Source organism: Xiphophorus couchianus, chromosome 10 (assembly GCF_001444195.1).
Source record: "Xiphophorus couchianus chromosome 10, X_couchianus-1.0, whole genome shotgun sequence".
Lineage (NCBI taxonomy): Eukaryota > Metazoa > Chordata > Actinopteri > Cyprinodontiformes > Poeciliidae > Xiphophorus > Xiphophorus couchianus.
The window spans coordinates 7,029,101-7,082,173 of NC_040237.1; the positions used below are offsets into that span (position 1 = coordinate 7,029,101).

Genomic DNA, 53,073 nt, shown 5'->3' on the forward strand with positions numbered 1-53,073 from the left:
TATTACAACCACAAACTTAAATTTAATTCATGGAGGTTTTATGTGGCAGACCAACACAAAGTAGTGCATAATTGTGAAGTGGAAGAATGTAGAAAATGTGATATGTGTTCATGTTCAGCTCCTCTGAATTAAAACTTTGGCAAACAACCTTTAGCTGCAGTTATACCTGCAGTGAAGATACAATTGTCAGGTTTTCTTTAAGTAAATTCACCCTTTCACCTCCAACTCACACACACACACACATACAAACATCTTCCCATCAACTCAGAACATCTTTCTATAACAGCTAAAGGAATGTATGCCCACAGCATGATGCAGCAACCACCATGTATGACCAGGGTTATGAATACTGTCACTTTCCCTCCACACATGGAAAGCTTTCTTTTCTAAAATGTCTTCCCTGCACTTCACAAGTATGCTCTGCTTTTTGTTGAAATTCCATTAAAACATGTTGTTAAAATTTCAGAAAATGTAAGAACGTTTAAATGGTAGGAATATATTTTTTTTTAAATACTGTACATGTAATATTCTGTTTACTTTGGTGAATTAAATAAAATATAATGCCAGCTCTATAATAAGCTGTTCATTTTCTGATACAGAAAGAAACATAATTAGCATTAAGGTGGAACAAATAAGTCAAGAGGTCTCACAAGCTTATATAGGACTCCATAACCTACCCAGGAAGCAGAAAAAAGGGGACTTATTAATCACAAAATAGAATCTATTCGTGGAGATTAAAAAGCTTATACTGTCATCTTTTATAGCTACACAATATACTGAAGACACCCATGGTTACCTGGAATCGTTCATTAAATGCCATTTGATAAGAGAAAATATATAAACTACCAAGAGGAATATTAAGATACAAAAAATTGCTTCTCTGAAAAATATTGTAGGGAAAAACAGAGATCAAATCTTACATCTGAACACTGGGCCACTCGAAACCAGACTGCAAGATGCTATATTTGCTCTGATATCAAGTACTCTGATATCTTTAGGGGATTTATATAGTAATATATAGGGGATTAAACTGCTTAATATGTGTACTGAATTACACCAATTAAAAATAATATTTGAAAAACATGTTTATTATTCCTTTTTTAAATGGCTCAATCTCCCAGTTAAGTTGTACAGAAAAAAAACCGACTAGCCAACTCCAGAATTAATTAACTCACTATAAACTGTCACTCCTGCCTCTGAAAGATTTCTGCAGAGTCAATAACATGATGCAATCAGCTAGGCTCCATCGAATAGATGATTGTTTTTACCATCTTTTGTTGTAAATGGATTTTGACTGCATCATTTTATAAATAGGATCAAATTGATGTGAATGTAACTGAATGTATTTGTATCAGATTGAGTTAGACAAATTTGATTAAATATTCTGTATAAAAATTAGATTTTTTGTTTTTTCTTTACAGTTCTTTGAGATTACGTCTGCTCTGAATTGATGCAATATACAGTACAGACCAAAAGTTTGGACACACCTTCTAATTAAAATGGGTTTTTGTTATTTTCATGACTATTTATAAGGCAAGAAATCCCACTTATTAGCCTGACAGGGCACACCTGTGAAGTGAAAACCATTTCAGGTGACTACCTCTTGAAGCTCATCAAGAAAATGCAGAGTGTGTGCAAAGCAGTAATCACAGCAAAAGGCTGCTACTTTGAAGAAACTAGAATATAAGGGGTATTTTCAGTTGTTTTACACTTTTTTGTTTAGTGCATATTTCCACATGTGTTATTCATAGTTTTGATGCCTTCAGTGTGAATCTACAATGTCAATAGTCATGAAAATAAAGGAAACTCATTGAATTAAAAGGTGTGTCCAAACTTTTGGTCTGTACTGTACATTAAGTGAACTAAATGGATGGAAGCATGGACATTTTTCTTTACAAAATGTTTTATTGTTCCTTCATAATTAATTTAATATTGTAAAACGTAATGCATTTTGCATAAACGCTTGCTTTAAAACTACATAGATGAACACACCTCCATGGTGATGTAAGTGGAAATTTACAAAAAATTAAGTGTTGAGGTTTCACTCATTAAGCTGTCTGGGTTTGAGGAAAATGTAATCTTACAGTACCTTACAAAAGTAATCAGAGCCAAGTCAAACTAATTTATGAAGCTCTTTAACATCTGTCACTGATCAAATGAACAAAAAACCATTATTAAAACAAATAAATTCATACTCAAGCCAATGGGGAAGGAAGGAAACTCTGAAGGAGCTGGAGAGAGCCACAGCTAAGCAGGAGAATATGCCAACAGTACAGCTATCAGATGTTCACTGCAGACATCTGGCATTTTTGAAAGAGTAGCAAAAAGAAACCCATTGTTTCAAGACAGTTACAAAAAGTCCAGTTTGCCGCAACGCATGTGAGAACTAAACAAACATGTAGAAGATGATCCTCTATTTAGATGTAAACAAAATTTGACCTTTCTGATCTGCATGATGTGTGGCACAAACATAATTCTGCACATCATGTTGAACATGTCATTCTCACAGTAAAATATGGTGGTGGCAGCATCATGTTGTGGGGTAGGTCTTAATTTTCTAAAGCAAGGACAGGGAAGCTGGTCAGAGTTGAAGGGAACCTGAACTGAACTAAAAACAGGGCAATCCTGGGAGAAAGAAAAACCCTGCATTGAAACCAACGTGTTGGCTGAGATCAACCCCAAAAATGGGCAAACATTTCACCATCTAGATGTGCAAAGCTGGTGAAGCGATGCCCTAATAGATGTGCAGCTGTAACTGAAGCAAAAGCTTCAACAAAATATTAGCTCAAGGGAGCTGAAAACAAATACATGTCACTATTTACATTAAAAAGAGTCAATAACGTTATGCAAATATTTTTTTTTCCCCAATTCAATAATGTAACAAAGTCTGAAAAACTCCATGACGAGTAAAACATTTGCATCGGTAAGGTCCCATCAAACAATTTGAATCTTTAAATGTTTTCAGTCTCTTTCAGTGAAATTAAGTTTTTCAGGCTGGCTTTATGTTATTTAAGACAAAGCAAACTAGGATATTTCCTCAAAGATGACTTCAGTCTACATTTTCACACTGATTCAAAAGCAAAACTGAGGGCACCCAATTTACAAAAATATATTTTAGAGAAAGAAGCTGTAAACACTTCTAAAGCACAAAAAATGTCAACGTGTCAAACAGAAACAAAGAACAAACAAGATCAGCAGCTGAAGCTGACGCTAGTTAAAACATCATCATTAAGTCATTCTTTGTAGTTGTTATCACGCTTACACAACCTCTGCTCAAAAAACTTGAACACAGCAAAATAAGCAGATAGAGGCGAAATGCAGAGAGATTGGGTGACTGTGCAGATAAAGACACCACAGTGCATTTCTTGGGGGTCAAAAGTTGTGCATGAAATGAATTACTTTGTGCAACATTTCTGAAATACGTAGCTTTTTGGAAATATTCTGCCCCATGTGGCTTTAGTAAAACAATTGACTTGGACAGATGGAAATTCTTTTATTTACATTAACATAATGTAATTCTGAACCTGTAAAAGCTACTCAAATTTGACTATTTTGCAAAATCTTTTGTCAGTTTGGCAGTATTCATTGCAGCTTTTAGATGATCATGAGCCTGAAAGAATTCATGTCCAAATAAAGGCACAACATTTTTGTTTCTGTTCAAAACTTCAAATTTGGTCAGATCACTAAAACCTTAACAGTAGGTGCTTACAAATAAAAAACAAAACCAAAAAGCATAATCAGAAGATTTGTATTTAGGGGTGATAGTGTCCAGTTTCAGCTTAGTAAAAAAAAGTGCAACTTGCTAACTCTTCTTCTATGTGACCCAGCTAACAACTGTTAACAGTAAATAGTTGTTGTTACCTTGTTCAGTGATGACAGATGTGTACTATATGTGTGACTAATCCACATAAATATAAATTAACATTAATGCAAATGAAGAAATTAGCATTCTGCGGTTTTCATACGTGAGGCATCCATTAGGAATTTTGATGTCAAGGTTGATGTGAGATCAATGAAATTGGGATTCAGATTATACTCAAGCAGATTTGGGTCTCAGACACTCTAACTTATTGGACCTATTTTCTTCTTTTGAGCCCAAAAACAAAAACATGCTACTACCATGTCAATGTTAATCCAATGTGACAAAATATGTGGACAAAATATCTCAGTGTGTCTAAAAACTAAACAGGCAATGATAGCTTTAATAGGTTTTGGTTCAATCCTTCTTCCTAAAACTCAGAACTTAATATATAAAACAAAAGGAAAAGTGTAGTCTGTAAGTGGTGGGAACTGTATTTGTGATGTTTAAGACTGGAAGCTTTCTGGTCTTCATTTATTTTTGGTTTTTGGTTAAAGTACATCTGTTTGGTGTTTCAAAACAATTAACTGTAGCCTATAAGATTTTTTTTTTCTTTTCAGGTTTTCAATTAGTACTCAGAAAGTGTGAATACCAATACATGCATATCAACTTGGCTAAACAACGACAACTACAGTAACGGCAACTGGTATATTTCCTTCAAAACTTCAGTTTGTTCACGTCACTGAGAGATTTACAAGACGTTTTTACAGATAAAAAACAAAGAAGAGAAAATTTGGACAACAGTCTTCTGAAGATTATGAAATAAATGAGTGTCTGGATTATCTGCTTAATTTGGAGTCTGATTTAATTAAGCTTGGATTCCTGAGTCAGATGTACTGCAGCCGTGTTTGCCGTGATGTATGCTTTCAACAGGAATAAATTTGAGAAACTTTGCGATTTATTATGGAAATTTGTTATCTTCAGTGCTACATACTTAAACAGTGCATAAACTAGTCACTGCAGCACCTTACACAAGATATATTTTAAACAAATATGCAACAAAGTAAATATGTAACAAAATGTCAGAGGAATCCTACACGAGCTGTCACGGTGGTGCTAATAGGTGACCATATTTCCTGCGTGACCACATCTATCATCCCAGGTAGATAAATAATCTGCAGTTTATCGTCCTCACAGCGAGTTCATTGCACTGATCTGCAGCTCTTGGCAGTCTGTTGGTACTCCTGCGCAGAGGTCAATAGTGATTGTTTTTTTACCTCGGTTTTTTTGTAATGTCAGAGCTAATCTAAGCAGACGCGGACAAGAAACAGCAATATCTATCCTTGTCCTCATCAACAATGAATAAGGTTCGTGTTTCCATCTGTGCTACCAAGTAACCTCCATCACTCAGCTGTGGGTATGCTGTTCCCCTGCTGCTCCAGCCGCCGCCCGGACGCGTTTAGGGAGCTCCGTTTTAGCAGTCTGTTGAGGATGTCCGTGCACGTCTTCTTGTACTGGTGCCTCAGCAGGGAGTACACGAAGGGGTCGCATGCTGCCTTGCTGTAAGCCAAGCACTTGGAGACAATTCCCCAGTGAGGGTCGATCGGCACTGCTGGAAATAACTCCACGATCCTGAGGGTGGACAGACGGAGAGGGTGGTGAGAGCAAGAGGTGGAAAGGCAATTCGACATACTGTGCTGGAAACGATATGCATGCCTGGAGCTTACAATGCAGAGACATGTATAGGCAAAACACAGCTGGAAACTAAGAAGGTATTTTTTCGAATGCAGCTCTACTAATTTAAGTGTTTACTAGAGGGTTATTTTTTTACTTATCCAATTTAACTTTTCTTTTTTATGTCCAATGAATAAGGTTCGACTGGAAGCTTTCTGAAACCTACACGCTCTGTAGGTTGGCCTCGTCCAACCTACAGAGCTTATTGTACGATACTTGTATTATTTCTGTTTTCATTTGAATAATAATCTATAAATGCTCTGTAATGGATTGACGATTTATCCAGGATGTACCCCAACTATCGCCTAATGACCATTGGAGATAGATACCAACCACTTCTGACCCTGCAAGCATAATGGACGATGGATGGATGGATAATAATTTATATAGCATATCTTTATAGTGCCATCCATTTTCTTCTACTTGTCTGAGATATATCTCCCCCGTGAAACTCTCTAGCCCATTCTGGAGGATCCCAAGGAGTAAAAGAGATCCAAACATCGTCCCTCCAGCGCTTTCTGTGTCAGCCAAAGGGTCTCCTCTAAATGGGATGTGCAGAAAAAAACTCCAATAGGAGGCATCCAAGAGGAAGACTAATCAGATTCCAAATGACCTCAACTGACTGTGTGGAGGAGGAGTACATATATAGATTGCTAAATCAAAGGCTTTTTCCTTGGCTTAGCAAAGGCTATAACAAAAGACAGAGCAGTGCCTGCATTATGAAATAGAAATATGCAAACTTTATCAAAATGTAGGCCATTTTTTTATATATATCTTTTAAGTTTAAGTTTTCATTAAGGCTACATTTTTGTATTAGAATGTATTTTTATTGATCTGATGTAACATTATAATCTTAAATGCTTTCATTTGCTGTAAGCAGGAAATCATAATAACTAATAAAAATTAAAGTTTGAAAACAACAGTCTAATTGATCTGTTCATAGTGAAATAATATCCAAATGTATTGGATTTGACTGTAAATACAATCTCAAAGCTGTCTGGATAAAATAAAATGACTATCAAGTAATAATGGTTCAATATACAAGCAATCCTTTAATTTGCAAGCATTAACCAATCTATTATAATATTAGGTATTTTTCCATGTCATTACCTCAAATAAGCTATTAGCAAAAAAAAAAACAAAAGACAGAAAGTTGTTCAACTCACCAGCTAATGGGGCAACTAATGATTCTCCAGATAGCAAGCATGAAAATTTGTTTCAACTTTACTGACTTTCACATTCGCTCGGCCTCGTAAAACTTTTTTTTTTTTTTTAAATGACAGATTCTAAGTGACTGCACTCTGGGTGATTACTGTGTTTAAAGTAGAGCTGTGTCAGCACATTAATGCTAGCCTTATAGGCAGATTTGACAGACAGTTTGCTTTACTCTCCCCCCAGAGGAGTTTAAATCAGCTGCCAGGTCAAACAAAAACTGTTGGTATGGTGACCCTGACATCAAATGCATATCAAAAAAGCAATTGATGAGCTGTCATCCATCCATCCTTCCACAGTAGTCCAGCTGTACCCCATAGGGGTGCCAGATATAGGAGGAAGAGGGAGGGGAACCCAGACATCAGCCTCCTTGGTGACATTCCCCAGCTCGTTTTAGGGATTTCACAAGGCTTTTCTCGGTTAAAAATGGTACATAGTCCCTCCAACATACTCTGGGATGGATTTTCATCATGTCAAATTTACATTGAAATACTAATCTGCCATTTTCAGAGAGAAAACATGTGCTGCCTGACTGTGTTTTTTATTACTGGCAGAGTATCGATAACACAACAAATTTTCTTGTTGTTTGAGCAGAAAGAAAAGCTTGATGAATAGCCTGTAATAATTTAATAACAAAGCCAAGCTAATTTAATTTCAAAGAGCTTGTGTTCCTTCCTCCATCACCAAAATGCTTTGGGGCATGGAGTATGTTTTAGAAAAGTATTAAAGATCTAGAGAATTGTAAAATCAATGCCAGTGCATGGAAATGCACTGGAGGCAACTGATGGTCAAACACTACATGAAGACAGTTGGTACCAATTTTTTTTTTTAGCCCGTGAGCAAGAATTCTGGCTTCTTGTTTTAATGCCATGAAACACAAAGCTGTTCTTAGTTGAGTTTTGATTTAGATAAGTATAAATGTGAATAGTCTTGTTTTCTGTTTCTCTGGTCTGGGACAACTGGACAAATATCCACAGACCTCCAGGAAAGAGGGACCTTTGACCAAAAGGGTGACACTCAGATTTTTTTTTTTTTTACAACATCTCAAGCTGGAAACATCTGAAATAACACTGACATAACACTGCTCAATGTCTTCTGGAGATGGAAAGGCAAATCTGCTTATGGTAAAAAAAAAAAAAAACATCTGGGGAAGGAAGGCTTCGATCAGGAAAGCCAGCAGCATCATGAAAACTTATAGATACTCTTGGTTTGTTAATAGAAAACTTTAGATAGACAAACTTACAGATTACAAAATGTAAACATTACAAAACAATATGATATAAAATTTAAACAGCTATAAATCCTTTTTTATGCAATTCTTCAGATTATTTGCATGAAAGAATACACGTAATATATTTGTAGGTGAACATTTTGGGCCAGGGTGTTGCTTATTTGTCTGGTGCAGTTTCAATCAAACCAAAAGAGAGAAACAATCGCATCTAACAAAAGTTGTCTGGAACAAACTCTATTCTGGTTCTGTTATAGCTAAAATCAAAAATGAAACTCTTTTGAAGCCATATAGACAGGGACGTATTTCTACTCTCTTGAGAGAGAAAAAACGTTCATTTAGTTTTCATTTTTTTACTCACTTCAAGGAAGACATGCAACAGACTTTATAATCGTGTGTTCTATTTGAACTCCGAAGCTGGAGTTTCGAGGTTCTAAGATATAAAAGTAATCTGAAACACCCCCCGAGGTCAAAACTCCAACCAAAAAAAGTTTGAGGTTTCTCCCTGACCTTCAAATCCAACATGGATGCCTCATGCATATGGACACAGCCATAATGTTTTTATTTTAGCTTTTCTCAGTCATACGTACACTATCAGCTATCAGTTACCTGGTCACTGAGTTCAAAACCCATAAAATTTCACTTTCAAATGGACCACAAATGCAATGCAGCAACATTGGTTCGTAAGGTTTGGTGTCCTGATTTTTTTTTTTTAAAGAAACTTCCCTGCTTCAGCACATTTAAATGAAATCACTGGGGTATTGACAGTCTGTGGTACTTGAACACATGCCAAAAAGGTTTGAACTAGCTGCTCCTGGAACAGGAAAGCATTTTCAATTTGCAGGACACTTGCTTCTAATGACCAAAGTTGGGGACTACACCTCTACCATTACATTTCAATTCAATTATAGCTGATAGCAGGACACTGTGGTGCAACATTCATTTTGACTGTCTACGGCCTAAGCATGGGCAGAGATAAGATTACTGCCAAAACAGTGAATAAAAATACCATTGGATGGTGTAGAAAAAACACATCCAAGTTGACCTTTCAGATATAACAATATCTTGCCACCTACCCCCTTCAACATGTCCTTGTTGAACTTTTAGGTTTAGCGACAACAACCTCATCCTGAAAAAAGCACCCAGTCTTCAATATAAAGATGTTTTTCTAAAAAGGTTGTCAGTAAGTTCAATTTTAAGCTTCAGAAAGCTTCAGAATAGTCCAATATTTGCCATAATTTAAAATATTACTATTTGTGATTACCTCTTAATGTCTGTGTAGTCAATAAATTTGTCACAGTGTGGAAACTTTGAATGTGTAAAAAGTGTTTTTATCTTCAGTGATTGTTTTCATTTATGGTCTTTTTTCTTGTGTAAAGACTGTTCCAAATAATGTCACAGACTGTGTGTTTCCCAAAGTCCACCTTTGCTGCTTTCATGCATTGGTACATACGACATTTGATTCACACTTTTCACTTCAGGCTAGGAACACCCAAGAAGAGCTGTAGCTTTGCAGATGCTCTGATTTGGTTTATCACAATTTATCAATTTGGCTCTGTCCAATTAATAAAATGTTACCTTGCTACCAAATCTTTGCCGCTTATTGACAGATTCATTTTGTCTGATTCTACATGTCTGTTTTGGTAACATATTACCAAACAGGCTATCAAACATCTCAGCGAGTGAAAAGTGCTGTTGCTTTCTTTCAGTTAGCTGCCCAGCAGTGCACAGCAACAGAGAGCCGGAGCCATCAGACTCCATACAGCAAGAGAAAACTCCAGTCACTGTGGCACTCTCCGTGACCTCTGAGTAAACAGATTTTCCATAAAACCAATATGAAAGAAAATATTAGAAGTTCTGCAACAATAACTATTTAAAACCTTGGTATACCATGTTGCTGATAACTGCTACTTGCTTAAAGGCATACACATGGGTAAGACCTTGGAGTCTTGGAGTCTGGTAGGAATCCAAATATCCCGATATATGATTTGCAAAACAGGCTCCATGACTCATGTTTGCCCTCCAGAAAATTACAGTCAACCTTTGGAGTCAAATCAAATTTATTTTCAGACGCAAAACCGCAGATAGAATTTATCTGGTTATGTTCCAACTAAGAAATAATGCCAGGAAATATTTCTTTCCTTGACACAGAAACGTGAGCCTCATTTGAAAGAAGACTTTGATAGAAATATTATTTGGTTTCAATCTTGTTTTCTTTTTTCTTTTTGTATTAATTTTATTATCCAAAGAAGTAGAATAAATAATGATGTATTTCCCATTACACAGATTTTGTTTTCCACATTCTCATCCTTTCACTTGCATCACTTAAATCCTCTTCCTCTCTCCTGTGGCCTTCTCTGGCATCCCTTCTTTAAGCAGTGATTGATGCCAGCGAATTCAACAAAGTGGGGATGCACCAGACGAACTTGAGGAGAAAAGTGCCAATGCAGCAGCAACAACAGCCGGACAGAGGCGTATTACTTATCACAAGGTCAGCCACTCTCATCTTCCAAACTCAGCCCTCATGGAGAGGAAGCAGGCAGGAAGTGTGAGTGGGAGGGCTGGCGTGTTGGCGGAAGGTAACCAAAAGGCTCTGCAGCGTTTTGTGTGTATTACAGCACCGTGTCTCCCACCTGCAAACACTCACCTCGTGATCACATAAGGAGCAAAGCAGAGCATGAAGGTGCCGATGAAGGTGCTGATCTTCCTCGTTGCTCTCTGTCGCCGCCTCTTCTGCTCCTCCAGGCATCGCTGACGGACGCTGGAAAAGAAAGACAGCCGGTTTATTCCCATCCATCCATCCATCCATTTTCCGTTCACCCTTGTCCCTAATGGGGTCGGGAGGGTTGCTGGTGCCCATCTCCAGCTACATTCCGGGCGAGAGGCGGGGTACACCCCGGACAGGTCGCCAGTCTGTCGCAGGGCAACACAGAGACATACAGGACAAACAACCATTCACACACACACTCACACCTAGGGAGAATTTAGAGAAACCAATTGACCTGACAGTCATGTTTTTGGACTGTGGGAGGAAGCCGGAGTACCCGGAGAGAACCCACGCATGCACAGGGAGAACATGCAAACTCCATGCAGAAAGACCCCGGCCGGGAATCGAACCCAGGACCTTCTTGCTGTAAGGCAACAGTGCTACCAACTGCGCCACTGTGCAGCCCGGTTTATTCCCAGTGGGGCAAAATCTGAAATTACTGGGATTACTTCTGGATTTCTGTATATTGAGGATATTAAATCTAAGGAGTCAAAAGCAGTTAAGCTGCTTTATTAAAACAAACTCACATTTTTAGGAGCTGCTTAGGAATCCTTTGTGAAAATGTGAGGCTGTGTTTGAATTTGTTGCCAAATTGCTTTAAGCAATCCTAAATGAAACAAGAGGCCACAAATGGTGGAAACGTGATACATGTTTTTTAATATCGTTCCTAAAAGGATCTGAAAAGTGTGGCCTGCATTTGTTTTCAGTTTCCCTGAGTCAGCACACAACAGCACAGAACAACAACCTTCCACTGCAGCTAAAGGAGCAAATCTCTTGGCAGGGATCTCTACCAGCTTCTCTCATCAACAGACTGAAAATATTTTCCATTCTTCTCTGCAAAAACTGGAAGGAGAAACTTTCAAAATTTGCAACAAATTCACACGCCATTAGACATAGATCTAAACTTTGCCACCATCATGTTTCCCAGTAAATGTAGTATTTTTGTGGTGATATGCAATTTTATACTTTGTGCTGCAAATATTGTCTTTGCACATTGATCAAATAGTTATTGCTTCTCTGGACTCATCTGAGCAAAACATGTTCTTCATTATGTTTATGTCGGCTTGTAGCAAACTGCAATGTGTATATCTCGACATAATGCAGAAATTACTAATATTTGCCATATTATACTATCAAATCTGAGCTATGATTCTCTGTAACACCTCTGAAGTTACCATGGACTGCATTGCTTAGTCTTTAAGATGTTGTTTCTTCACTAATGTTCCCCAACAATCTTCTTTTTCACAGAATAACTATATTTATACCATTAAGATGCACATAAAAGGATTTTGTTACTAATTAGGTAAGTTCTGAAGGCAATTGGTTGCTAAGGATTTTTATTTAGGGGTATCAAATACCCCAAAATGTACACCGCACTGTTCAGATCTTTAATTGTGAAATAAATATGGAAAACCATGTGTAATTTTTCTGTGACCTCACAAATAAATATGTAATGTCAATCTGTCACATATTGAACTTCTAAATCCAACACACTGAAGTTGTTGTGGTCAGTTCCTTACATTGTGGAACATTGCAATCCTTTTGCCTTTGTGACATTCAATGTAAATTCACAATTGCAGGTAAATAAAATATATATTATTCTTATAAATCGGGGGTTGGTCAAGAGTAATTCAGAGAAATTAAAAACTAGCCCATAAAGGACAAAAACTGATTTAGGCATAAATAAATAATTCAACTGCACAGTGGCGCAGTTGGTAGCACTGTTGCCTCGCAGCAACAGTGCTACCCAACAGTGCTGGGTTCGATTCCCAACCCGGGGTCTTTCTGCATGAAGTTTGCATGTTCTCCCTGTGCATGCGTGGGTGTACTCCGGCTTCTTCCCACAGTCCAAAAGCATGTCAGGTTAACTGGTCTCTCTAAATTCTCCCTAGGTGTGAGTGTGTGTGTGCATGGTTGTCCTGTCTGTCTCTGTGTTGCCTTGCGACAGACTGGCGACCTGTCCAGGGTGTACTCCGCCTCTCGCCCGAAACGTAGCTGGAGATAGGCACCGGCAACCCTCCCAACCCCGTTAGGGACAAGGGTGAACAGAAAATGGATTGATGGATGAATTTATGTGTGTGGGCGTGCGTGTGTGGGTGTCCTGCTTAAGCAGACACTATGATGACTCTGGTTGCCTTACAGTGTCATCAACCCTGTCACACAACTGGCTTTATTTTGAAGTGAAGTTGTAAGCAAGTTGTTTGTGTGTAATTCATATTTATGTTATGTTTTATTTAGCTACTGAAATAAATTAATATTTCAATAAAATTCTAATTTATTGAATGCTACTGTCTTTTTTCCCAAGAGTTGCTTGTAAACACAACATAGAATATGAAAAAATCCAAAGGCAAAAATAAAAGATTAAACTTGGATGTGGGTTTAGCTGGAGGTGGTTGTCAAATCAAACTCTGCTTAGAGACTCATAACCTTGGGGCAGCTCTAGGGCCAGCAACTTTACGATAGCAAATGCCCCTGCACCTTTGGTAGAAACAGTGTTGAGAATTAAAAAAAAAAAAAAAAAGCAGATTGAACATTTTGTACATCTACTTTGATATCTATAAAATAAAAGTCAATTCATAAATTCAAAAGTGACAAAAAGTGTTAAGTGTATCCTATAGGAGCTCACCTGGGGTGTATGTCCACAAGCAGCACCAAAGTTTGCATCGTTATAACATCGATCCTCTTGCAGTGAAACCGGGCCACTTTAAGAACTTTGAGGTATGTAAAACATAACACTATAAAAGACAGGAGGAAGGTGAAGGAGTGGAAAAACACGGTGAAGACAACAAACTGGGTCCTGCTGCTTGCCCTGGCGTTGGACAGGGTGCAGGACGCGTACAGCCGGTGATAGCCCACCCACGAGAGACAGGCGGCCACGGTGGAGAAGGACATGGAGTGCGCCCACGTGTAGCCGAGCACTAAAGCTGCGTCTTTGTGGCGCATCTTGGAGTGGTACCTCAGGGGGAACACCACCGCGATCCACCTGTCGATGCTCAGGGCGGCCATGCTCAGCATGGAGTTGGTGGACAGGAAGGTCTCCAGGAACCCCGCGATCTGGCAGAAGCCGTCTCCCCCCGGCTGAGCCCTGCTGACGAGTCCCACCAGAGTGAGCGGCATGTTAGCCACGGTCAGCAACAAGTTGCAGAAGGTGAGGTTGAGGTTGAACAGACCGGGCACCTGTCTACGGATCTCCGGGTTGTAGAGAAAGCAGATCAGCACCAGGACGTTGGACAGCAGCGACACTATGATGATCACAACTACCAGCACGGAGAGAATTACCTCCGCAGTGTCCATCCTGCGCGCCCCCAAAACTCACTTCTCCACACTTTTAGCGCGCATATCCAAATCCTGTTTGCGCCTCAAGAACTGTATTAATAAATAAATTAAGAAAAAAAAAAAAAGAAAAAAGAAAATACATCCTCAGATTTCTCCAGCCTTGGAGATGCCTCCCATCCTTCCCTCTCCTTCCACTCGTCTACATTGTATTGGAGTCTCAGATTGTTAGAAGGTTTCCAGCATGTTTAAAGTAAATCTCAGGATTAGAAAGTGTAGGTCCCCCTTTATATCTCTAAGCTGCAGGAAGCGTCTCACGCCACAGCTGCTCTGTTCTAGTAGCTGCTGCGCCCTGCAGTGGGGAGTTTGTCATCCTGTGATGCCTCGCTCTCCAGGCATTACCCCTCCGTGCACACAGCACAACTCCTTGTGTGGACCGCTCTGTTTCTCCCCGATTTTTTCTGAACACTAGAACAGCTACACAGCCACCTTGAATGCCGGTTAAAGTTATTTTGTAAGAAAGATAAGGGGGACACATAAATAAATTGTCATTTATGTTTCTATATAAATGACAATTTAAATAAAAGTAGAGATGCAAACATTAGATGGATAGATGTGCAATGATTTAAATGTTCTATTCACAAATGAAAACACAAAATAAACAGGTGACATAATCATTATTTTATTTGCAACCATCTAAAAGCAACATCTTTGTTTCTCGCTGTCTGACTTTAAATTAGGTTAAACCTTTTGTTTTAAGTCAGGTAAAATTATAAACATAATTTCAGTCTCTCAACTTCCATAGTAACAAAAGATTCAAACTGAACTGTTTGGACATGAAGGCCAATTTGTTACATTTTGTACAACACCCCTACTTCACGATCCAAATGCATCATGTTTGGAGGTCTGGTTGGTCTGCAGGAGGAAGTGGTGCATTTCACAAAATAGATGGCATCAGAGGGGGGAAGAATGTTTTTGTGGAAAAGTTAAATCAAGATATCAAGGTTAGCCTACATCAGCCAGTTTGTATTTATGTAAAATAAAATAGTACTTTTGATAGTCACAAGGTCTGTGCACATTTACCTTTTGACCATATTCTAATAAATATATTATAAGAATATCAATAAGCACAAACAACTCATATAAACTGCACATCAGCAGTTTACAGTTTACAAAGAAATGTGTCTGAATTGTCTGTAATCCCCAAAGAACAAATCTTTTTAAAAACCAGCGTCATTTAGTCAGAACTCATACTAAATCAAACTGATTGCTGTAACACTTGAGTTCATGTCCAAGTTATACTGGTCTATTTCCTTCCCTCTTGCACATCCTCGTCATCATCGCTTCTTTTCTCGTTAAATCTGCCTCATCAGATTGATAAGGAGCAGCATCTTCCTTTTTCCTCAGTAGCTGGATGACGCCCCCACACTCTGCTGCCGCTCTGGACCAGAAGCGTGGAGAATTGGTCCTCTGAAACATGGGACTCGTCAGAGTGTGACGCTGCTGCTGAGGCACGTGAGCGACACGGCGCTGGAGCCAGATAAGATGCTGTGGTAAGAGGGGCAGAGATGTGGGTGAAGAAGAGTTGTTGTTATTGCGATACGCACAAACACACGTGGCATTTCATTAGTAAGGATGTGACACCATGTAGTCCACTGTGTCAAAGCAGCAAGCTGCAAGCTGAACACCTACAAAGCTGGCTGCTTGGTTTGGAAACTAATCCTGCTGTACAGTGGTTTCAAGGTGTGAGGCCTCCAACAGTGAAATTACATAACTTCTTTTTTAGATTTTAGCATTACATTTAAGACATGATGCTGACCTGGCATTACTTTAAAATAGGCAGTTTTAAACATTTTTAGAAAAAATCTCAAGTATTTGCAGAATTTAGCTGTTAGATGATGTTTCTGGTCTCTAACCTCTGTGAATACTGGGGGCTTACTGTACTATTTTTTTCTTATTGGCATTGTGGCGTGACAGTTTTTGTGAAAATAAATAAATAAATAAAACCACTGGCAGATTCTTGATTTATTTTGTTATGTATATTCAGACAGAAAGTACTTCTAAAACTACTCAGCCCTTCTTGTTTCCGTTTTTTTTATGATGTGTGCGTTTAAAATGAAAGCCAATAGTATATCATGTAGCATTGTGGCTAGGTACTTTAGCGTCCCAAGCTGCATTTTCTTTCAAATATTTTAGATATGTTTGGGGGGGGGGGGGAATAAGTGAATAGCAGGATTTTCCAGGATGTTATTATATACTGCATGTCCCTAAGTGAGTGAAATTCACTGATCAGAGTCAAGTAATTGTGCAGTAGTTGTCAATACTGCTGTGGTAAGTAGCATAAATAACTTAACTTTGTGTTTTAAATAAGAATATTAAGACCATAGCATGTGTAAAAACCAGGTGTTTTCACTCAAAGTTATCACAGCATGAGTATCTCCCCGCAGCCAAATCCTTGTTTAAACTGAATTTGCAGAATAATTTTCTAGTTAAATACATTAAGCATGCAATGGGTAAATCAGTCTCTGAAGGAAGACACAGTCAGGCACTGTCATGCTTGTCAGGCCTTATCAACGCAGTGCCACCAGTTGATCTCAGGCACAGGTGCACCTATTTGTAGGCGTTTTGTTAATTATTCTTTTCATGATTAAATGTCAGCTCCACAGACACTAGCACCAGCGATCAGCCTCTATAGCTTGAAGGATAATGAGTGATGGATTATGTAACGTGCATAGGTGAGAAAACACAGCTTTGATTGATTGATTTTAGGGCTTTTTTTTCCTTTCTAAGATTTTTGCAAAACACACAATCACTCATATCTGGTCTTTTACCATATTAAATAGAAGTGCATGCAGATAATGTTTCATAGACATGGATTTAGTTTTGTAAAGTAAAAGAACGTCTTTAATCATAGCTGAAAGAAGCTTTATATTATGTCTGTTCAGATGATTGTGACACATTGGCTTTTAGGAAACCTGAGTACAACTGAATGAAGTGACTGTTCTACATCTGCAAATCAATACCAGAAAGATATTTCAAGAATAACTACCGGTATATTCATTTGGCTTTTTTGTTCATATGTAAACTCAAGGAATAATGGGCTGACATGTATTGGTAATTGAGAACAAGTAGAAAATACATTTTATGAAATTTGGAGAGAAGAATGAGTAATTTGTAAAAAAAATAAAATAAAATAGTAAAGACTGCAAACACATAGTGTTTTGGTGGATTTTGCATTTGGGTAGTTATTACTTATCTTTTTTTTTTTTTTCTAAAGTTGCTTGCAGATTTAATGAGTTGCGGGTCACGGTTTTTGGGCTTGGAAATAAGCAGACGTAAACCCCAGAATTTGTCTGACATCCAGTTAGTTTTAGTCAGGCTCTCCCTGTCCATCATTTCCCGGATCGAGACTAAGATGAACAGCGCAATAAACGTGAAAACAGCCACGAATGAACGAGTCCGTAAAGTTGTGCAACTAAACACCACTATAATTATTAATATTAAGACAAGTGTCACAAATCTGTGCAGCCATCTGAGTTGTGGAGCGGCAGGAGGAGCGCTGTGACAGCAAACACAGGGCCGTAACGCAGAACCTGGGGGAGGAGGGAGTCTAAAATCCTATTTATAGTTTTCCAGACAATAGTGGAACACACAAAAAACAAGCACAAATTACAAAAGTTTTTTTTACTGTTGTACTGTTGTAACCATTAAACAATCTCCCCTTCAGTTCAACCATATAAGTGGAGATACATTGTTGATGTAATCATTATATAAAAAAACTTGCAATTACGTATTGGCAAAGATCAATGTAGTTTTCACATGTGGCGGAGCGGTGTTGTTAGCAGCTGCTGAAAGTAACTAAAAAAGTTACTTTTAATGTAACTTAGTTACTTTCCAAAACAAGTAATCAGTAATCTAACAAAGTTACTTTTTCAAGGAGTAATCAGTAATCCGATTAAAGTTACTTTTTTAAAGTAACTATGCCATCACTGCATATGAGTCCCCCCGCCACCTGCATATGTTTGAGTCCACCTCCAAATCAACACGTAGTTTGTACCTTTGGGTATGGCAACCCGGCTGTCTTCACCATCCAGTCACGTTCCACGCTTCTCACTTGAGCTTAGCGTCTCCTGTGGGCCAGCAGCGCATGTCCAACACTCTTAGATGCAGCACTGGCAGCTTCCAGGGTCGCAGTAGCCACATTCACCTCCATGCTGCGACCCAAAATACGGCGCACTAGACACCGCTGTCACACCTCTCTGCCAGCCTTGGGTCAACATGTCTCACTCACTTTACAGTGGGCCTGGACAGTGCCTTGTTTCCTCTCAGCTTGAGTCACACTGAAGCCATCCTGTCACATCCACAGGCTAAGCCGTGACTCCAGCCATCCTCTCCAAACAGTTAGCAGTCACCATCTTTCCCAGGGCATTCATCATCTCAGAAACTGAAGAGTTACAGCTGCATTAGTCTCCAGAGCTGCAGTCTTCATCCCCATTCACCACAGGGCTAGCCTGTTCAGACCATCCTTCTCATATTCACTGCTGCTCCTACCTGTGCATTCCTCAGCATCGCCCTCATAGCTTCCGGTCTCATCACCACTCTCATGGCTTTCAGTGCTGTCACTGTTATCAGCAAACTGATGGTTTTAGATATGTGATCACTTTCCAGATCCCCCTCACTGAACTGTGCAGCCATGCACCCACCAAGTTTTAAGTGGGCGCAGGTGGATATGTTATCTTAGCATAATACACATACCTCTCAACATACAAAGTCTTTATTAAAGCTATAAACAATGTGTTTTCTTATTACATAGTTGTTGAAACTATCACTATGTTGTGACATTATAGAATGAGATCATTAATATGTGAAAATAAAATCAAGCTCCTTCACCTCCTACCAGTGCTACTACTGCTGTCTGAAGAAATGCACCACTCCAAGTCAAAAACAACCAATCAGAGCCAGGAGGAGCATCTTAGTGCTGTCAATTACAGAGCTTTGTATTGTGGCTAAGCACTACAACACATTCAAAATCTGCTGTTGTTGTATAAACCTGCCAGACCATTTAGGTTTTCTGGTTCTAGTCTACTCTGCATCCCCACAACCAAAACCAAGCATTCAGTTTCTATCCAACACAAATCTGGAATAAACGTCCTGAAAATTGCAAAACAGCCGAAACACTGAGTTCATTAAAATCTAGACTGAAACCCGTCTGCTTAGGGTTGCTTTTGAACCAGAAACCCGTCTGCTTAGGGCTGCTTTTGAACCAGAAACCCGTCTGCTTAGGGCTGCTTTTGAACCACAATAAACAAAATACTGACCAACATTTTGATGTGTAATGACTGCACTTGGCAAAATGTAATTTAATTGTTTAAATCTATATAAGACATTGTTTTTAAAATTCTCACTTTACAGATGTTTGTATAAATCTTTGTTTTTCCAACTTAAAATTATGTTTGAACATGGAAGATGGAAGAGACAAATGCAGCAGGCAAACACACAACCCCTCCAGTTTGTGTTAGTTTTATCACTTTTTTTCTAAGTGAACAGAATTAAATGCGCTCTCTTTAATGTGGTTTCAATAGGGAATCTTTGGTCAGGAGAAGGCGCAACATCCGTCAATCTTTGAGGATAATGTCTTCTGTCAGAAAATCTACTGACGGACTTGACTGTGAGATACTGTAGAATGACAGAGAGCCTGCAGCGCTCCTCCTTTATGCTGCAACAGAGTGGATTTGAATTCACTGCCAGTTTTGATTCCACACTCGACTTCCCTTCGATGGGCACACTTTCCTAAAATCTAGGTGTACAATTCTGCTTTTATGTCCTCCTGACTCTTTAATGTACCTATTTGTATCTGAAAATTATGGAGGATTTTAATACAGTTTGCCACCCTGCAAAAGTCTTCACACCCATTGAACTTCTTCACTCTATACTATATGACCACAGCGGGTCAACAAAGTGCAAAAGCAACAACGCGAAAGAAAAATGCTGCTCACAGACAATCTTGGGTATTGAAGAAAGATACTGAAAAGAATGATCAAAAATATCAGGCCCCAACAGAAGCACAATATGCTACTTACTGTAGTTTAGAAAGCATGTATTCTAAACCATATGCACTGTTAGCACAGCAGTCATGCAGCCTGTAAAGGTCTCACTGGTGAAGAAAGGAGGGACACTCGCTCAGACAAGAAGCTTTATATAAAACGAGTGAAATGTCAGTCTGCAAGTTAGGAGAAGTGAAGGTGTTGACACTGCTAACAATAATGCTGAGAGGCCAGCTTCCTGTTCTTCCTGGCTTAGTCATCATAACTGCAGTCATGCTGAGTTTCTGTAGCTTGCATGTACCCAATCCTCAATATTTTGCAGCACTTAGAAACAGTGCAGCATTCTGAAGCATGCGCAACATCGTTGTGTTAGGCCGGTATTATAATTACATTTAACTAACTGTAAATTAAATGGCTTAATTTTCCAATATTTAAAATCACAGTAATTAATGGCAACAAACAGTAGAGTTTTGAAGGACTCATGATGAACTTTATTTATTTTTTTGTTGCAGCATCTCCCACTACCTGCTCTCATCAGACAGGCCTCAATTAGTGTACGGCTGAGTCAATGAAAGATCAGGACAGCTTCTGGCTTGATGAGACTGTTAGAATCCATTTGAAGATGAAAGGCACTAAACACCACCTTCAGATGTGTCTTTGTGTGTGATTACATCCTGTGATCGACCCTGTCTGCTTGTTTGAACAAAACACGGTTGCTTTTCCACAACAGCGTTATGCTTTGAAGATCAACCCTATTATCACTGGTATAATGTGGCTTTCTTCCTGCTGATAAATATGTTATCTCAGACACACAGAACGGTGTTTCCTGTGATTAAATGTCCGCACATGCTTGTGCTTCTGTGGTTGTTTTCCCTTTTACTCTTTTTATTACTGGTACTCCACAAAATATCCGCTTACTTCCAGCATGCAGCCCATTTAGATCCTTTGCAGATAGTTTTGCATAATAAATCACAAAGAAATGCAATCATGTTGCAAGAAAATACAGTACAAAATTGGGAGATTTGTATTGAGATTACAACTTTTTACGGTACCCACGCATTTAGTCACAAGCCTTATTAAGCTGTAAAGAAAACACATTCATTTATGTATATGAATGTGTGTGTGTGGGGGGGGGGGGGGGGGTGTCTGTGTCTGTGTATATATATTATACAGAGATGGATGTTTTCATCTCTTGTATGGAAACACAATATTTAAGGATAAATTAAGACTGAATTAGCATATCAGACCAATAAAACATGTTTACAAAATCATAATTGGCAAGTGGCTGTGAAAATGTCACTTTTGACATCTCAGTGGCATGTTTATTTAAACAAAGGGTGTAATACAGCATCCTGACAGGTTACATTACTTTCAATGTGACAACACAGTCTTGCTTTTTTCAATTTTTTGGGATCTGCATATCAACTGGCCATCTGGGAATCGAGGTTCAATTCTAAAATAATTCTAACCTGATTTAATCAGAAGGCATGGCAGGTTGCCCAGGGTTTGAGCTCTCAATGTACAACGCCGTGTGAATCAGAACAGTGGCATAATTTAGCATGAGATAAAGTAATGTTATTCATGGACTATTGTTGCAACATTACAATTTCTTAACAGAATCAGATGTGAAAGAAGGCAGTGCTGGAGTTTTATTAAAATAAAGGTATTGTCCTATGCCACTGAAACAGTGTTTTACATGTAACGGTGTGATTGGGGCTGGGCCGGTCCAAGCTTTGGTGGGTCTAAAGCACAATAGCTCTTGGAGCCCCCATACCAACATGTCAACACCGGACACTTCATCATTACTAAGCTACTCTACTGGTATGTGTGCGACATACCTGTTATCATTACTGACATTTGTAATTAACCAGTGTTAGTAACGCTATTGGTTTTAACCATACAAGAGTAGCAAACTAAAAATAATAATAATTGAATTTTGATATGCAGAATGGTATTTAAGTTAGTGTGGTGTGCCATATTATTTTAACTACTTAAAAGTAACATCAATTGGTAAACACAAAGTTTGCAGAAAACAAATTAACAAATTTGATATCTTATTACTTCCCCAATAGTGACAGCAACCAACAGCAGAAAAGGATGAATTTTTGTGTACCAAATGTAAAAACAGTATAGAAATTGTTTTCCCTAAAACCAGCTGCTTTGGTGTCCTAAACAACCACTTATCTGGCACATGCCTTGGGCCGGCTCTGGATGGGGTGTTGTTATTTTACGCTGATCGAAGTGTTGAGGAGCTTTTAGTTAGTACACAACGATTTAATGTGCCTGTGGGATATAAAGATTTGAGTCATAGGCTCTTTTCTCTTGGCTCCTGTTCAAAATGGGACGACGATTAAGGATGGGAAACAAATCTTTACAGTGTAATACAGTGTGATTCAGAACTATTTCACATTGGAGAACTGTAGCAAAGAGTAGCATCTTCTGGTCACAAAGTTTCCATGACGACTTTTTCTGTCCACACATCGTACACATAAACCCGAGGAGTCTGCGAAACACCAATTTGTCTTTAACCAGAACCATGTGCTTTGTTCAAATAAAAGAAAATTTGAGCTGCTTGGCAACCAAACAATGCGTGAAAATGCACCTCATGCCCATAAAAGTATGGCAGAGGACGTGTGTTGCTTTTGGTCCCCTTTTTATTGTGATTTCCACAAATAATAAAAAAAAACATGTCTACGTTTTTTGTTTTTCTGTGCATACTATTAAAAATAATAAACTCATATACTAGAGATTTTGAAACACTGTATAGCAAAGGACTGATTGGAACAAATATAACAATGTATTTCTGTAAGTATAATCTTATAGAATTATAAATCGTTTCAGAAAAAAAACAACATATTTTTGGTACTTTTAAGATTAGCTTCTATTCAATAAGGTCTTCGCTTCTACTCATGTTTCATTTGCAATTTTACGATTTGACCTCCACATAAAACTCAAAACTCATGAAAAAAGCCTCTCTGATAAGAGGCTTTACCCTCGTTCTCCAGCCGTATATGCTGAGGCTTAGCAGTACACCATCCAAACACAATCTAAGGCTCGTCTAGTTGCATTAGCTGAGCCAATGTTGAGGAAACCCAGCTCCAAATCTGAGCTCGCCATCTGCAGTTCACAATCAGCGCTGAACACACTACACGCTTTTTAATTTCAGCTGCAGAGTGCTGGCAGTGCGTGCCGAAGGCTACAAATGGGCGATTCTTACAAGAACTTTGCTTTTGCAGGAGATTTTATTGTGGGTGCTGACATGTCACTTCAAGCTGCTTTGTTTGTGCATAAAAAATGCCTTATTGAGCTGTTATCACAGCGTTTAGATCAAAGGTTTTCCACGACATTTGCTGCCCAGATTGTGGAGCATTTTGTCAGATTTATAGCCAGATGTATTACTGTTGGACCAAACAAAAAAGAGGTGGAATGAGTTGAAGCTTGGCTAACACTAACAAAGGAAAACGTGCAGTTTTATTTCAGAGGGAGTTTTGCCTAAATTCAACACATAAGACACATTAAACTCTTTTAGTGAATCAAATGTGAGACTCTGTCGCAGCTTTATTTAAATCACAGTGACACTCTTAATTGCTCCGTAAAGCCTGTGTTTCACTGAATTTCAGAAACAATCGTCACTTGAAATGTATTGATTGGCATCTTGAAGTAAGCTTCCTCTATTTAATGGCCGGATTCAGCCTTAAACATGAGGGGAACCTTGGTGAAGCTGCTCTTCCGGTTCGGGCATCTTATCAGTATGCTTCCTACATGCCTCCCCCTTTGAGGAATTCCAGCACATCCTACTGGGAGGATGTATCTGGGGAAACCCAAAACAGGAAAATATTATTGGGTCTGGATTATATTATCCTTGAAACCTAAAATCATCTTTCTTATTATTCTTATTCACCCAAAAATGTAGGTAATCCCACCTGGCCAGAAAAAGGAAAAGGCTAGTTTATTGCGAAACCTTCAGGAAAAGGAGTGAGTGTCTTTTTAAATAGGTTATGCAAATTTATAGTTCCAACTGTATAAAAGTAATTGTATCTATGCTTATTGGGCATGATGTGTTGTGTGTGCCTTTCCATTTTTAAAATATCTTCTCTGTGGGGGAGTGGATGTTGTTTTTGTGTGTTTTTGTAACAAAAAAAATATTAATCATTTATATTAATTATTTGGAGTAAGAAAAAGAAAGCTTTGCAGTAAAAATGCACCACAAAATGCCCAGTTATAATTTTGCCAAAAGTTATGTGGAAGAAGCAGAAAACATGTGGGCAGGACACTGGTCAGGTGATTCAAAGATTAACTTTTTTGGCCAACATGCACAAAAATAACAGTACACACCTCTCTGCACATCATAAACAAGAGATGAAGAGCTGATGATTTGAACTCATGAGCCTTGAATTGTGTCTGAGTTTTTTCCGTGATTCTCTCTTCCTTAAATAGCTTTTTGTGGTTAAAGAAAAGTCAGTTTTCTCATTCCCTGTTCTAATATACTGACAGGATCAATCCACCAACTTCACTTGATTTCACAGTAATTTGATAAATCTTCACAAATTTTAACCCCCGCTTCATTCACCTCTGAGAGAATAATCTCTAATTATAAATGCTGAAGCTTAATTATTCCTTTATTAACAGCCTGAGTCAGCCAGCACAGATGGATTCCCACCGAAGATGAGAACACAATTTAATGTCAGGAGATGAATTTATTAGAACAGTGATTACATGTAAAAGAGAGGCTAATTAAGGTTTGTGCCCCTTGAACCATTTAAGGCCTCTCTTCTGGTTTTGTGTGTCTCCTCTGAAGTTGCAGCTCTATGATTGTGACGTGATGGTTTGTGACACATGTGACAGCTTACAGATGGAAACCTGATCTGTTCCCTGAAGGATAAGATCATCTGAAGGAATGTGAAGGAAGCGGGTCATAATTACTCCGATACATGATGAAGCTAAATTATGCATAGCAACCTCATCTGAATCTTTGTGATACTCTTGTGCAAGTCCAAAAAACAGAAGATGGGATTCTCTTTTTTTTATTCCAATGGGCGGCTTATTTATATATATAAAAAGAACATCTTTTGAGGTTCATTAGTTCAGTCCTTAAACTATGCACTCCTGCCTTCTAGTGGAATACTGCAGTATTACATATAAACTTAAACCGACTTGAAACCACAGAAGTGAATCAAATTTAACCTGCGGCGCCCCTTTGTGGCAAAGAGAAATCAATGCTGGGTTTTTGTTAGGTCATTTTAATTTTCTGTCAGGTCATTTTAATTTTCTGCTGTGTTGATGGATGGGTTTGTAAAATGCATGTCCAACTGGTTATGAATATCTGACATATTTGACACCATTAAAAATAAGTAAAAGGTGAAAGCCAAGAAGCACTTTGATGAGCTGATGTACTGCATTATGGACAATGTTGTCATCAGAGAAGGTAATCTCAACAAGTAGCTAATTCTATAGTTTATGTAAGGCTGCTGTAAAATAAATTTGAATGAGCAACTGGAAGCTGATTTAATATCAGAGGTCATAATAATGAACCAAGGACTAAATATTTGACTTTTCCTGTGCTTTGGGAATGTTACGCTGCTGCTGCAGCTGTGATGAAGCCACTTCACTGCTTGTTGAGATTAATAGCCAGCACACATGGGTAGGGGGGCATTAATGTTGAAAAGCCACCGCCCCACCTCTTCCTCAGTGCTACCCTGGGAGCGGCAACCTCCATAATGGGTCTATTCTCTGAATTAATGATGCTCATGGGGCGCATAGAAAAAGAAGTGAGTTTAATTATAAGGGACGAGCCGAGAAAGAGAGAAGCAGGGAAATATTGAGTGTCATCGTGGGCAGCTCTTCAGAGCTAATTCCTGCTTCTGCTTCAGGGACCGTGTTGTTTAAAGGCAAGTAGATACAGGTGTGTCTCAATATATCAGAATATCATTGAAGTCATGTACAAATGTATTGCACACAGAGTGGTGTACAAGCATTTCAAGTGTTTATGTCTGTTAGTTTTGATGATTTAGGCTCGCACCTAATGAAAACCTAAAATTCAGCAGACAGTTATTGACACCATCTAAAAGCAGAGTAAGTTGAAAAACCTTCTCCGGAGAGTGTAAAAGCATAATGGAAAGCTCAGTGGAAGGAAAAGCTGTAACTCACTTAGTAACTTGTTTGTTTAGTATTTACCTTTTATCTGGCTCACCTGTCTTGTGGAGGTCGTCAACGAGTGTCTGCTACAGAACTGTCAAGTCAGCAGTTTTCCCCTGACTGATTAGACTATAACATAGCATCCATCCTAACATTGTCTCCACTCATTTGTCTTGGGGGGGGCGCAAGCGACTGGTACATTTCTACATCAATTAGTGGGCAAGAGTTGTGATATAACATTTCTTTTGTAATCTTAACTTTGTTTTTTTCTCAGAAACCAACTTTGAATGTTTTATACTGTATTTGGTCTCCATCTTGTCAGACTAATCTTGAACTAAGCTTGAAAAGAGGAATGCTGTACAATGCTATACAAAACCACAATAACATAAAATTTCTGTGAATTTTTTTTTCCCTTAGCTTTGAGTCCAACAGAGGGCGAGTGGACACAACCAAACCACTGACTGTCCTCTTTGCCTGAAACCGGAGAAGTACCTCTTAAAGGGAGTCACTTGCAATCAGAAAGCCTCCATTTAATTACAACACACAGGAAATTACCGAGTGAATGGGTCAGGTGCTGATAAGAGGCTGAGTCTCGGCAATGATAGCTCCTGAAACCCGAGGAGACCCCGATCTCAAAGCTGAATTATCACAAAAGGCCATGTCTGGAAGCCTGACAATCTGATTGTACTGTCATCCAGATTCATAATTAATATATTTATCGAATTAATCGCTGAAAAGAGCCCCGGCCTTCTGAACAGAAGGCAGATTCATTCACGGCTGGCTCGACTTACCTCTAATAACAGTGTTGTCAGTGCAATAGGCCCAGAGTCGAATGATCCTCCAAGACGTCATGACAGACAAATTGCTCATCTTTGTGGAGATGATATGAGGAATTTTTGGAGTAAAAGAAAGAAGAAACTGTCCTTGTTTGGTGACATTCACTGCTGTAGTTTTGTTTCAGACTGTGAGACCAGGTTGGAAGAACATGAAAGAGACATTTGCTGTGTAAAGAAATGAAAGTTGATGTTGTTATTGCTCTGGTTTAACAAATCACTCAGCAAAGAGGTGCTTTGTTTCTGCTATATATTGCCCAGAAGAAGATTCATCACAGCATTTAAAATGATATTATAAAAAGTAATCCTTGAATCCGATAATATGTTAATTGTAAAACTTATTTAATCCCTTTAAGATTTTTGCAAGACCTTTTTTTTTTATAAGCAGTCATGTTTCTCGTGGTTTTATTTCAGTCGTAGTTTTCCTCTTGCCACTCTGCTATAAAAGCCAGATTTGCAGAATGTACAACTACTAGCTGTTGTTTCAACAAATTCTCCCACCTCAGGCGTGGATCTCTGGATTCTTGGCTGATTCTCTGACTCAATGTTTTTGTCCTATTCTGTCATTATCATTGCTCCTGAGAATAAGGGGTTTTTTGTATGGTAGACATTCCCTCTTTCAAGCTCAGAGTTTAGGCCTTTGTTCTGTTGAAACCAATCACAAATTGGACGCATATGGTATTGCGGACACCCATCATATGGCTAAAAAGGAACTGGTTGAGAGTAAAGAGGTCCCTCATTTGTCTCCTGGTTTCCCATCTGGGCCCCTGAAAAGGTTACAATGGACTCTAATCACTGATAAACTGCACAATCATTTAAACTGACTATAGATCTATCATTGCATAATAGATTACATCATACCTCATAGCACATTTTGATTTTAGGTAACCAAACCCAGGCGGTTGAGCGACAACATAGCTTTAAATGACATTATAAAAAAATATTAAAGTAAATAATTTGTGGAGACCCTGCACATTTCCTATTATTTGAAGCTGGTGTTGTAAAGATTTTTACAAGGTCAGCTTACGTTTAAAGTGCAAATAGTTTCCCTTCACTCCTTTCTTGTTTACTCTGTGATAATATTTTTTTAACACGTTGTTCTCTGCAGCACTTGTACTGAATGTTTTCATGCAGTCGATCCTCGGCTAGTTGTGCTCCTTGTTCCACACTGAGAGCCCGGCCGCTGTTTCAGACTGATTGGATTAGAGCCTCTCCTTGGCGCACGCAGCTGCACAAAACAGGTGGGAAAGGCTTTTCAGTGGGCCTTGCTTACATCGAGGGCTCTCTTTGTAATTGCTGGCAATTACAATATGTGACACGTGACGCTCCGCCGCTGTTTTCAAACATGATGAAAGGGCAACAAGGTCCCCCCTCATATCCAGCCATAATTGAACAATTAAACTTTAGCATACTAACTACCTCTTCATTTGGCAGAACTCATTATGGAGGCAAGCTACACACAAAAAATGGCTCTCTGGGGTCAAACTCATAATAGTTTCTCTGGACCTAATACTATCTCAGACTTATTGAATGACAGAAAATACTGCTTATCTGTTTTGTAGTTCTGCTTGGGGACCTCATTTAACTGCATGCCTACCTTTTAAGCTACATCATAAAAAAACTGTTGAATATAGGTATAATATTTGCCTGAGCTAATCCTGGTGGATATCCAGTTTATAAATTTGATTTCAGGTTTGAAGTCACGCTGTTTGGTTGAGACAGTCAGTCTCTGAAAAATGTCCTAATCTGCTTGGAAAATAAAACGTTTTTTGAGGGAGCATATGGAGAATCTCTTATATTAATAATGCAGTGGAAATGATCAGAAATAAGTGAGGCAAGCATTAGTGATGTCATGCAGACCTTACTTCTGGAAATGAGATGTGGCGATTTGAAAAATCATCTCTGGTGGACAAAAAAAAAATCTTCCTTTTCTTCTTTACTGATATCATTAATTCATATCATCCCCCACAATCAATGTTACTCCTGATAAAAGTCTGGTTTGAATTGGTCAGTATTTTTAAACATTATAAGTCATTTGTGTCAGTTTAAAATATTCCTACTCTGCAGATGAATTTTTCTATTAACTAAATATGTTTAACTGTAACAGATTTGAAATCATCAGCGTCTGTTTACTGCTGCCTGTGGCAATAAATCAAATATTTTATTAAAAGTAGCATTTTAAGGTTTAAAACGCTTTATACTGTACAAATAAAAGCATTCACAAAAATCTTTAGCTCAACATATTTTTGTGATATGAGGTGCTTTTGCATCATTTGCTTGATATTCCTCTGGAACTTAAGTTTTAGGCTTTTCTGACTTTAAAGGGAATGTAATGTGGTTTCACGGTGTAAATGTTGTAAAAATAATTACAAGTTTTAGTTAGAAAAAATGGCTTTTATCACAATTGAAGCTGCCTGTACTTTTCTCTTGTCTCAAAAACGAGACAACAATAAGTCTTTCTATGGATTTTAATTTCGCAGTGGGATTTTCTTTCTCAATCCCTGTTGACCCAGATATCAGTTGACTTTACGCTGCTGTAGATGGCGGTGTTACCCCGATCAACCTTTTCTACAGCACAAATGTTCACAAAAGCGAAGGTAGCAGAAAATTCAGTTCTGGGATAAACCATACCTGGTCTCAGAATCAAAACATGCCTAAAGATGAGTGCTTTAGTGCTGGAGTCTTTTGAGAAGCAACATGTCAACACACATCTAACCTACTTGACTGGTTTGTTCTCCTGTTTTTCCCATTTTGATGAGTAGCTAAAAAAAATGGGCCTCTAAGTCCCTTTATGTCCTGAATTGCATATTAAATGTTTCTCTGAACTCTGATCAAGTTAAAATGATCAAAAATAATTTTTAAAAATGCTTTAGTTACATTTATGTCATTGAAATTTTTGGAGGTACAACTAATTGTCCCACTGATTATTTTGTTGATGGTTTTGTTATTATTCCCAAATGAATGCCGATACTTGTGGAAAGATTTGTAGCTAAGAAAGAAATATGTATTATTGTCAGTCTCCAAATTATTCTGCTTAGGCTGTAAATCATCCATATAATACTCCCATAAGTTCAAACGCTGTCTAATTACACCTAATAATGTCCCTCAGGCACTCTATGAGCTCTCCAGGTGCATTAGGTGAAAATTGGATTAACTCAGGCAATGGACAAAGTGCTTCACTGCCACTTGGAGAAGGCAGTGGACATTAAAAGAATCTGCTATTTAATCAGTTTAAAGGTCTGCATAAGAAATTTACATTTCTCCAAACATGAAATCATAAAAAAAAAGTTTATGCAAGACAGAAAATGACATCACACATTCATCCTGCAGGCAGTCAGTGATACAAAATATGATGAATTTGATATCAATGCCAACAGAAAAGCCAAACCATTGGAGCACGGCCCGCAACTCATATATGTGTCATTTGCGAGTTCAAACACAAGATGATTATATGTGTTGATATATCAAGGCAAGAGATGAAAATGATTGGAACTATATCATGAGGTGGTGATTGTACACTGTATTAAACAGCACAAAGGGGCTTTTGTCATTGAATTCCCACAGCAGTTCAGTCACTATCGCCTCTGCTTTAATTTAATATCTATTTATTTCACTCCATTGTATGGGTTTTATTGAGGTTGTGCCTGTTTTATCGGCTCAATCTAAACCAGAAGTGAAGGTCAGGAGAGGCAGAGTGCCTCTATTTATTGGCTTCCATTGAGCCCATATGAGCTGATTTGGCTATCTGGTTTTGATATTAAGCTCTTTCACAGCATTTTCTGCTCTCCGGATATTGTTTATCACCACATTGAGATTTTTGCAGTGCATTTACTACTGAATTAAATATTCTTCATCATTTTTGTAATATCCTCTTTGCAGGCTCATGCAGGATGTGCCAGCATGTGTTCTTACCAACTATCTATGAGAATGAGATTAAAAAACAAGCCAAAGCTTCATTTCTTCTCTGTCTTCAAAAACGTTAGAACAAGTCAAATACTTGGATTTGTAGAAAACTTCTTCATATTACCCAACTCTTATGTTTTATATTTATCCCATTTAAATATATATCTAAATATATATCTGTAATATATAATATCTCCTCTTGCTTTACATTTATTTTGCCCCTTCATTCTTGTTAATTATTAGATTATTCTTTTGACACAAAAAGGTTTTTCTTTCAGTGTAAGATTTAAAGACAAACCAGTTGCTTTTTGGTCAAGAGTTTTGCTTTTTTAATCATAGATCAAAGAATTTGTTTTGCAGATTCTTAGCACTGTCAATCAACCTTATTCACTCACTGCTAAATGTGCTAATGGTGGAGAAACAACTTATCGTTATTGCTAGCTACACCATAGCACAGAGCAAGAGGAGGGAGGATGAGCAGCCACATGAGATTGTGATTGACAACGCTAAAACTCTCCTGGCTCTGATTGGTTGTTTCTAGATAGTACTGGGAGAAAGCAGATGAAATAAGTTTTTCATAGATTATTTCTATATCATACTGTCACAACATAATGACAGTTTTAACAAATATGTAAAACAATATTTTTTTATAAAAGTTACATACTGCAGCTTTAATTTCACTCAGGAGAGGACGGGTCAGGAGAGACGTGGGTTAGAGTTGCTGCTGACTGACTCATCTGTTGTTAAGTGGTAAAAGGTACAGGGACAAGTTAAATATATGAATATGTTGGTAATTTATTTCCTTCGTTCATAGAATGCTAGTGAAATGGAGGCAAACAGTCGGTCAGGGGCCCTTAGAATTGTCATAACTTTCCCCCCCTATAACTTTGCCCCTGTCCAGGACTACCTTGTAATGAGCTTGATCCATTTCATTATCAACGCCAAACAAAGCCAAAAGCATCCCACAGCATGATGTTACTACTATTACGCTTCAATATGTTGTGTTTGGGATAATGTTATTTACAGAACAGCTGTATTTACATATTAATTGCACATGTGGACTCTTAATTCAATGGACTGAATTTTACCTAGGGATTTAAAGACAGGCTAAAAAGTAAGGGTGCAAAGATAAATCGGCCCAGATTTTCTGTATTTTTGGAGATAAGCAGATGCTTCCATGTGAAGTCAGTCGTATCCACTGATTTTATCTACCTGAACAAAGGCCTAAAAATCAACCACTGTCCTCTTTTGCTCTGCCGTGAGAGGTTAGACTGACAGACCCTCCAGGTCATATCTACACATTTGGAGTTAATACTAGTCACCCCATTATTACCAACTCAGCAACTTTCTTGTTATAGAGCACAAAGTTATAACAAGCACTTTCACAAAGGCTAGGGATAGATAGCTGTTGATCAAGCAAACTCACCATTTGGAATATTTTACACATTTCTGATTTCAGTTCTTCAAAAGCAGAGAGCCATTTTGATAAGAATAATATATATTTTTTGCATTTAGAAAATAAATTACAGACAGAACTGTGTTTTGTTTATATGCTACAATGACCTGCCAGACTTTCATAAGTCCTTTAGTTAGCTCCTTGCGTTACTGCGAGATTAACTAACGTCCTCTCTGACGTCACGTCGTGGCAGAAATATGACTCTGCAGGTGGCGCACGTGGTCTGTTGTTTACTTCTTCCAGGAACGTTTTGGTTGGTCCAGCTGGAAGGGAGCAGGGGACGCTTAAATTGTGAAACAGTTTTCCTGGATAGAGTTACTCAGCATTTAGGAGAAAATAGATTGAGTATAGAGGCCGGAAAGATGTCAGACTGAAAGCTTTTCCTCTTCCGAAGCGGTTTAATCCTTAAAAAGAGAAGAAAAGTAAGTATAGTTTGTTTCCTGGTGAGTTTGTGTGTGTCACGCATGGGTTCTTTGTTCTAATCCTCTCTGTTTTCCCCAAGTTCAAACAGCCAAGTGCCCTCAACAGAACTGAGAAAGTTATATATCAAGACATCACTTTTCCACTGAGCGTTTTCTTTAGCTCTAAAAGTTATTGACCTACTCCATTAGCATAAATATGATATAGGAAGGCAGGATTAGGCAAAAACACGTGTCTAACGAAGCTTAAAATGTGGTAAATAATTGCACAACTCAAACGTAAAGTTATTGACCTGGTTTTGGAATACTTAAAAAAAAAAAAACTTGGCTTGTGTATTTAGTCCTTCTTACTCCAACCCCCCAAATATAGTTCAGTGAAATTGTCTTCAGAATTCACCCTGATGTAAAATCTATATGACTCCAGCTACTCTGTAAAAACCTCAGACGTTTGTTATAAAACAGGGGTGCCCAAAGTCGGTCCTCGAGGGCCGGCATCCTGCATGTTTTGGTTCTCTCCCTAGTGGTAGTAACAACCTCCTCAGCACGTCAATGTTCTTCTTAGGTCTTTAATGAGCCATCATTTGATGCAGGTGTGCTAAACCAGGCAGAGGAACACAGCAGACTGTCAGAGATAAAGTTGGCAGGAAGTTTGAAGCAGGGTTATGTCATAAAATAATGTCCAGAACATCTCGCGTCAAACAGAACAGTGTTCAAATATTGATGTTCAGTATGAACAATTTTGCAGGGCAATTTAAATACAACATACTAATGTAAGAATGTGTTCTAACTTCATATCTTTTGTCCAGATACAATCTAGAATGCTTCAGTTTGGAAATCTCTTTGCCCATTTTCACCTTCCCCACAAAGCTTCAGAAAGTGCTCAAAAACAAAGCTTAAAGCAGCTTCCAAGCCTTCCAGACTTTTTGCAACATGTCTTGTAAGTATGACGTCACACTATGTATTGATTTTACAAAATAGGATAAATGTATAGCTAAGTTATGTTGTAAAGTTCTCATTTTTAAATGTGTCTTGAATTAAATATAGTGAATTTAACTAACTCTCTCCTCTAATCAGATATCTTTCCAACCACCAAGTGACAAGACTCTCGTCAACAATAAAATAACTCCTTCATACCGATCCTTTTCTAGAAATAATCCTCAATATTTGTTGGAATATATTTGAAGTCTGTTATGTCTCTCATCAATCAGCTGATACTCCATTCTGTTATAGCTAATCAAACCAATGAGACCTTTCATCTTCTTCAAGGACTATCATTGGACATGCCTCATATTAGATTTTAACTGTCTAAATCAATCGTATCATTCATGTTATTAAAGCCTTAATTGCAGTAAAAATTCCATCACCACAGTGATACATTCTATATTGAGAGGAATATCAAAATCCAAAAACCTCAGTCATGTCAACAAACTCATAATATATTAGTACAAGGTGTTTTTGTCATGTTACAGCTTAATGAGAGTCAGAACTAAACACATTTAATGGGTAACTTTTATATTTACCAATGTAAAGTAGATCCAATTAAGCTGTTTTGGTTTCGTCTTCTGCAGGAAACTCACCGGGCTAAGGAAGGAAGATGTACACTGCAATCTTCGTGTCCCTGACCAGCATCAAGCTGTCAAAGATGACATCAACATGGTCATCCTGACAGGTTTGAAAGTGTAATCTTTCATGGTGGTTATTAATTATTTGTACAGGGATGTGAAAAAGTTGTTGTCCCATTATAGTTTGTGCGTAGAATTTTGAGAAAAGTGATTAATTTAATACAATTTGGAAGAAGGATGCAACATAACAAATTGTGGAAAAATTTTAATGTTTCAGATCACTAGCCAAATAGTAAGCCTGGTTAAAGATAATTTGAGTAAATACAAATTACTTTTTGTCCTGTAAGTGACATTTTCTTTTCCAAACCATTAATGTATAGCATAGAGGCGCCCCATGAACAGAGAATGATGGCCTTCAATATAGCTGTTATGTTGGACCATTGCTACATGCTTTCCCTCCTTCTTTCTCTGTCCATTTCCTGTCTGATTAGTTTGAATAAAGTTCCACTAGTGCCACATTTTTTAAAAACCAACAAACAAAAATATCAATGGACAAAAGCATGATTTTGGAGGTTAATAGACATCCACCTTTGTTTCACTTCTTTTTTTCAGGTCATGGGATCTTCTGCATGGATGTAAAGCCCTGGAGTGGGACAGTGTGTGCTCACAACCAAAACTGGCATGTGCAAGTGAAAGACAAAGACGAGAATTTTACCAATACTCACATTGAACAGGTTGAAGATCCCCTCAAAGCTGTCACGGTACACAGATTTTATTAATAGAAGATTGCTTCAAAAAAAAAAAAAAAGGAGCTTGTCTAGCATACTTACGCTCAAGGTCCAATTAATTATCTAAATCACTGAATTCATACAAACTGCTACAGGGTTAAGAGACTCTGTGTCACTGTAACAATTTATATGGAAATTTCAAACACTGCAGCAGGGCTACCTAAACTTCACAAGTGGGCACTCTTATAATTGCGTTCACAGACAGAGGGGGCGGTACGGGGGGTTGAAAGCAGGCAGGTGCCTAAACACAGCTGTGACCTGACGATGCTGTGTCTGTTAGGAGTCACTCATTTCCATTTCTATAGATACTTCAGTATGACAGGAAGCTTGATTAGAAGACCATTCTGGCAAACACAAGCTGCACTGGTAAAATTGTTGAGTCTGCAGATACACTTAAGGTTACATCACTTCCTTTGCTTTTAGGGTCACTGGTTACCAGTCTTTCTTCTTCTTTGAAAGCCTCCAATTGTAATTATAACGGAGGTCATGTATACATGACCAAAACATTTGGTCCCTAAAATGTATTTTATGTCTTTTTTAGTTATCTTTATTTTATTTTTTGTCCAATGCTACAAAGGATTTAACAAGTTTGTAGAATGGTAGACGCTTTATTTACAGTTAGAGTTGACATCAACTGCGGTGTCATGTCGTCATATGAAAGTCACTTATGATAAAAGTGTCTGCCAAATGCCAAATACATGAATTTAAGCAAGACAGCAAGGCATCTAGGATCCATATGGGTCCCACATTTTCCACAGATCTTCATGTATTAAACCTACAGTATTTTAAGTATTTAGAATGGGGCCCTTTGTTATTTCATGGAAAAGCCCATCGGAGGGCCTTTTTTATCCAATTTCCTAACCATATGTTTTGCACACATTGGAGTACCACAAGCATCAGTTTATCTGTGTCAATAACTTGTTTGGTCAGAGATTACTTGCTAGTAATTGAGTGACAAAATGAAGTACTACAAGTTTTTTTCAGAGATACAGTATAAGATATCCTAGTATGCTAAAGGTACCAATGAAGCATTTTTTAAGCCTAGCAAAAAAGTTGAATCCTTCCAGATGTTTAGCAACAAAATGTTACTTTAACAGGAGGATAAAGAAGAAAACTTACTATTTACATCCTTATGGTGATATCTGAAAATGATCAGCCAAAAAAGAAAAGTAGACAATATTTTTTTTTCTTCATTATGTTTAACTGTCTCTTCTAGCGCAAAACGGCTCAATTATGCAGTCATTTGAAGAGGAGCGGAGTGCCTGTACGCAACAGTCTCTTCTTCCCGAGAGTCATCTTTCTCTCCCCCGACCTCAAGCTGGATGAGGAGCTGATGAAGAGAAGGGAGCTGGTACCTTACAGCCAGATAGATGAGTTCCTCAAATCTTTCAAAGAGGGCTATATGGGCTGGATATCTGATGCTTTGACTCCCTCCTGGATCTCAGGTGAATGGATCTACAGGCTTTAAAAATGTATATCATGGCTCAAACCCTCATGGTCTTCAAAGAGCTTGCAAAACCACATTTTTAGTCTTAAGTTTATGTTATTAAATTTACCAAATTCAAACATATTGCTCTGCAGGTCATCTGTCATACAGGCAGATGGAGTCGGTGCGAGGCATCCTCAGGAAGATGGGAACGTGGGACCTGGTGCTTTTGCATGGTGGTGAGCAACTGAAAGGAGACTATCAGGGCTGCCAGTACATCGCGCTGGACCGCCAAGACACTGAGACGTTGGAGTTTTCCAGAGTCAAGACCCTCGCTGCTGAGTCATTGTGGGCTTTGTTAGGCCACGTTCCTCAGGTGAGTTCACAAACCTGACTGATGAGTTTACGTCATGTAATGATGTAAAATGTAAGGGTGGACATGATCCAGCAGGGGGCAGTAGTACTTTATGGCTGTCTAACTCAACTCTTTGTTGTTATGTCTGCCCTGTTGTGGTGCCTGGGGATGCACTCGTAGCATAATATAACACAACTTTAAAATGTTATTTGAACCCTTTTTAAGGTAAATCTTTATTTCAAAATGTTAAAAAATAAAACGATACATTTTTATGAGACATTTAAATGAAAAGTTCTTTGTATTTTTTGCAATGAGGAAAGCATTGGTCTTTTTCAATCTCTTGAAATAAAATAGTAACTATTAAAAAATCTAATTGCTTGAGAATGAACATGTAATTTCTTACACCAGAAACGGCGACATCTAGAACAGCATACTATTTATCAGTGATTGAAGATTGCAATAATGATTCTTGTTTTTTTTTTTTAGTGCAGCCAGACTAAAGCAGTCACAACTTTGTGAGACATGCATTCCCTTATCTGTCAGTAGGGATGACTTCACAAGGTTCTTTGTAAATAAAATCAATTCCAATTTAAACAAAAATGATTAGGATCCTTCCCAAAATTGCAACTTGTTCATTTCTAGACGAGGTTCCCTTAGTAATAACTCTATGCCTGATTTGTCTGTATTTTTTAACTGATCTTAGCTTCATCTACAACTTTGACATTAATCTTAACCCTCATTCCCAGTAGATATTTTGTCAGTGTTTGCAGCAATACACCAACTGGAATTATATGATTAATTGAATTTCTAACATTTCTAAACCAAAAGATCACAAAATGGATACACACCCATTACTGAAAAGTCCTGATTTTTTTCTTCTTATCTTTCAAGCATTTACTTCATCACACTCAAATTATCACTTTGTCAGTTATAAATAAGAATATATTTAAATCTGTTTAACATTTTACATCATTTAAGTTCATTATATGCTTTATATATTTATCTAGTTGTGCATGTTAATGTAGTCTGTTTAATTTTTCAAAAATATCACTTGTTGGCGAAATTAACAAGTCTTGCAACTTATAATCAAAGTTAATATAATCAAAAACACAGCAGCATCTATAATGAATTCTGAAGTGATAAATGTTTAATGCAATTGACATTTTTGTTTTAATGTAATTCATGTGACTTCCAGCACTGCCTATTGCTGATAATGTCTTCAGAATAATTATTTAATATACTTTATTTTTGCATTGTTTATCACAAGTCTAGTAACAGACCTGGTTAAAAATATGAAAAAACAATCTCTTACTAGTATTAAAATTCTTTAGTATCAAATCAACTTTTAAGTCATCTCCTATTGTTTCCACACAATCCTTTCCATAACAATATAGATGTTACCAGTAAAGTGTCTGCTGCCAGTAAAGATAGAAGTTTCTAATTTTCTAATATTAATTAGAAACTTCTAATTAATATTATTAATTAGAAGAAAAACATTGGTCTTGGCACTCATACTTGAGGAACACCACATGAAATCCATAGCAATTGTTAATCTGTATGTAGGAATGCAGCTAAATATGTTCTTAGTTACACATTGAAAAAAATATTTTTGAACATTTTTATTCAGGAATTGTCACAAAAAATGTATTTGCTACTCATACATCACTTTCAATTGTCAGTTAATTTGCTTTGAAGGTTGACATTACTACTTCAACACCAAGGAGCGTGACCTGTGGTCTGCATCCATTACTGATTCACAACCCTGTGCACCCAAACACTGAGCCTCGGCCTCCCATACAAGTCCAGGCTTCAGTTTGCACCCAGCCCCCACTCTCAAAAATCCAAACCCAGAGTATGCACTCTCACTATTCGCCTCCAGCTGCTGTGTATTTGATACATGACCCGGCAGTCATTAGACAGTCTCCAGCAGACTCCTTTCTAGCCTATGGGGACACACGCAGCAAAAGAAAATATATTGTTTTCAAAGACATATTTTTAATTGCAAATGTGTCACAAAGCCTGACGTACCCTTCAAAATGATTTTTTTTTTTTGCTGTACTATGCCACATATGTTTTAATATATATTTCAACAAATTTAAATACGTGAATGGATTTGTGCATAGAACACATTCAGCTTGAAGCCTGTCCCATCCACTGTATGCAGGATGACATCCACTTTACATGTGTGCAGCTGCTGCAAAGGGGAAGCTTGAGGGGATGCAGGGAAACCTAATATCTCCCCTGGGCATATTTTCAAGGCTCAGAAATAATGCATGCTTTTGATTTGTTACTTGTAAACACACAGGCTGAAAAACCTGTGGTATGACCTTACAGTTTCACTCGGGCATCTGTTTGCTCTGTTAAAAGGGGCGTCAGATCGCGTGTGTTTTACCCATGAGTTCGGGTAATTGCTCCGCAGTGAATGGGAGGTCTACATGCTCCAAAGTGGAGAATGATAGAGTAGAGTGGCTGTAATTTATTAATTACGGTCTATATTCTTAGACCACGGTCCTGGCTTCATTCAATTTGTATGGATTGAGGAGTAATTACAGTGTGTGCGTGGGTGTGTGTGTGTGTGTCTGTGTCTGTGTGTTAAGGAGGCAGACTAAGAGGTGAAAGTCTGTTCACATCAAGATCCAAAGTGCAGGTTTATTTTTGTATTTATCTCTGCGTTATATCCTGTTTGGTTAGGTTGTTTTTTAAATGAAAAATGACATTGTTTGTCAGTTTCTTCGAAAAACGCTCCTTAAAGTTTCCGATTGCATGCGACCATTTAACATCTCCGCTAATATAAAGACTGTACAAATACGGGTGTCTCGGTTGCTGGAGCTACATCTTGTCTCCCTGACAGGCCACAGGTTTCACACAATTGCAGCTTGTTAATTCAACTCCACCCTGACATTCCTCTCCGTCTGGCTGTCTCCTGGGCTGCTCGTGTCACAGGCTTGTAATGGACAGCCTGGTGCGTGTCGAGCTTGGCGCAAATGAAAAGGTTGAGAGGAGGGGGACATCAACTGCTTTGTGGTGGTAATGAACGATGGCAAATAGTAAAAAGGCCCGGAGCAGGTCATTTACAAAGCCTGACAATTCTGCTGCCCAAATAGATCTTATCGGGATCGACTGTCGCCATTCGCTCTTTCTTTATGATCAGTTCAAATTATTTATAGAGACGTCACAAAATACTCACATTGTTAATTTTAATTGTCGTTTCAGATATTGTTAGGTTCACAAAAACAAAAAAAATAGATTTTTGCAATTTTTTTTTTTTTTTTTTTTGGAAAAAAAAATGAAGGTTTTACACATCACAAACTGGGTTTTAAATAATATTCTAATATTCCAGTCCAACTTTCACTAATCTGTATGGTATATAGACAGAGTAAATAACATTCTCATTTTTCATGTTTTTACAAGTAGAGTAAAAGCCTGGTTTTAAAACACTGATGGTTTCTGGACTGGTTTTGGTGGTAGTCAGAGGCCATTTTTACAAGTAAGGTTACTAAGCACAAAGTAACTGTTTAGAAAGTAAATATGATGCAAATGATCTGTAATTTAGATTTAAAAACCAAATGACTCAAAATAATTTGTCATGCCTATCTTTGCTTCAGACAGATATGCAATACCTTCCATTGACCTCCGAAGTTGAAACTCTTGAAATTATATTAATCAAGCATGACGATGTTCTTGGTACAAGCCAGATCAGTAGGATTTACCAGTTATTATAGTGTTAATCTATTCTGCTATAGTGAGTTAGTCTATTCTGATTTATTCACTAAAGTTCCTCTTACAAGTTTTATGATATTCTCCCATGAATCTGTTACGCAATTTCCTCAGCAGCTTTTACAACTTAAATGAAAATTGTTTCCAAAATAAACCACCAGGATATTCAAATTTCTATAATTTCAGGATCACTCTTGAAAGAAAATTAGAATTGGAAATAATTTTCTCAGTAGTGTGCGTGTGTGTGTGTCTGCGTGTAGGAAGCCGCTGAGGAAAACATAATTACACAAGAGAAGTGTGCTGCAGTATCACAAGTGTCTGTGATTAGCTAGTAAAGACGTGGTCCACTTACATAGTGGAAGGCAATGATAAAAGCTGTGATGTGTTTAAACTTGGTAAATATTCTGGGTTTTTTTCACTCAAGTACTGAGAAGTAGTGAAAAGTCCCACAGAGAGAATCTGCTTGTGTCCATTTGAAGATGACTCTCTGCCTTTCCTCTAAATTTATCCCCCTGTGTGATATAGCAGTCATGTTGGAGAGCTCTTCAACCACTCTTTTGTTAATTTAAACATCTGCTGTCAAGGTTCATGTTTTACACATCCTACTTAACATGTGCAGTTCCAGTTAATTTGAAAACTGTATATGTTTTTAAAAAGCTTTAAGGCATCAATATTCCTTCAAAAGTTGGTCTGCACCAAGAATAGACATTTAAATTTTATTACAGAACAAATAGGAACACTTACCAAAGGTTGGTGATATACAATTATTTAAAGAAAATCGTTCAGGAAAATAAAATGTTCTTCACATCAGCTTAATCAAGTTTGAAATAAAAGCTGACAAAAACTGTCTTTAAATACTGTCTATTTCCGCGAAAGAGCTAGCATTTGAGCAGCAGTAAAGAACACAGTTTTTCATACAGATACAAAAAAAAGTTGAAATGACGTAAAGACTTTAAACCTAAAACTGCCAAAAGTAAATATTTGTGGGCTTGCAATTTGAAGATATGTTCAGCTCATTATTTATCAGGCAGCCAACTGAACCAGCTGGAAGGACAATTTTTCCAATGATTCCATCCAAAAATGACGTTCACATTCTTACAACATAAATTAAAATTATGTGGAGAAAAGCTGTAGCTGAAATTCTTTTATGAAGGAGTGCTTGGATAAAAATGTACATGATTATGTGCTGCTTACATAAAGTGAGCAGCACAGACATCTGCAGGAAACTAGAAAAGCAACAGTTTGAAACTCAGTTAAGTCATTCTTCAAATGTTGTGGGATTGTTCATGATTATTACAATAACTAGCATATATAAAGTTTGATCACAAACAAACAATCCCCCAAAAATCTAGCTAATTAACAAATTTAAACTGTACGGTGGTGGATAAAGTGTTTGTCCCTTACTGGCTTCTTATTTTTTTTGCATGTTTGTCACATTTTTCTCAAACTATTTTTCATAACTATGCATATTTTAAATTCACTATGCTAAATATACATCCATACTGCGATCTAAATTCATACTGAGTTCAGTTTATTTATCAAGTACCCAGCAAGATCTTATGAAGGCACGATTTCTCTATTAAGGTTTCTATGATCGATTTCACAAACGATTAAGTTAATTAAAGTAATGAAAATGTAGTGGAGGAGAAATATGAAAATTGCAATTGAAAATCAAATCTAAGCTTTCCAGTCAGCCCTGGTCCCCTGCATGACCTACTTTCATGCATTTTTAATTGCCGAATTATCCAGAAACCCATGTGGTGGTCACAACAAATGGTTCTGGGGGTTTCCTGCAGCTGTACAGAATACAAGCAAAGCCCACTTAAGAACAAATGTGAAATAAAAACCCAGATTAAAAACACAAACAGTCACAGTTGGAGTCCGTTAGCCATACTTACCACAGAACTTGGCAATGGATGTTTTTGTAATGGTAAAATTAACTCAGAAAACAAAATGCCAAACAAACTGAGACAAATGAAAAAGTGACTATTTCTTAAAGGGAAACCTATGTGTTGCATTACTTTGATTAATTTTCAATCTTTATCAGCTCCTTTAAGGAACTTTAACTGCATTCCTCAGCAGCAACAAAATCCCCCATCCAACTCTCCAGAGACTGTCCTCTACTTAAACGTATTCTGTACTTAGACTCAACTTTGTACAATTTTAGCTACTCTAATATTGGTTACAATTTTTCCAGTTAAACAATATGTGCTACAAGTTGGATATTTTAGCTAATTTGAGCTCAGAAATTCGGCATATTGCATTTATTCTGCATTTTCACATGGACTGTCTTTTCTTCCTACTCAATATTTGTAAAGCCAGAGATGTTGACTTCATATGTTGCAATGATGTTGACTTCATTGCTATCATTCTAAAAATATTAATTGCATAGGATGACTGCTAAAAGCTGAAACAATATTATTAAAAACAAGCATTAGCACTTGCGCATTCTTTTTTACAACATAAGAAAGCAGTTGGGTTTTTTTTTAGTAAAAAGCAAGTGCTGTTATAAATAATTCAATGCTAATGTAATCCCCAGAACTGTTGACTTTCCATTCACCTGGGGAAACTAAAATCAAAATCTTTTGAAATAGTTGGACAGTCCTAAACTAATTATTTTTATCCCAATTCTCTTCTGTTCTTCCAGTCAGGAAATTTCATAACTAACAATTTTTCTCCATATCCAAATTTGGTACTAAATGCGAGGGCTCTCTTGCTGTAGCTTTTCCTTGCTTGTCATTGAAGATCTTAATTTTATCTCCCAGACCTCAGTTATTTGTTTTGTGGATTCCGGATATTACAGAGATCTCCCACAGAACAAGGCTCTTAGATATGATCAATAGGGATTCATGAATAATGAAGGGGACTGAGTGGAGCAGAGGCACTTAATTACAGCTTCAAAAGCCATTCTCGTTAATTGAGGTGAATAAAGGTGGTGAAGTGGACTGCGTAGAGCCATTAGTTTTCTTTTTTTATTATTATTCTTTCTTTCCGTAATTACAGCAAAAGAAAAACCTTACTAACATCAAGAAAAGCCCAGCTGAAGTCACGGCTTTCTCAAAATGATGCATTTTTGTGTTTGCGATTAAATAAAAAAAGTTTAATTTGGGTGCTAATTCATTTCTCCTGGCCACCTGTGAGCAGTCTGTTGTACTTTTAATGTAAATGACAGTACACTGCATGTTCAGACAACCTCTGTGGGCTGTAGATACAATACTTAATTGACAGCCCTGCCATCTGTTACGGTTATGTGAAATTATGGATAAACTAGTTAACAGACACTTTGGCCCATTGTCTGTTGTTTTGATAATCACCCTTAATAACAGTCGGCATCAATATGGTCTTTAAACCCGATTTGAGAGTTAATGGAGTCAGATGGGGACAGTCGGTGTGTGCTCTGGGGCTAATTTTGTTAGAGATGTTCGTAAAGACCAAATTAAATCAGTCGTAGATTGGACCCTCTCAAGTCAGCCAGACAACCAGACCCATTGAGGAGAAAAGGAGGGGATTCATATTTTAACCTCTCAGAAAATGCACTTATGTGGCTGGAAATAAAGTCATAGCAGGGTGACTGGATGCAAATGGTTATTGGAGAGAGTCTAATGGCTTCCTGTTAGCCGAGGCAGTCTGTTAGGAAACAGCCATTCAGAATTTAACGTGCAATTTTTTTTCCCTTTGTTTTCACATTTATGGCTTTAGATAAACGTAGTTATCGATGTAAATGGTCATGTCACCAAATCAAAGTTTCATCATTTTAATGCATGAGGTACATCTGGACCATGCAGAAGCTTCGTTAGGATGTATTAATATTTTATGCAGGAAGTAGTGCAGAAACACTGCAGAAGTAGTTGATGAATTGGCCAGCAGCTTTTTTCAGTGAAAAAAATATATTCTTGTACTTATAGCACATTTTGAAACGATTTGAGTTGTAATTATATTGTATCCACTTTTTAATTTGATTAAGTTGAGGCATAATTTGGGACTTTTACAATTCTTTAGCATACTATCTATTTAAGTGAGTTGAAATTGAATTCAGTTTTACAAAAAAATGTGGTTAGTCTATGATTTAACAAGATGGCAAATGCATTTGTGCATAGATTAAGGTTTGTTTGGATAGATTATTTTTGTCTGATTTTAAAAAAAAATTCAATCTTATGAATATTTCAGAACTTAAAATTCTGAAACATTTAAGTTCAACAACAACAACAAAAGAAAACTGAATAAATGTTCAAGGGTGGAACACTTTTTCACAGAATAATATCTACCTACAAACCAGTTTTGCTCCTTTTACGTGATGTTTTTGACTGTCAACAAAGCCGTTTGGTTTGTCAGAGGTGTGTCACTTTGTGTTACCTCTCCGTTTGCGTCTGGGGAGACACGGCACGGAACAAAGAGCCCGTCGTCTGAAGCCGGTGTGCCGTTACGCTCACTGAGAGTTCACCTGAAACACTGCACCCATGGCTCCAGGTAACGGGCCCTTCTGACTGATGCCCCGCTGGAATTCTTTGACTTTATCAGAGGAAGAATCTGAACTTTGTGAATGGCAATACACACAGGCGGTGACACATCCTTACCCAGTTACAAGGTTCCTCTCATTAATCACATTAATCAAACTTGTCAGACCCCAATATTTAAACACAAGCAAGTTTTGCAATGTGTATTCACAAAGAAAAATCAGTTTTTTGTGCTTGTTTTATTATTTGAACACATTTACCCCAAACATGCTTTGAATATGTGCGGTACACTTGCTGACCTGAAAGGTAAAGGATAAAGAAACCAGCGGAGATCAGTATCAGCAGAATGAACTTTCTTCTTGCTTTGTGGAGACTTTTGGCAGATGGTAAATAAGAAGGAGTTTGTCTGAAACACGAGGAGTGATGTCATTCAAATAACTCCAACATCTCTGAAAAAGAGAGCGGCAGCCCAGGGTAGACACTGATAGGTGAGCTCTCAGCCCCTTCTGTTCCACCCAGCCTTCGCCCCGAGGGCGCTGCCCTCAACATAAAGTGCTACAGACGCCCACAGTCACACAAACACTCAGGCCTGTTAGTGCTTGAAATGGTAGTTATTATGGTGTACTTGTGAACAGTTTACAAGGAAAGGTGAGATATAATTTTATTAGCTATTGATCTGTTCATGCTGGCTTGTTGAAGATTGGAAAGCTGTGACAAACTAATTCCATCGGCTCAATAAAGGAAACGCATAGATTACTTAATGATGCTGTAAAGTCTTTATTTCTTTAATTTGTGATTTTTTTATTCATTTTTTTTTTTGCCTACAGCAAATGAAAACACAAAATACAAGAATAGAACTTTTTCATTACGGAAATATGAACTTAATAAAAACTATGTTACATCCTTAAAGGATGTTTTATTCAAAAACTATTATTTTCTGACAAATGTGTGTCATCAAAGCATATTCTGATTTATTGAAAATGACTGTCGGATAAAAATCTCGTATATTTTTTTTCAACTTTATTATTGTATGCATCTTTATGATGGTTTATTATAAAAATCCAATAAAAAGTGATGCTCAATTTTTATTGTAATACAAAAAATGTGAAAGGTCAAACAGTTGTGAAAATATCTGCAAAACATTGTTGCTCTTCCTTTATGACTCGTTGGTCTGTTACAAATTTGACAGTGTCTTTTGCTTCAAACTGTTGCTTTACGTGACTTTAAAAGCATCATGCCGTACCAGTTCCTGAATCTGTTCATCTATTTGGATTAGAAAAACATCTGCCACACAGGAACGCTACCTGTGATTTTCAGCCAAAGGTGGTAGGAATCTTCCCTCTTATTTTAGCAACATATAACTTCCTTCATATTGGTTGGTTTTTTTTCTGTTTTATTTATTTTTTTGCTTGATAATATTAACTGATGCAATAATTAAACATAAACTTTGCCAGAATGCTTCCAGGTGATTTTGATCTTCTGCAATCTGCAGTAAAATCTCCAAAATATGTTTCTCGTCTCATCATCTGTTCTGTTTGAAAGATGCAGAAGCTGCATTGTCTGACCCACAGAGGATAGAAGCGCCTAGCTTTCTATGCCTAAAATTAGTTAATTGCTGATTAGCGATGATTACACTTGGCTGTAATTTGTTAGAATAATTTCACTCTGACATTCTTGCCTTGGTTTGTAAACCTCTGAGCCACCAGCTGTCACAAAGCTACTTTTTCATGCATCCCAAATTAATAGACACTTGCTGACTCAGAAGTGGCCTGATGCTATTGTAACACAAGCCATGTGGCATCCGGCCAAGGCTGCAATATAAGACACAATTGTTTTGTCTTTTTGTCCTTTTTTCCCCTCTATCTTCCTAGCCCCCTTTTTAATGCACACTAATAAGCAAGTAAATGGTAGAAAGATGTGTGTGTGAAATCATGGCAGCCTTTGTTGCAGATAATTAGGTTAGCAGCGAGAGCGTGCAGGTGCTGAGGGTGTGCTGTGTGCTTGTGGTGTGTTATCGACTTGCTCATAGGCTGTCAGGGGTGTCGCACTTCCCATCAGCCCCGAAGCTCAGCAACCTCTTCACTATTAAAATGATCACTTTCAATAGCAGACAAAAGAAAGAGGGAACATATCTAGTGCAGGGTATTTTCCCCACCTCTAATGCTTATCTGCCTTTTGATGTCGCCGTAATAAAAGGCCCATTGCGCTTCCACAATGACCTGCAAAATGGACAAGGGGCCGATATACTAGGCTCTGACTGTCGCTAGCATTAACTAAAAGGCCCAGACATTATGGAGAGCCGGGGATGAAAGTACATAGAAAAAAAAAATAATTGAAAAATTGCCTAATGCTAAAGTGAAAGAAAATGGAACTGTGAAAAGGCACTGTAATATTCTGTTATCCCCAGTAAATGCAGCCAAACAAGAGATGTGGCGTGGCATTCTTTTTGAAATGGATGTGGTTCAATTACCTGCATGTCTAAATCTAGTTAAGGCCGCCATTGTCAGGCTTGAAACATAACAGGCAGTTTTGATGTAGTGTTAAAGCGTATTATGCCCTACAACCTACAGAAAATCAAGGGAGGGATGACTCCATTCAAGATGTGGAGGGAAATTAAAGCTCATACCGAGAATAGGGTTAATTTTATATTTATTCAGTTCCGGACTTCTGTTTGGATCTCAGTTCTGACAACAGCTGATTGGAAAGGTTACAGTTTAATAGTTAATTTGATGTTAAATAGAGGCATGATTCTTTCCATGTGTAACATGCTAGCATCACAAATTGACAGATGTATTGCTGCTTCTACTAAAATAGGTAAAGTGACTTAAAATTCATTACTCTTTTAGTCCAGCACCATAATTTAACTCTAATTTCAGCACAATTATTTCTGTTGAGAAATAATTGTTAATACAATCATCATTGGCACAATTGTTGCCACTCCTGCTGTTACTGCTTTGTACAAACCTCCTGTTTGCTCTTACTGTTGTCTGTTACTCTGTCTTTTGAGAAGAACGGTGCATACAGAGAGAGGAATCTTTGGCCGGTCCTCATTGTACAATCTCACAAGGTATTCCAGAATCCTAGATCCTCCATTATACTCTCTTTTGTTTAGCTCACTTCAGAGGGATTCCATATGATTTAGGCTGGGAAGGCTATGCAAAGAGGTCATATGCATTTGGCCAGTATCCTGCTACAAATCATTAATGACCCATTTCCATGTTACTGGCAAGAGTCTGTGATCATTTTATCCAGAATCCCAAGATTTAATAATACTACACACACTAAGAAGCTCTGAAGGCCTTTGGAAGAGAAAAGGGTTCACGGCATCACACAGCCACTGCTATTTAAGTAAGTTTGGGGTGCTTTGGCACCCCTAACCCTTTTACACTAGACTTACTTGAATTGGAGAGATGGACAATTATCATATTGTTATCTATCATCTGGGGATAGACGTTATTGTGGGAAGAACTGTGATAATAATAAACAAATATATCTACTATCCCCCAATGTGATTGGGATTCAATATTTTGCTGCTACTTCACTTTGTTCCATATGATACTATAAATACACACAATTATGTTTGAAAATACAAAGATGTTAAAAAATACAAAGATGTTTGGAAAAAAAATACAGTTTTTGTGTACTCATTTGGAGTATTGTTGCACCACTTAATGTAACTATTACTGATAATACTGACAATGCCTGTTTGTTCATTGGTAGGTTTTATTTGTTTCTCATATTTGTATCTGTGAGGCTCTGATTGTATGCAGGTCATATAAATTATTTTATTGCTATCATTATAAATAACATGTTCCTCGAGTAACTTTTTATTGATTGCAGATATGGTTAAATTCGTCAAGAGGCTAATTTCCCTTAGCTATTTCATAACTTACAAAAACACATCTACCTTACTTAAATGTTGTTCTGTGTCTGTTTTGTAGAGTGGATAAAGGAAGGAAAATGTTTAAATCACAGAAAAATATTTTTAGATCCTTTGATCGACCTGAAACAGTGAATATTTCCAGGAGGATCACAGTGTTTATAATACAGGCCAGAAGCTAAGACATGGTCAGAGCAGTAAAAAATAACAATTCCCGTAATAATTTCTTTAAGATCATGCACATTAGTAGTCTTTGTTTAAAATTCTTGCATCCTGACCTTTGTTTTCTGAATTAAAGGTGTGTTTTTCCGCTTTCTACTCCTCAGGTAACTGTTAAAATGTATAAACGAGGTCCTCACGGCTGGCTGGGTAAATCCCTGAATGCCACCGCCATCATCCCTTCCAACACCTTTGTGATCTTCAGAGTTAGTGGCGAGGAATCTGATGCCAAAATCCCAGCGAACACTATTCACAGCATCACACTTAGCATATGACACGGTGGAGACGATCAAAGGATTAATGGAAGCTTTCTGAATGAATAACACAAAAAAACAAACCAAAAAACATGTTTTTTATGAATGAATGTTTCTCTATGCAGATATGTCACTTTGTTGTGTGTTGCTAACATATTCCACATGTCTTTGTGTGAGCGCACTTTGAAAAAGAGCCCATTTGCAATTTTTTCTGCTTAATTCTGAGAGTGAACAGGATGTTAATGAGATTTTTGACAATTAGCCTGATTAACTTTGTCGTGTTTTGAATTTCCAGGGCCGACCCCCACTTTGCGCGAGCTGATAATTAACCATTATTCCTGCCGACTGGGTCACATCAGTTTGAGCAGTGAGTGTTTAATGTGCTAATCGTGGCTGTTAAAACGGGTGGCCTCCGGCTCGATGAGGATCCAGGATGTCAATGTTTCAGTGGGTTTTATAGGAAGTTATTTACAGACTGTTTAGAGAAAGTAAATGTTTTTGATATCTGAATGTGCTCCACTGCTCAGAGGAGACTGTGCGGTTCCATGGTTTTATTTTGTCGGCATGGGAGTGAGAAAAAATTGTGATAGTGTGACCTCAAGATACTACAGTAAAATGAACTTTCAGTGGTGATGGGATCCCCTTTAGCTAAAGCCTATCTATACTTGTGCAGAATTTATCTGTTATCTGAGGGAGAGTTTAAAAAGCAAAACCACTTGTTTGCATGGATTTAGTCTTGGCATTGGGCAATTGAAAACTTTGAGGTAAACCAAAGCTTTTGTTAGTTACTGTATAAAACTACTAAAATGTTCCTTTGGTTTAAAGTCCTTTTTATGTCTTTCTCTAAAGCAATAGTTGTAGTGGTGACTGAAACACCGCTACAACTATTGATTTAGAGAAAGATATTTTAGCTATATTTCGAAGCAAATGTCTATTAAAAACATTATAATATTTATACAGTTCAAAGTATTCAGATTTTAGCAGATGGCAGATTTTAGTTTAATCTTTACATTTTCCTAACATGTATCATTTGATTGGAAGTAATATTTTGGAGTGACCGATCCAGTCAAGTATCCCAACTTAATGTGATAGAGAATCTATGAAGAATGCTAAAGATTAGTGTGATTACAGAGAATGACTACGTCAATAACATATTCAAGTTTTAACAAAATTTCTTGTGTAATGGCGTATTATGCCCTATGCAAAATACAAAAGCAATTAAAACAGTTTTTATTTAGTTTATTTTATTTTTTCACAATTTTCTATCAATACAATAAAGCTTCTAAGGATTATTGTATTGTAAGAATCTCATACCATCTCATACCTAACTCGGGCACATCTTTAAACGATATCAGCGTAACTTGATTAATTGTTTTGTATTCCTTAAATTAAAGCCAAATGGCCAACAGCTATTTTATGAACAGCGTTGGCTAAAAGGTATTTAGAAAAATGGGTAAAATAATAACAAATAAAATAGACTAATAAGCAGTGATTTGATGCATGATGTATTTTAATTTATTTGTGATCTCTATTTGAATGTCTTTCAGTTTTCTTGAAACTTCAAGCACTTCACAGAAATGGATTGTTATTACTTTCTTTAGCTGATTTGTTTAAGCAATATTATGTGGGTTTTTAAATTATTGTTTTTAATTTGTGGTATAATAAAGGTTTTTCATTGTTGGCAATAACGTTTTACTCTCTTTTTTTGGGTCCATGTCACTGCTACCTAGCTTCATTCTGGTGTACTGAAGTTTACTTTCTTTTTTTTTAGTTTGGGTTTTATACGTCAACAAAACGGTTTACATTAATTTGCTCTGCATTTCAGTGACAATAATAGATTATTTTCAGGACGGTATTTATTTGTCATCATTCCTTCATAAATAGCAACAAAGGGTAAATCTCAATGTATTTTCTTGGAATTTTTCTGTTACAAACAGAAAAGGTTTGTAACATGTTATGTATGTTAACTTTACATAACACATATGTAAAATTAAAGGAAATTGTGACTAGGTTTTTACATTACAATACTGAACTGAAACATGGGGTGTGCATTTATATTGAGCTCTTTTTAATCTATCTGTAAAAAAAATATCTAGCACAGCATCCAGAAGTGAATTAATTGCTAAGCAGTCTAGCTAAAAGTGATTTTAATATCTTAGCATCCAGTTCACTGGAAGAAAAAAGGCCCTAATTACAAGACAAACCTAGAATAAATCCTGCTAGGAGCTTCTAAAGACATAAGATGGGAATCTACACATACAGCCAGAGATGCAATGAAATTGTTTAGATCCAGCTTGGTTGGGTAGAGTTGTTTCGTGATGATAAATTACCAAAAAATTGTCAGTAAAGCTGACGAGGAAGGGGATCCAAAAGTCTTTCAGCTGTACGTCCAGCAAAAGGTTGTTTTTACAAAGTATGGACTCAGGAGGGCTGAATATAAAATAACTATGGAGAACAATTTTCCTTTTTTATTTGTAAAACATTTTGAAACCCATTATTTTCCTTCTATTCCATAATTAAACCCTATCTTATTTATTCTATTTAAAAAAAACTCCCAACAGAATACATTGGAGTTTGTGGATGTAACATGACACGTGTACTTATATCCTGTCAGAAATATTCAAGATCTATGACAGATATGTATTAGTTAAACTACCTGTGCATACAATCATTTGTCACAATAATTCTTCTTAAAAACATTATTAGGGAGACTGAGGATATCAATCAACAGCTCACTCTTTGAAGGCATGCAGCATTTCTCTAGTGTGGTTAAAAAACTGGGGATTAAGGATGGATGACTGGTCATGGGGACAAAGAAAACCCTGTTGGGCTATGCGGCCGTGACTGGGAGGGGAAGCTGAGCGGAAATGGACATGGGGATCAGACTAGAACAGAGTGTGACAAGGTAACAAGGTAAACTGATCCAGCCTACACTCCTTACAGAAGCCATCAATGAGGGTCTCTATTAAAACAGAAACCCTCTTTAGATATCAGGTTGAAGTGAAATTTCTAGTTGAATAAAATTAACTGCAAATATGCTGCAGTTTTTTCCACTAAACCAGAAGTACATTGCAAGAGAGTCAGGTGATCACCTCTAACGTGAGCAATGGGTCATCAAATTGAGGTGGAAAAAAGCAGAACTCTGACCTTTCAGCATGAACCTGGAGGTTTTCCAGGTCAGGTGACTCATTTGACCCCCTGCTGGACAGAAAGGGAAAATCACATCCAAATGACACTTGTTACTAAACACCTGCATGAGTTCATTTAACATCTAATAAGCACTTCCAAATATTTGCTTGGTCAGTACCAAGAAGAAAATTTTCAAGATCTTGAACGTCGTATCCAATTTCATTTCATTTGGTTGAGTTTGATGGTGTAGGCTGTTCCAACATGAGAACGATCATAAACACACATCGCTTGGGAACAACAAAATGAAGATTCTGAAATGGTCTTCCCTGATTTGATTGTAAATATATGGGCTATGCTTAGAAGACAGATCTTTCATAGGAAACCAACCAATTTTACAAAATCGACCAACTCCTCCAAGTACTACGTAAAGCCTGCCAAGGGTGGTTTGTCTACTCTAAGCCATTTGGATTCATACATCGAGCTTGT

General features: G+C 37.5%; 2 protein-coding genes across 3 annotated transcripts; one reads left to right on the forward strand and one right to left on the reverse strand.

The window, feature by feature from the left end:
* Nucleotides 1-2,862: 2,862 nt before the first annotated feature.
* On the reverse strand, nucleotides 2,863-14,346 carry LOC114151742 (G-protein coupled receptor 26). Its single transcript, XM_028029117.1, has 3 exons — nucleotides 13,367-14,346; nucleotides 10,621-10,734; nucleotides 2,863-5,431 (listed from the first exon to the last, which is right to left on the reverse strand). The coding sequence occupies exons 1-3, from the start codon at nucleotides 14,032-14,034 to the stop codon at nucleotides 5,203-5,205; spliced, it is 1,011 nt and encodes a 336-aa protein (XP_027884918.1). The 5' UTR covers nucleotides 14,035-14,346; the 3' UTR covers nucleotides 2,863-5,202.
* Nucleotides 14,347-32,629: 18,283 nt separating this feature from the next.
* Nucleotides 32,630-51,143, forward strand: LOC114152250 (uncharacterized). 2 transcript variants are annotated; one of them, XM_028030074.1, is made up of 8 exons: nucleotides 32,630-32,806; nucleotides 33,610-33,740; nucleotides 34,372-34,472; nucleotides 34,978-35,126; nucleotides 36,370-36,598; nucleotides 36,735-36,955; nucleotides 48,113-48,172; nucleotides 49,312-51,143. In XM_028030074.1, exons 2-8 carry the CDS (start codon nucleotides 33,622-33,624, stop codon nucleotides 49,477-49,479), a joined length of 1,047 nt encoding a protein of 348 aa, XP_027885875.1. In that variant the 5' UTR covers nucleotides 32,630-32,806; nucleotides 33,610-33,621; the 3' UTR covers nucleotides 49,480-51,143. The 2 variants fall into 2 exon arrangements, with proteins under 2 accessions (XP_027885875.1, XP_027885876.1); XM_028030075.1 differs by lacking the exon at nucleotides 48,113-48,172 and having other exon boundaries at nucleotides 32,632-32,806.
* The last annotated feature ends 1,930 nt before the right edge of the window (nucleotides 51,144-53,073 follow it).

Excerpts from the sequence above, each read along its gene's own strand:
- LOC114151742 (XM_028029117.1), bottom strand. The coding sequence starts at position 14,034 with ATGGACACTGCGGAGGTAATTCTCTCCGTGCTGGTAGTTGTGATCATC. Across the intron at positions 10,735-13,366 it reads CTTGTGGACATACACCCCAG|CGTCCGTCAGCGATGCCTGG; the intron begins GTGAGCTCCTAT and ends TTTCTTTTCCAG. Across the intron at positions 5,432-10,620 it reads GCTCCTTATGTGATCACGAG|GATCGTGGAGTTATTTCCAG; the intron begins GTGAGTGTTTGC and ends GTCCACCCTCAG.
- LOC114152250 (XM_028030074.1), top strand. The coding sequence starts at position 33,622 with ATGCTTCAGTTTGGAAATCTCTTTGCCCATTTTCACCTTCCCCACAAA. Across the intron at positions 34,473-34,977 it reads CAACATGGTCATCCTGACAG|GTCATGGGATCTTCTGCATG; the intron begins GTTTGAAAGTGT and ends TCTTTTTTTCAG. Across the intron at positions 36,599-36,734 it reads GACTCCCTCCTGGATCTCAG|GTCATCTGTCATACAGGCAG; the intron begins GTGAATGGATCT and ends ATTGCTCTGCAG.